Source organism: Camellia sinensis, chromosome 6 (genome assembly GCF_055761805.1).
Source record: "Camellia sinensis isolate YWXY chromosome 6, ASM5576180v1, whole genome shotgun sequence".
Taxonomy (NCBI): domain Eukaryota; kingdom Viridiplantae; phylum Streptophyta; class Magnoliopsida; order Ericales; family Theaceae; genus Camellia; species Camellia sinensis.
In genome coordinates this window covers 85,774,489-85,846,577 of record NC_138966.1, presented here as the reverse complement: position 1 = coordinate 85,846,577, position 72,089 = coordinate 85,774,489, and the positions used below count along the sequence as shown (strand labels likewise).

The following is a 72,089-nucleotide window of genomic DNA, read 5'->3' as shown; positions in this document are numbered from 1 at the left end:
GCATCCTTGTCAACCTCTAACTCCATCCAATCCAACACATGTAATGGATACGGCTCATACTTCCTGAGCATACATATATGAAACACATCATCAATCCCAGAAAGCTGTGGCGGCAATGCCAAATGGTAAGCTACCTCTTCAATCCACTCTAGGATCTCAAAAGGCCCAATAAATCTAGAAGACAACTTCCCGCTCTTCCCAAATCTTAGCAAACCCCGTCTAGGTGATATCTTTAAGAAAACATGACCTCCTACCTCAAAGGACAATGGTTTCCTCCTATGGTTGGCATAGCTTTTTTGGCGACACAGAGCCGTAACCAACCTCTTACGGATAAGTGCAACTTTCTCCGTCGTTTCCAAAACTCATTCTGGACCTATTATAAGTGCATCACCCACCTTTGCCCAACACACAGGAGATCTACACGGTCGGCCATACAAGGCCTCAAACGGTGCTATATCGATACTCGATTGGAAATTGTTGTTATAGGCAAATTCCACTAAAGGAAAGTGCCTCTCCCATGACCCTTTAAAGTCAAGGACACAACCTCGAAGCATATCCTCAAGGATCTAAATGGTACGCTCTGACTGCCCATCAGTCTGAGGATGATAGGAGATACTAAAAGTAAATCTAGTGCCCAAAGCGTTCTGTAGGCTCTGCCACAACCAAGCCATAAAATGTGGATCTCTATCTGAAACAATAGTCACAGGAACCCCATGAAGTCAAATTATGTCCCTAATATATAAGTCAGTAAGATAGTCTACCTTGTCACTCGTGCGCATAGGTATAAAATGTGCTGACTTGGTCAGCCAATCAACTATCACCCATATGGCATCATTACCCCGTTGAGTCCTTAGAAGACCCACAACAAAATCCATCGTGATATGTTCCCACTTCCACTCGGCTATCGACAAGGGTTGCAACAAGCCCGCTAGCCTCTGATGCTCGTCCTTTACTTGTTGACAAGTAAGACACCTCGACACAAACACGGCTACGTCATGCTTCATTTCCTTCCACAAAAACTGGCAACTAAGGTCATGATACATCTTTGTGCCTCCCGAGTGCACCGTAAGGCGTGAATGGTGAAACTCTCGGAGCACTTCCTCTTGGCAAGACTCCGGTATGAAAACACAGTTAAGGTATCTAACACTTGAGTCAGAATACACGTTCAAGACCTTCTCTATCTTCCCGCGAGAGATCTTCTCCTGGAGGGTTTCTACCTCAATATCACCCTTTGTTGCTTCTGTAACTCAGCTCACAAGTGTAGGTTGTGCAACTACCGAAACAAAGCTGTCGACTCAATGGACTCTCCAAGATGCAAGTCAAACTCACCAATAGTGCCTAACATCTCCCATTCTTGGATGGCAATACAAGCTACACTACTAATGGATTTCCTACTCAAAGCTTCAGTCACTACATTGGCCTTTCCCGAATGATACTGCAACTTAAAATCATAGTCTTCCATAAACTTCATCCACCTCCTTTACCTCAAATTCAGATCTTTCCACGATAATAGATACTTCAAGCTCTTATGATCAAAAAACACCTCAAACTTCTCACCATAAAGGTAATGCCTCTAACTCTTCAAGGCAAAGATCACAGCTGCTAGATCTAAATCATGGGTAGGATAGTTCCTCTCGTGTGTTTTCAACTGACGTGAGCCATAGGCTACTACCTTTCCTTCTTGCATCAAGATGCAACCCAAACCTTCCTGCGAAGCATCATAATACACCGAATAGCCAAACTCCTCTCCGGAATAATTAACGCTGGAGTAGTGGTAAGTCTAACCTTAAGCTCTTGAAATGAATTCTCACAAGTCTCACTCTACACAAATTTGATTCTCTTCCTCGTTAGTCTTGTCAACGGCGAGGCTAACCTAGAGAAATCCTTTACAAACCGACGATAATACTCGACCAACCCCAAGAAACTATGGATCTCAAAGGCATTCTTAGGTTGTTCCCAATCTTGTACTGCTTCTATCTTGGATGAATCTACAGTCACTCCTACCCCAGATATCATATGGCTCAACAACTTTACTTCTCTCAATCAGAATTCACACTTCTTGAACTTAGCGTACAGTTTGTGGGCTCTAAGCAACTAAAGTACAACTTGCCGGTGTTCCTCGTGTTCCTCCTTACAGGGTGAGTAAATCAAGATGTCATGAACAAAGACAACTACAAAACGGTCAAGGAACTCACAAAAGATCTGATTTGTCAAATCAATAAACACGGTTGGTGCATTGGTTAGCCCAAAAAGCATCATTAGGAACTCATAATGACCATACTGCATACGGAATGCCGTCTTCTGGATATCTTCCTCTCTTACCCTTAACTGTTGATAACCCGATCTCAAGTCTATCTTAGAAAAGTAACAAGACCCTTGCAACTAGTCAAATAAATCATCTATACGAGGCATTGGATACTTGTTCGTAATAGTTACTCGGTTCAACTTTCGATAATCAATATAAAGTCGTAATGCACCATCTTTCTTCTTGGCAAAAAGAGCTGGTGCTCCCTAAGGCGATGTGTTAGAGCGGATAAAACCCTTATCTAATAATTCTTGGAGTTGAATCTTTAACTCATTCAACTCAGCAGGTGTAAACCTATATGGTGCCATAGAAATCGGTGCCGTGCCAGGCACTAAATCAATAGAAAACTCAATCTCACGGTGAGGTGGCAAACTAGTGAGATCCTCAGGAAAAATGTTCGGGTATTCACAAACTACCATTGGCAATTAAACTCGGATTTCATCACACTCACTACTCAAGAAGTTTGCAAGAAGACAATTAAGCTCACTTCGACCTTGCGGATTACATACTGGCAATGAAGCTCTATCGGTTTTGTCCCCCATGAAATAAAACAGTTGTCATTCAAGGTACATATAGTAACCCTCTGACGGTAACAATCTATGACAACCCGACACAATGATAACCAGTCCATACCCAATATAGGATCAAAACTTGACATGTCAATCAACACAAATGCAAAAGGAAGCCGGCGACCGACAACCTCTATCTCACAACCTCGACACTCCTGTTCCAATACAATCTTACCATTGACAGGTGATTCTACACTAAGTGGAGATGCTAGTCGAGCCAATTCTAACCCCAATGCTGATGCAAATGCAGAAGAGATAAAAGAATGGGATGCACCCGTATCAATTAACACATTGGCAATAGAATTGCATAACAGGAAAGAACCTCTCACAACTGAAGGCGCTGGCACTAACTCTGGCGTGGTAACATCATACACATGCCCTGTAGGTCTCTGTTCCACCTGCTCACCTCTCAGAGCATAAGTCTGATACACTGATTGGGTCGAAGAGGCCCCCTAATTGTCCCTCGAGGCCTATGCTGACTAGGCAGGCTGGTGGCTTTGTGTCTGCCTCAACCCAGATGCACCAGGCGTGCCACCCAACTGAGGGCAAAACCTTTTCATATGCTGTAACTGCCCACACTGATAACATGTAGGCGGCTGTCCTCTCTCTCGACTTTGGCTCTGAGAACGAGCTGCAGACCGTGCAGATTGTTGCCTTTCTCGCCTCTGTGGACAAGCTAGAGACTTGTGACCCAACTGGCCACACTTGTAACAAGAAAAACCTCCCGGCTTACCTCTCCCTGAACTCGAACTTGGCACAGGAAAGGTGGACTTAGACTATGCTGCCTAGGACTGCTATAGGGTGGTTTCCCTCTGCCTCTTACTGTCCCCGATTCTCCCCAAGAACTTCTTGAATTCTCCTAGAGCCCCTCATCCGCTTTTCTTCTGCCTGAACTATAGTCTCAAGATGAGCCGCCACCTCCCTAATCATCGACCTAGCTACTTTAAAAAGGAGCTTGGTCCTTAACCTCTTCTCGAACTCAATACAATGGCATTCTTCAGTCACCACGAGTTTTGGTGCAAATCTAGAGAGGCTAGTGAAAGCTGCCTTAAACTCGGCTACTGACAGGCTAAGCTGCTTGAGCTTCAGAAACTGATCTCTCAACTTCTCCCTAGCTGTAGGAGGCAAGAACTTGTCCTGGAAGGCGTTGACGAAGGCCTCCCAAGTTACCCCAATGCGCTCACACACATACTTCCACCATTGACCCGTATCTCCTTTCAGCTGAAGGATGCCAAGGTCACTCTCAGCCTATCGTCCTCGATGTCGAGCATCTTGAACGTTTTCACCATCTGTTCTAGCCACTCATCGACCGTCAGTGGCTCCTTAGGGTCACCTAAAAGCTGGTCCGGATTTGATCGAAAGAACTCCTTCTTTAAAAAGGACGGCCTTGCTTCAGCAACTTGGGCTTGGACTTGATTATCAGCCGTGAGAATATCCATGGATTCCTGCAAAGCTCTAGCCATCTCATGGGCCAAAGCGCCCATGGCCTGTTGACCAACTGGTTCGGCCACATTGGCCTAACCAACCCCTTTCTCTTGCACCGGAATCTCATCCGGTAATGGCAACTCATGCCTTCTAGACCTACCACGCCTACTACCACCACGTCCACGTCCTAACATTCCAATGAAGGTAATAAAAGAGATTAGCACATTTATAAATGTGCCTAAGCTAACTCACTAGCGTCCTAATGTGATGGACAATAGTAATTCACTCCACATAAGTACACAATCACATAAATACATACGAATTTCCTTCCTAGATGATGATCATTCTGCGACATTGCCAGAGTTCCAATTAGAAACAACAGTGATCAAATGCTCTTCTAATAGGACTTCTAGAAACCCGTAGACCTAATCAATATCTTAAGAATTAAATCTCATACCCATATAAACACATAAGAATGTTATCACATAGCATTACAAACATCTCTATCAATCGAGATAAACCCATTGTGGTAGGAACCACTTCCCACGTACCCAAAGTATTCAAACTGTGTACACTCTAATACCAAGTTGTAACGCCCCGAAATAATTACTAAAACCCATACTCAACATCAATGAGTGATCACAATGACAAAGTAGTTATTTTTCTTTGATTTACAATTAGGCTTTACAAAAAGTGATATAATAGAAAGACAAGATGAAAGTTAGGCAAATAAGAATTGGCCTAAAGGCCTATATCTTTCCAAGACGAAACTTGGTTACAACAAAAGTGGACTTAAGTCCAATACAATTAAAGCCCTTGGCTTGTACAAAAATGAATACAACAAATACACAAAAGAAGCTCTCGCTTCAAGTCTTCTCAAGCTATTGTTTTCCCTCTATTTCTTTTCACAAGGTTGTAATATATCGTTACAATTCAAAGTCAATAATCTATAATTAACAAACAATGAGACATTTTAAAATTTTCTTTAACCATTTTTGAATTGCAAATTAAAAATTTTAAATGTGAAAACGTTTTTTTATTTTTATTTTTAAAATTGATCATAGAATAGGAAATTTTATTTTATCCATAAAATGATGAGATTTGAATCCGAACCACGTGTTCCTATTCAAGGCTTCAACTAACATTTCGCTCCCATACATCTAAAACTAGTTTGTGTTTTGAATTTTAGTTTTCAAATAATGTTAATATTAGTATATATGTTCAAAATATATTAAAATCTGTGATTATATAATAAAATGTGAAGAGGTTAGAAGCGCCACTTCTTAGAGTTTCTTAAAGAAACAAAAAACTCTACTTTACTTATATATTATTATATGATATATTACAAATGTATACAAATATGTTTAATATATGAAATTCTAACTTTTCCTTTACATTATTTGATTTTTAATGAATGTCTATTGAGCAGTGTTAAGAGTTTTAGTTTTATAGAATTGTGGTTTAAGTTTAGTTTTATGTATATATGTATGAATAATTGAATACAATACTAAATAAGAAATTATAAAAAATAATATAAAAGTTACACGTAAAAATAAAAACAAAAACTTATAATTTAAAACTGAATGAATTTCCCCCTCAAAAGTATCAATGAATAAAACGTATACAATTGTTTAAAATACTTTTTTTTTCTCAACTAAGAAGAGAATAAAAAAACTTCAATAAGTATTTTGTACAGAATGCAAGTAATGTATGATATTGTTAGGTTTTTTGTAATTGGTAATCCCGCTGGATAAAAGTCCATTCAGTTGTGTTTTTATTCTTTTTATTGAATCTGTGAGTTATGAGAGTTTAGATGTAGATCCAACCTGAGTTGTGTCTGTATAGAGGAGTTCGTGCTGACATTCTTTATCTTGACTTGAGCATTCTTTATTTTCCATTTTGTTAACTAAGCACGGGGATTGAGCTGCCCAGTCAGCTCACAGGGTCCAGGGGCAACGCTCCTGGCGGGTCAGGGGCAACGCTCTTGGCGGGTCCGGGGCAATGCCCTCAAAGCCAAGAAGTCAAAGTTGATTAATCACTCGAGCAGTCTTTAGTGCGCTCAAGCAGTGAAGTGGTTCATTTAGTATCTTTGTTTGTATTCTGAACTTCTAGAAAACATGTTTTACTGCTCGTGCAGTAGATATTGCACTTGAGCAGTTGGCCTATACATGAGCACCCCCTTTAGTTAAACCACTCAAGTAGTAAAGTGAGCGTTTCAGCAGTCTTCGCAACTCTGTTTAGTATAAAGTGCGTTGTTTGGGATTTTTAGGGTTGAACCCATCCAAATTCTTAGAGAGGAAGAAAAAACCAAGTGTTCTATATTGGAAGGTGTTTATATATGAGTTTCCTTGATGTATAAAAGGTGATCGATTGATTAATGAACTTTATATTGACTATCATCAAGGGTTGTTTTGTTCTTTTATTCACAAAAAGGGAGAAGTGTTCATTGGTGGATTCCGAAGAACTTGGGCCTAAAACTTTAGTGGATTCTAGAGTGGCTCATTGTCGTGGATTCAACATCAACGTTGTGGATTCAACATTGGGCAAAGCGATTCCTAGGTAAAGATGATGGTGGAAGAGGCACATCGGGTTCGGTTCAATTCAGGTGTGGGTTCACTGGGTAATTGAGGGTTCTCGTTTGTAATTTGTTTTTATCTTCATAGTGGATTGTTTTGTAGCTTTAGATCGTGTTTTTTTTAATGATAATTGGAGGAGTCCAATTGTGGTTATTTCCACATTAAATTGTTGTGACGATTTGTTGTTGATTGTTTGATTGAGATTGTTATTCGTTATTTTAAATTGAATTGTACCTCTTAGTTGTATTTATTCGACAAATAGTTTTTATCAAAGAAAAATTATCATTTTCTTTATGATGCTTCTAGGTTGCCTATCTATAAACATGCTATTAATTTAACATGATTATGATTAAATTTTTTTTATTAATTTATAAACAAATAGTTTACCTTCCAATGTTACAACCACATTTAATGGGCATACTCGACCTTCCTATGTATATGGTGAACAAATTATATGGAACTTGTAATTTTTCACTTAAGTTGCATATTAAAATAATAATAATAATAATAAAAAATAAAAATAAAATAATAAATAGTCATATATATATATATATATTATAATAATATTTTATAAAAATGATAGTCTCTGTTTAAAGGATGATCTTACAACCAAGTATCATTCAAAATAATTTTTCTATTTGCTAATTAAAATAATACTTTTTTTTTAGATAGTACTAATTAAAATAATACTTGAAACCAATTTTCATATATGACAATTAGTCTTCTTTCATTTCGTATGCTTATACAAAATATAAACCTACGTAGTAAATAATAAATGCCTAATATTAAATAGTGTAAAATTAGATTTTATCTATCATAATAATCTTTAGTTATCTATAATTTTTTTGTTAGGGATTCCTAATTTTTCAAACCAATTTTATAGCACCCAACATACATTTTGATTTCAACTTTAGAAATTTACAACTCATTATCATAATGGTTAATTAGAAGAGAACTAAAGAAATTATTAGTTTAAGTGGAAAAAAAGGGTTTAGATAGACCTTACCTTGGAGTACATTATTTTGCCTTATTTTTCCTTTTCGGTTAGAGCACGTTATTGTTTCAGTTGACTTAGACCTTACCTTGTTCAGACGAGACCTTGGAATACCTTGGAATGGTTTTGGAACAACCAAACATTATATTTTTTGAGGCTTGTTTGTGTTTGTAGTATCGTAGGTCGCACCTGCGATCATAAACACCTTCTAGTACTTTGTCTGCGGAATCCTTAGCACTCGTGAGTACCGCCTGCAAATAGCATGATTGCGCCTGCGATTGTGTCAGTTGCGCCCGCAATGGTCCTTCTATTTAAGAACTGAAAATGTGTGAAAACCCTTTTTTCTACATTTTTTTTCTCTTTTCTCTCACTTTTTGTCGTGGCTGAGCTTTCAAGCTTTTGAACGTTTGATTTAATCTATTTCTAGTCAAAATCTCATCTTATTTCCTTATACTAAAACGTAGGGCATGGTGAGGGTTTACTTTCAATCTCGTTGGATCTTGTTTTTGTCACCAGTGGATTTTTGGATTTCTCCTCTTCGCTTCAAGAGGTAGGAATTTCTTTGTTTCTTTTCAATACCTTACGATAGATAGGTAAGTTGTGATGCCCTAAGTACTTAACTATGAAATTTATTCCTTTTTATTTTTGTTTAACTCCTTAATTCAAGCTTTTGATTTCAATCCGAGACCTCGTCAGGTCGTGTGAGCTTGTTATGATTTATGGTCTCCTTGTAATCTGGTCCTAGACTGTTTTCGACTTTGAAATTTTCTTATTTCGAGTGCGAAGGCAAACCGGGGTGGAGAAACACGTAGTTAAACTTAGGATCACATTCTGGTAAACAAAATTGCATGTGCAGGGTAGGAGTCGAACGTGTGGGAGAGGGGCTGCACGTGCGGTCATGGGTGAAGTTATGAGGCTTAGCTACTGAATAAAAGCACGTGCGGAAGGAGAAAACTACATGTGCTGAGGGGAGGAACTGCACTTTCAGCCTGGAGCCTGCACGTGCGGGAAGAGGGAGTTGCACGTGCGACAAAAGGCACGCACGTGCGGGAATGTTCAAGACTCTGAATTTTTTTTTTCTTTTTTTCTCTTTTAAGTGGATCTTTTACCCTTTCTCTTCACTTTATTACATCTCTCTCAATACTTTTTTTCTCCTCATTCTCTCTGCATTTACTCTCATAAATCTTTGATACAAACAAATCCACCAAATTTTAAATAGGTGTTCTTGAGATCATTTTGGAGAGCTCATCAATGGCTACATCTTGTATGATGGAGATTGGTTTTCAACACCGTTGATTCTACGATTTTTCTTCTCATCTTCTCTTCATATCTTGAGATAGGGACAATCTTTGAGTTATATATATGGTTTTAGCATGTCTAGTTGGTTTTGATAAATCAATGATCATGTGAGTTGAGTTTTGAAAATGTTGAGAAGTGATTTCACTTAAGATTTTGCACAAATTGATTTGGTTTGTGAACATATGAGACTATTGGAAGTCCCTTGATGAAAAATCTTTTGAAAATGGGAGAAATTCATTTTTGGAGAAAACCCTAGATTTGGAAAAAAAATTGGAAAAAAGTTGAGTTTTGTGAATACTCTTGAAATGATGGGTTTTATTTGAGAAAAATGATGAAATTTCATTTGTTGATATATTGTTGAGATATCCATGAGATGGATAGATTGTTGTTGGATAAATTACCAAAAAATGGCATGATCAAGATATGCTTAGATTATGGAATTTCATATTGATTGTGAATATGAAATATTGTCACATGTCACGTATATATTGTTGGGTGATATTCGAGAAAGATCGGTAATTAAGATGATTTTTAGAAATATTGAACATTGTGTTAACATTGAGAGAATGTTATAAATTTGGGAATTTCTTATTGAGAATATATTTAATTGCATTCTATTTCATTCATTGCATTGCTTTTGAATAATGTTTTATTAAAGTTATGATTTTAGAAAATTGAGTTATCGTTTTGAGATAACCTTTGACTTGAATTGTTTTGGGATAAATATGATTGGTTAGTCCGGATAGGGGGTGTAGTTTGATATTTGTTATGTTGGCTTGAGGTCCTTGGTGAAAGTTCAGAAACTCGTGCGTTAGGTTCCAAATTTCCTTCCAGTTAAGAGCCAATAAAGTGGCCTTAGTAGTGCTTGATATGTATACTTGCAGATACCAGCCTAAGGATTACCTGAGTCGTATTTACCACTTTATGTTGTAATGTGATTACATTGATATATACTATTATTTTCGAAATGAGCATTTGCATGTACATCCTGAATCTATTGCATGTGTTACAAGATTGTAAAAAGAAATGAAAGCTAAACAGAGAATCATATGCCCTAAAGGCTTACATCTTTCCAAGACAATGCTTGGGTACATCAAAAGTGAGTCTTAAGCTCAATACAAATAAAGCCCTAAGTTTGTACAAAATTAAATACAAAATAACAATACTGAGCCTTCAGCTCCATAGTCCTCCCAAGTTAAGTCTTTGGTGGAGGCATATCACTAGCACCTGAAAATGGTTTTTCTCATATAGGGTGAGCCAAAACCGAGTAGAAATACTACAACACAATGTATAAATTTTAACAAAGCCAAAAGGTTTTATGCATATGCAATGCTAGTACCAAAACGTTTATATCCTTTTTCAAAAGCCGTGCTATGCCAGGTTTATATTACAATTTTTAAAACCATGCTCTTTACAGTAAAAAGAAGGGGGGAATCTTAAACCAATACAACCTTTCATGGATATTTCGTCCGTGAAAAATTGTCAAACGGCACCCATGTAAACGTAGCCTATACAAGTGCTACTATAGCCATTTTACGAATATTTCTTCCGCTGGAATTGGCACCCATGTATATGCACGGTTTTTAGGACTTTCACCCTTGACACATAAGCCAACTTGATTTGGTGATACACATCTCTTTCCAACGGTCAACCCTTTTTCTCAAAATCATATACATTTTCAATGTATTAAATAAGCAACAATGTTCAATGCACATGGAAGAGAAATTAGTTTTGGTTCACCTAATTCTCATACAATTTCTACAACACTCATAGCTATCCTCTATTGATAGCCCAACACAGATATCTCTAAATAGATAAATAGATTTCATTAAAGATAACTTTTCCAAAATCTCAAGATGAGAGTGATAATACATATCCAACTCTGCCATCATTATCAAGATTCTTCAATTTCATAATTCTCAACATCAATTTAATTTTCTTTTTACAATCTCAAACATTCACATTTTAGGGAAAAATCCATTTCTTTTTGAAAATCAATTTCAATGTAAGAAATATCTCATTTCAACATATATCAACTCCAATTTCATACCCACAAGCTTTTCCAAGAAATTGTTTGAAAACCCCTTATTTTCATTTTGATTTCAAACCCTAGGTTTCACCAAAAACCCCCAAACCACTATAATCTTTTGAAATAGCAAATAACTAAGATAAAACTTATACAAAAGTGTGAAGAATCCCTACCTTGAAGCTAGAAGATGAGAGAAACTCCAACGTCGAAACCCAACTTTGTTCGGATCAAAACGAAGCTCTAGGTGAGCTCTACCTTTTTAACGAAGGCACACGGGGACAAAGATCGATGGATCTAGATGGATTCAAGTGAACTAGATGAGTTTTAGAGAGAGAGTGAGAAATATCAATGTTTTGAAATGTTTAGAGAGAGAGAGATGAAAAAGTGATGTAAAATGTGACTTTTACGAACTAATATACGCACAGTTTGCTTGAGCGTAGGAAGTGTCACTTGAGTGACCAGACACAACAAGTTCCACTCGAGCGCAAGAATTTTCACTTGAGCGTAGAATACTATCTCCCAGAAGTTTTATAGATAGAAGATCGTCGCTCGAGTGAAAGAAGCTTCACTTGAGCGGAGAATATAAACTCCCAGAAGTTTTGCAGACAGAGGTCATCGTTCGAGTGCAAGAAGCTTCGCTCGATAAAAGAATCCAAACTCTTGGCAACAAAAGTTTGAAAAACAAGCTGTCAGCTTGTTCCAAACGCAATCAACACATCCCAAAGGCCAAATTGAAAGAGATATAAGGGGAAACAAGACATGGATAACTATATATGACAATGAAACCCGGATTTCAAACATCAAATAGGTTGGGTCTGAACCAGAAACGTTATAAGCTCTCCCCATGAAGGAATTTCGTTCTCAAAATTTAAAATAAACATTAAAAAACCAAGTTTAAACCAATTACAACACTGATAGTAATTTAAATTCATCACCATGACCCACCCATCGGTCATCCACTCTCATCAACACGATAAACGAGTTTCAACACTGAATATACAATTCACATTTCCAAAACATATACAATGTTTATTTTACATGAACATAACAAGGTTTTCAGTACATGTTCAAACATTAATGAATAGGTTCAGATATTTCTCACGGACTTCCGCTTCACACTCCCAAGTGGCTTTCTCAACCCTGTGGTGTCGCCACAACACTTTTACTAATGGAATCGTCTTGCCTCGCAAGACTTGGTCTTGTGTATCTAAAACCCTAACATGTCTCTCCTTATACAAGGCATCCTCATCCACCTCTAACTCAGTCCAATTCAACACGTGTGAAGGATCCGGCTCATACTTCCAAAGCATACAGATAAGGAACACGTTGGCCTTGTTTGGTTTGTTTATGAGAAAAAAAATTGGGAGAAAATTTTTTAAAATTTTGTTTGGTTTAGTGATTTTGGAAAAAATTTTCCAAAATCACTTTCTATCACCCACATATCAATCAATCACTTTTTCTCTTTCGTCTTTCCTTCTCAATCACTTTTTCTCTCACACATATCTACTTAACTACAACAAAATATCAAATCATCCTAAACTCCTACACTCTAAAACTATTTCCAAAATATACAATCAAACAAACCAAAAAAATTTCTAAACTCTTTCCCCAAGATTTTTTTTGAAATTTTATCTCCCAATACCAAACCAAACACACCCGTCATGAACCCCGAAAAGCTGTGACGGTAATGCCAAATGATAAGCTACCTCCCTAATCCGCTTTAGGATCTCAAAAGGCCAATAAACCTAGGAGACGACTTCCCGCTCTTCCCAAACGTCATCAAACGTCATTTAGGTGATATCTTCAGGACGACGTGAACTCCCACTTCAAAGGACAACGGTCTTCTCCTACGGTTGGCATAGCTCTTTTGACGACTCTGAGCCATGACCAACCTCTTACGGATAAGTGTAACTTTCTCTGTCATTTTCCGAGCTAACTCTGGACCCAATATAGGTGCATCACCCACCTTAGCCTAACACACAGGAGACCTACACGGTCAGCCATACAAGGCCTTAAATGGTGCCATACCATTACTTGACTGGAAACTGTTGTTATAGGCAAACTCCACTAAAAGCAAGTGCCTCTCCCATGATCCCTTAAAGTCAAGGATATAACCTTGAAGCATATCCTCAAGGATCTGAATAGTATGCTTTGACTGTCCGTCAGTCTGAGGATGATAGGAGGTGCTAAAAGTCAACCTAGTGCCCAAGGCATTCTGTAGACTCTGCCATAACCAAACTGTAAAATGTGAATCTCTATCTGAAACAATTGTTACATGGACCTTGTATAACCTTACTATGTCCCTAACATAACGGTTGGCTAGATAATCTACCGAGTTACTCATGCACATAGGTACAAAGTGTGTTGACTTAGTCAATCGATCAACTACTACCCAAATGGCGACATTACCCCGTTGAGTCCTCGGAAGACCTACAACAAAATCCATAGTGACATTCTCCTACTTCCACTCGGTTATAGACAAGGGTTGCAACAAACTCGATAGCTTTTGATGCCCAGGCTTCATTTGTTGACAAGTGAGGCACCTCGCTACAAACACGGCCACATCCTTTTTCATACCCTTCCACCAAAACTGGCGACTAGGGTCATAATACATCTTTGTGCCTCTTGGATGCACCGCAAGGTGTGAATGGTGAAACTCCCGGAGTACTTCCTCTCAGCAAGACTGGCACAAAAAGATGGTTAAGGTATCTAACACTCGAGTCAAAATATACGTTCAAGCCCTTCTCCACCTTCCCACTAGAGATCTTCTCCCAGAGGAATTCTACCTCAAGGTCACTTCTCTATGCTTTTATAACTCGGCTCACAAGTGTAGGTTGTGCAACTATTGAAAACAAGGCTGCAGACTCAATGAACTCACCAAGATATAGGTCAAACTCACCAATAGCACCCAACATCTCCTATTCCCGAATGGCAATACTTGCTACACTGCCAATAGATTTCCTACTTAAGGCATCAGCCATAACATTGGCTTTCCCCGGATGATAATGCAACTGAAAGTCATAATCTTCTTTGAACTCCATCTAACTCCTCTGCCTCAGATTGAAGTCTTTTTATGTAAGCAAATATTTCAAACTCTTGTCATCGAAAAATACTTCAAATTTCTCACCATACAAATAATGCCTCCAAATTTTCAAGGCAAAGATCACTACTGCTAACTCTAGGTTATGAGTAAGGTAGTTCCTCTCATGTGTTTTCAATTGCTGTGAGCCATAAGCTACTACTTTCCTCTCTTGCATCAATACACAACCCAAACCTTCCCGTGAAGCATCACAATACACTGAATAACCTAAACCCCTCTCTAGAATAATCAATACTGGAGCAGTAGTAAGTCTAACCTTAAGCTCTTGAAATGACTTCTCACAGGTCTCACTCCACACAAACTTAATTCCTTTCCTCATTAGTCTAGTCAATGGTGAAGCTAATCTAGAGAAATCTTTCACAAACCGACGGTAATACCCAGCCAACCCCAAGAAATTACGGATCTCAAAGGCACTCTTATGTTGTTCCCAATCTTGTATGATTTCTATTCTGGATGAATCTACAGTCACTCCTTCCTCGGATACCACTTGGCCTAAGAACTTAACATTTTTCAACCAGAATTCACACTTCCCGAACATAGCATACAACTTGTGGGCTCTAAGCAACTCAAGCACAACTTGCAAATGTTCCTCGTGCTCTTCCTCAGAGGGTAAGTAAATCAAAATGTCATCAACAAAGACGACTACAGAGCGGTTTAAGAACTCACGGAAGATTCGGTTCATCAAATCCATAAACACAGTTGGTGCATTGGTTAACCCAAAAGGCATAACTAGGAACTCATAATGGCCATACCGCGTACGGAATGCTGTCTTTTGGATATCTTTCTCCCTTACCCTTAACTAGTGATAACCCGATCTTATGTTTATCTTAGAGAAACAATAGGACCCCTTCAACTGGTTAAATAAATCATCTATGCGCGACATTGGATACTTGTTCTTAACAGTTACCCAGTTCAACTTCTAGTAATCAATACAAAGTCAAAAGGCACCATCCTTCTTCTTGGCGAAGAGAGTTAGTGCTTCACAAGGCGATGTACTAGGGTGAATAAAACCCTTATCTAACAATTCCTGGAGTTGAATTTTTAACTCACTCAACTCGACGGGTGCAAATCTATATGGTGCCATGGAGATCGGTGCTGTGCTAGACACTAACTTAATAGAGAACTCAATCTCACGATGAGATGGTAAACTGGTGAGATCCTCAGGAAAAACATTCGGGCATTCATAAATTACCCTTGGCAAAATAACTCAGACTTTCTCACACTCACTATCCAAGACGTTTGCAAGAAGACAACTAAGCTCACTCTGACCACGCGAATTATACACCAGTGATAAAACTCTATCGGCTCCATCCCCCATGAAATAAAAACAATCACTGCTCAAGGTACATACAGTAACCCTCTGACGGTAACAATCTATGACAACCTGATACGATGATAACCAGTCCATACCCAATATGGCATCAAAACTCAACATGTCAATCAACATATATGCAAAAGGAAGTCGCCGACTGGCAACTTCTATGTCACAACCCCGACACCCCTGTTCTAAAACAACCTCACCACCAATGAGTGACTCTACATTGAGTGGAGATGCTAACCGAGCCAATTCTAATCCCAATGCCGATGCAAATGCATAAGACATAAAAGAATGGGATGCACCCGTATCAATCAACACATTGACAATAGAATTGCATAACAAGAAAGTACCTCTCACAACTGAAGGCGCTAACACTAAGTCTGGCGTGGTAACAACATACACACACCCTAAAGGTCTCTATTCCACCTTCTCACTCCTCGAAGCATAAGTCTGATGCACTGACAGAGCTGAAGAGGCTCCTTGATTGGCCCTCGAGGTCTGAACTAACTGTGTAGGCTGGTGGCTCTGTGTCTGTCTCGAACTAGACGCGCCAGGTGTGCCACCCAGCTGAGGGCAAAACCTCTTCAAGTGCCCTGCCTGCCCACACTGATGATAAGTGAGCGGCTTCCCTCTTCCCTAACTTTGACTCTGAGAACAAGCTGCAGATGAAACTGATCATTGCCCTCCTCCCCTTTGCGAGCAAGCTAAAGACTTTTGGCCTAACTGGCTACACTTAGAGCAAGTGAAATTTCCCTGACCACTTCTCCTAGAACCCGAACTCGATACTAGAAAAGTGGACCCTAATAGTGCTTCCTAAGACTGCTGTGGGGTAACCCCTCTGCCTCTTACTGTACCCTTGAACATCCTGACTCCTCATGGAGCCCCTCATCCATTCCTCCTCCATTTACATCACAGTCTCAAGATGAGCTGCCGACTCTACAAGTCGCCCGTAATCTCTAATCATTGACTCGGCTACCTTGAAAAGAAGCCCGTCCTCAACTTTTTCTTAAACTCTGGTGCAAACTTAGAGAGGCTAGTAAAGGCTGCCATAAACTCGACTACAGGCATGTTGAGCTGCTTGTGCTTTGAGAATTGCTCCCTCAACTTCTCCCTAACCGTGGGAGGTAAGAACTTGTTATGGAAGGTGTTGACAAAGGCCTCCCAAGTCACCCAATGCGCCTACACGCATACTTCCACCAATGACCCGCATCTCCATTTAGTTGGAAGGATGCCAAGCATCTCGAATGTCTTCACTATCTGTTCTAGCCACTTATCCACCTTCAGTAGCTCCTTAGGGTCACCCAAAAACTCGTTCGATTTAGGCCGAAAGAACTCCTTCTTTAAGAACAACGGCCCTGCCTCAACCACTTGGGCCTGGATTTGATTCTCAGCTCTGAGAATGTCCATGTATTCCCGCAAGGCCCTAGCCATTTCACGAGCCAAAGAGCCCATGGCCTGTTGACCAACTGGTTCGGCCATGTTAGCTTGACTAACCTCTTCCTTTTGTGTTGGAATCTTATCCGGTAAAGGCACTACGTCTATGTCCTGACATCCTAATGAAGGTACCAAAAGAGATTAGCACATTTACAAATGTGCCGAAGCTAACTCATTCGCGTCCTAATGCGATGGACAACAGTAATTCACTCAACATAAGCACATAATCACATAAATACATACGAATTTTTTCCTAGATAATGATTGTCCCGCGGTATTGCCAGAGTTCCAATTAGAAACATCAGTGATCAAGTGCTATCCTAATAAGACTTTTAGAAACCCATAGACCCAATCCATATCTTAAGAACTACATTCTATACCCATATAACCACATAAGTATGTTATCATATGAGCATACCATACATATATATATATATATATATCTCTATTAAGCGAGATAAACCCACTGTGGTAATAACCACTTCCCACGTACCCAAAGTATTCAAACCCGGTACGCTTTGATACCAAGTTATAATGCCTTGAAATAAACACAATATACCCATCTCATAACAACCAATAAATAGTAACATAAATGAATTAATAAGCTTTCATTAATCAGAGTTTGATATACAAAAGGTGACACATACGATATACATTAATAGACAGTACATCCTGAATCTATGTCACAAGATTGTGAAAAGAAATGAAAGCTAAATAGATAATCATATGCCCTAAAGGTTTACATCTTTCCAAGTCATTGCTTGGGTACATCAAAAGTGAGTCTTAATTTCAATACAGATAAAGCTCTAAGCTTGTACAAAATTAAATACAAAATAACAACATTGAGCTTTTAGCTCCACATTCCTCTCAAGCTAACTCCTTGGTGGAGGCATATTACTAGCACCTGAAAATGGTTTTTCCTACATAGGGTGAGCCAAAGCCCTATAGAAACACTACAACACAATGTATAAATCTTAACAAAGCCATAATGTTTTATGCATATGCAATGCTAGTACCAAAACATTTATATCCTTTTTCAAAAGCCGTGCTATGCCAGGTTTATATTACAATTTTTAAAACCATGCTCTTTACAGTAAAAAGAAGGGGGGAATCTTAAACCAATACAACCTTTCATGGATATTTCGTCCGTGAAAAATTGTCAAACGGCACCCATGTAAACGTAGCCTATACAAGTGCTACTATAGCCATTTTACGAATATTTCGTCCGCAGGAATCAACATCCATGTATACGCGTATTTTTCAAGACTTTCACCCTAAACACACAGACCAACATGATTTAGTGATACACACCTCTTTCCAATGTTCTCGTATTTTTCTCAAAATCATATGCATTTTCAATGTATTAAATAAGTAACAATGTTCAATGTACATGGAAGAGAAATTAGTTTTAGTTCACTTAATTCTCATGCAATTTCTACAGCACTCATAGCTATCCTCCACAGATAGCCCAAAACAGATATATCTAAATAGATAAATAAATTTCATTAAAGATACACTTTTCTAAAATCTCAAGATGGGAGTGAAAATACATATCCAGCTCCACCACTATCATCAACATTACATCAATTTCATAATTCTCAATATCAATTCCATTTTGTTTTTACAATCTCAAACATTTACATTTTAGGGCAAAATCTATTTCTCTTTGAAAATAAATTTCAAAGTAGGAAATTCTTCATTTCAACATATATTAACTCCAATTTCATACCCACAAGCTTTTCCAAGAAACTATTTGAAAACCCCTCTTTTTCATTTTGATTTCAAACCCTAGGTTTTACTAAAAACCCCCAAACCATTATAATCTTTTGAAATAACAAATAACTAAGGTAAAACTCATACAAGAGTGTAAAAAATCCCTACCTCAAAGTTAGAAAACGAGAGAAAGAATGAAGAGACCCCAACCACGTCGAAACCCAACTTTATTCAGATCAAAACGAAACTTTAGGTGGGCTTTACCCTTTTAACAAAGGCACACGGGGACAAAGATTGATGGATATAGATGGATTCAAGTGAACTAGATGAGTTTTAGAGAGAGAATGAGAAATATAAGTATTTTGAAATATTTAGAGAGAGAGAGATAAAAAAAAGTGATGTAAAATGTGACTTTTACGAACTGATATACGCACAGTTCGCTCGAGCGCATGAAGTGTCGCTCGAATGACCAGACACAATAAGTTGTTCCACTCGAGTGCAAGAATCTTCGCTCGAGTGTAGAATACTATCTCCCAGAAGTTTTACAGATAGAAGACCATCCCTCTAGTGAAAGAAGTTTCGCTTGAGTGGAGAATACAAACTCCTAGTAGTTTTGTAGATAGAGGTCATCGCTCGAGTGCAAGAAGCTTCACTGGAGCAAAGAATATAAACTCTTAATATTTTTGCAGACTTGCAAAAGTACTGGAGGTTCATAAAGACCACTTGAGCACAAGAAGCTTCACTCGAGTGAAGGGACAAAAATCTGGGTAAGAAAAGTTTGAAAAATAAGCTACCAACCTGTTATAAACACAATTAACAAACCCCAAAAGCCAAACTCAAAGAGATATAAGGGGAAACAAGACATGGATAACTATATATGACAATTAAACCCGGATCTAAAACATCAAATGGGCCGGGTTAGAACCAGGAATGTTCTAGAAGGAGACTAAGCTCGCCCCGATGACGGGATCACAAACTGGTAACAAGGCCCTATTAACTCGGTCCCCCAGGAAATAAAAACAGTCACAACTTAAGGCGCATATCGTAACTCTATGACGGTAATAGTCTATAATGGCCCAATAGGATGACAACTAATCCATGTCCAAAATAACATCAAAACTCGACATGTCAATGAACACAAAAGCAAAAAGAAGTCGGCGATTTACAATCTCTATCTTACAACCCCGACACCCTTGGTCCAACACAACCTCACCACCAACAGGTGACTCTACCCTGAGTAGAGATGCTAACTGAGCCACTTCTAACCCTAATGCTGATGCAAATGCAGATGAAATGAAAGAATGCAATGCACCAGTATCAATCAACACATTGGCAGTAGAATTACACAACCAGAAGTTACCTCTCACTACCGAAGGTGCTAGCAACGAATCTGGTGTGGTAACAACATATACATGCCCCATAGGTCTCTACTCCACTTGCTCACCCCTCGGAGAATAAGTTTGATACACTAACTGAGCCAAAAAGACTTTTTGATTGGCCCTCAAGGCCTATGCTAACAGTGTAGGCTGATGGCTCTGTGTCTGCCTCGAACCAGATGCACCAAATATGCCACTCGACTATGGACAAAACCTCCTTACGTGCCTCAATTGTCCATACTGATAACAGATAGGTGATTGCCCTCTCCCCTAAATTTGGCTTTGAGGATGAGCCGTATACGGTATAGATTGTTACTTTCCTCCTCTCTGCAGGCAAACTAAAAAATTGTGACCCAACTGACCACACTTGAAACAAGTGATCTCACCTTGACCACCTCTCCCTGACTCATAACTCGGTACAGGAAAAGTGGATCTAGACTGTGCTCCTGGGGACTGCTGTTGGGTAGAACCCCTCTGCCTCTTATTGTCCTGAGTCTCCTCATGAACCTCCTGATTCCTCTACTTGAGCTCCTCATCCGCTTCTCCTCCAACTGAACCACGATCTCAAGATGAGTCGCCGCCTCAACAAGGCCTCTGTAGTCACTAATCATAGACCCATCCACCTTGAAAAGGAGCCCGTTCCTCAATCTTTTCTCAGACTCCAAGCAACGACGTTCTTCCATCACCATAAGTTCTGGTGCAAACCTCGACAGACAGGTAAAGGCAGCTTCAAACTCTGCCATTGGTGTGTTAAGCTACTTTGAGCTTCAAAAAATTGCTCCTTTAACTTCTCCCGAACAGTGGGAGGCAAAAACTTGTCCTTGAAAGTATTGACAAAGGCCTTCTAAGTATCTCCAATGCACCCACGCGCATATTTTCACCACTGACCTGGATCTCCCTTCAACTAGAAGGATGTCAAGGTTACTTTCAGCCCATCGTTCTCGATGCTAAGCATTTCGAACGTCTTCACCATCTGTTCTAACCACTCATTTACTTTCAGTGGCTCTTTCAGATCCCCCAAATATTTATCCAGATTTGACCGGAAGAACTCCCTCTTTAAAAACAATGGCCCTGCTTCTGCAACCTAGGCCTGGACTTGATTATCAACTCTAAGAATATCCATGGATTCCCTCAAAGCTCCGGCCATCTCATGGGCTAAAACGCCTATGGCCTACTGACCAACCAATTCGGCCACATTAGCTCGACCAACCTCTTCCTCTTGTACTGGAATATCATCCGGTAACGGCACCTCCTGCCGCCTAGGCCTGCTATGCCTACCACTGCCGCGTCCATGTCTTGACATCCTAATGAAGGTAACACAAGAGATTAGCACATTTACAAATATGCCAAAGCTAACTCACTTACGTCCTAATGCGGTGGACAACAATTAATTCACTCCACATAAGAACATAGTCACATTTACACATATGAACTTCCTCTCCAGATAATGATTGTCCCGCGATGTTGCCAGAGTTCTAGTTAGAAATAGTAGTAATCAAGTGCTCTTCTAACAAGACTTCTAGAAACTCGTAGATCCAATCATTATCTTAGAAATTAAATCCCACACCCATTTAGTCACATAAGCATGTTATCACATAGCATACCAAGTCTATTCCTAATATCATCCAACAAGGGAACCTATTATGGTAAGAACCACTTCCCACGATCCCAAAGTATTTAAACCCGGTAGCTCTAATACCAAGTTGTAACACCTTGAAATAATTAACAATAAAACCAACCCACAATATTAATTAAATAACAACATGAGACGAAGTAATTATCTTTCATTCATATCTTTCCATTTTACAAAAGGGATAACACATACATTAATACATTCATAAGTCGTAACCCTGAATCTATAGCATGTGTTATAAACAAAACATATGAAATAAAAGTTAAAATAGATAAATTAATGCCCTAATAGCTACAATTTTCCAAGAAGGTGTTTGGTTACAACAAAAGTGAATTTAAACTCAATACATATAAAGCCCTAGGCTTGTGCAAAAATAGATACAACAATAACAAAAAATGAAGCTTTCGGCTCTTAGTCCTCCCAAGCTATCGCATTGGCGGAGGTATATCATCAGTACCTAAAAATAGTTTTCCACATAAGGTGAGCCAAAGCCTAATAGAGATACTCTAACACAATGTATGAATCTTAATAGAGTTATAAGGTGAATGTATATGCAATGCTCATGTCAAAACATTTTATATCGCTTTCCAAAACCATGCAATGCCAAGTTTATATTACAGTTCATGAAATCATTTGCTTTACAATATAAAACAGGGTAGTGGATACAACTATGGAATCTTTAGGTACGCGTCTGCAAGTAGGCTACAAGCACTACTAATTGCCATTTTTACCGGTACTAACCAGAAGGCTCAACACCTATTCGCACGGGTTTCTCGACTTTCATCAAGGACACACAAGCCAACATAATACCACAACTACACTCCCTACTCAGATTCACCAAGGTATTCACCTATTTTTTCTCAAAACAATAACCATTTTCAATGTGGTAAATATGTTACAATGCAAATGGATGGGAAATTAATTTCAATTCACCTAATTCTCATGCAATTTCTACAACAATCATAGTTATCCTCCATCGATAGCCCAAAACAGATATCTCTAAATAGATAATTAATTTCCAATAAAGATACACTTTCTAACATTTCAAGGTACGAGTGATAATTCATATCCAACTCCACCACCACCACCATTATCATCGTTCCAATTTCAGAAAACCAACATCAATTTCATATTCTCTTTACAAAAATCAAACATTCACAACTTAGGGCAAAATCCATTTTTTTTCAAAAATCAACTCCAAGGATAAAATCCACCATTTCATCACAACTCAACAACATATACAAACCCATATTCATAGTCAGGAACCTATTTTGAAAATCCCTCTTTTGATTTCAAACCAAAACCCTAGCTTTTTAAAATCCTTCTTTTAAAAACGCGAACTTGGCGGTACCAAAACCCATATTCATATTCATATGGGTAGAACTTGGCGGTACTAAAAACGTGAACTTCTTCGATTAAAACGAAGCCCTTGGCGTGGTCTACTTTTTTATCAAAGGGACTAGGATGAGGAAATGTTAGGATCGAGAGTATTTGGGTCAAATGTTCAAGAACTAGAGAAAGAGAGTGTAGATCTAAAGTTTTGAAATGTTTAGAGAGAAAGAGATATGAAAAAGTGACTCAAAAAGTGACTTTTCGAAACTGATATACGCGCAGACCGCTTGAGTGAAGAACACCACTCTCCCAATACTTTTGCAGGCCTACAAAAGTACTGAGAGTTCCAAAAGACCGCTTGAGCGCAAGAATGACCGCTCGAGCCAAGACCGCTTGAGCGCAAGAAACACCGTTCGAGCTAAGAATGCCATATTCCCAGTAGTTTTGCAGAATTACAAAAGTATTGAAAGTTCTCAAAGTTCGCTCGAGCGCAAGAAGGTTTGCTTGAGTGAACAAGCCAAAATCTAGGCAGTAACAATTTTGAAAAACTAACTCCCAACCCCAAGACACTCCAATAACCAAACTCAATAAGGAATGAGATGAAAGAAGACATGCATAACCATTAAGACAAGAAAACCCGGATCCAAAACAATGAACAGGCCGAGTTTAAACCAGAATCGCTATACTACTACACCATTTTGCTATAGATTACTAGGATTTGTTAATTGGCATTTTGAATTTCTCAAATAGATACTTGCACCCACGGTTAGTCCTTAGAGCCTTAATGCTCTTGTATAATTGATTCTGAACCTTACGAACATACTGTCTAAAGTAATCTAGTACTTTTGACTTGTGAAAAATCAAATAGCCATAGCCATAGCCATAGCACGTACAATCATATATAAATGTGATGAAATAAGGGGCTCCATGCCTTGCCCTCACATTCATTGGTCTACAATTTTGAATGTATATGTTGCAATGAGATAGATTCCTTTCTGGCTTTCCCAAATGGTTTCCATGTTAATTTTTCAGCAAGATAGTACTCATACATGGGCAAAGTGACTTTAGCGAGTGGGCCTACAAGGACTCCTCTAGCCAATCTAGTCGTCATGTCTTGCGCAATATGGATTGATTTAGCATACCATCTCATAGAATCATTATTACAAACAAATGTAATATAAAAAATAGAGCCATTAGCATTATTATTATCAAAAAACTAGAACCATCCACATCTAAAATCAAGAAACCATCTACAAGATAACCAAAAAAATATAAAAACAAATTGTCCCCAAATAAATGTTGACATTTCTTTATTCTCAAAACAAAAAACTAAAGCTTACGTCTATCATGCTAATAACTGGAACTAAGTTTTGCCAAACGTCCAGTGCATAAAGAACATCATGAAGATACTAGATGCACCCATGTTGCATTTCCGGTATGTATGTGCCAATGGTAAGCACCTCTACACTAGACTCGTTCTTCATGTAAACTTTTCTACTTCCAACAAGAATACAATGATACTTGACGAACCCTACTATGTTCCTCGCGATATGGCCTATTGCTTCCTAAGTCTACAACCCACAAATAAGGAGAGTGAGTAATTAATGCTTGACTAAATACAAAGCATTCAATGTGAGAAATTAAGTATGTACCTTCTTCTGCTCAGGAAATTTTGAGTGAAGTGTCCTTTTTTGTTACAATTAAAGCACGTCAATTTAGCTTTTAACTTTTTGCTACCTCTTTTGCCCATACGCTTAAAAGCTTTAGCGCCATTATGTTTCTCTGTAGTAGCTTCTAGCTTGTTTAGAGCACTTTTTGCTTTACCACGCTTGAACCAAGATGTCTTGCGTGAGCCTAACTCAACTACCAAAGTGGAACCATTAGAATTAGTCACCTCTAGGCACTCAACCTCTAGTTATAAATGACGTGATAAATCCTTGAATGTTTTAACATTCTCGTTATGTATCATGTTCTACTTCATTTGCTCCCAAGAAGATGGTAGAGAGCGAATCACAGCTTCAATCCCCTACTGCTTCAAGCTCATGTATCATGGATGCCATCTCTCTCAGATGTTGCTTTATTGAATGGTGTACCTTTTTCTGATAAGAGTCAAATTTCATAGTCAGCTCATGTAGCTTTGCTAAAGAGGTGACACCAAACTTTTGCTTAAGAGCTTCCCATATCTGAATGCATATGGGCATTGCTCAAATTCATTGATCAAGTCGTTGTGCATGCTATTCAACATGGTAAAGCGCGCACACCAATCTTTCTTACGCCAAGCCTGATAAGCGTCGTGATCATGACGATGTTAAGCTGTATTCCCTTCCTCATGCTCAACCATTATTTGGCCAAGTGTATGCTAAACCTCTTACTCATTGAAAAGATATTGGACCTTATGGCGCCAAATGTCATAGTTATCGCCATCTAATTTATCTCCCTTAGTCAAGTCTGCCATAATTGTCTTAGCTTCCATGTCCGAATATCGAGGAAAAAATGTGCAAGGAATATTAAATATAGCAATACAAAATTATTTTGCAACAAAAAATCTAAATTAAATAATAATAACATTACACATGTCACAAGATCGAAAATTTGTTTGGCTCATAATTATCTCTTGCGCTACTAGTGACAATTATCAAGATTTAATTTAACTTTATGCGCAAAATTGGATTATCAGTAGAGAATTCATAAATTCTCTCGCGCGGAGGAAAAAAAAAAAAAACTCTTACTACTTGTGGCATGTTAAAAGGCATGATAATAATTAATTCCATATTCAGGCATTTCAAAATGAACCAAAAAAAATGCTATAATATTTAATCATGGAATTAAAATAATTGGAATATAGAATTCAACATCTTGAATCTAAACATCCTACTAGTTCTATACATAAATAAAGAACTAAACATGTTTTAGCTTTCCGAATATGCCATAAAAATGCTTAATTATTTATGTAATTTTTCTAAATTTGCCTGAAATTTTAAGTAATTAAAACTACATAGAAAATTAGAAATAAATAATACAGAATCTAAAATAGTACAAAACTCACACCAAAAAATAAAACATTATTCCAATAGTGTACTACAAAAAATTCAAGTCTAGACTCCAAGTCGTGCTCCCCCAAAAGTGATTTAATGTAAAAATATTGAATTATTTATTTATGAAAAATATTTTATTTTTCAAAAAATTATAAAAAAAATTATCATATTGTAGAAAATCAAATTACAAGTCTAACGATAACAGCCATGCTTCAATTCAAATTATAATGAATAATATATAAGCAATTAACGTAATTTTTAAATTAAAAACAAACAAATTGATCCTTAATTAGGGGTGTGCGCGATGTGGTTCAGACGGTTTGAGAGTAAAATTACAAACTGAATGGCGGGTTGGCGGATTAGCGGATTGACAAATTATAGTTTGGGCAATTTTTTGCGGATTGGCGGATTGAAGAATATTCTAACTAATTATTATACATTTGCATAATATATAACAATAAATTGTATAATATTTTTTAGATATATAACACTAAATAATTTTATATAATATGTTTCATATATATAACCACTAATTTGTAATAAATTCATATCTTAAATTTATCTTACACTCATTTTTACATTGATATTTCATTAGAAGTTAAAAAATATATATGTATTAAGTATAGCAGAGCGGAGCGGTTCGGTTGATGGATTATAAATTTTAAAGTTTAAACCACGGTTAACGGTTAGAGCGGTATGGATTGATGCAGATCGGTGTGGTTTTAACAAATTGGGCGGTATTTTGCACAGCCCTAGCTTTAATAGTCCCAGCACTTGCGTCAGTGCTTACATCATCAGATGACATCATCAGTTTGCGTCGGCGATGACATCATTGCGCTCAGTCGACCCAGACAGTGTGCAGTGCACTCGCAACGCTCACGTCAACGCACGTACTAGCGCTTGGAAGTGCATAAAAGCAGCTTTTGCGCAACTTTCCAGACTCCGTTTTGGCTCAATTTTGGTACTATCCAACTCAATTTTTTTAGAGGAATCCAATGGTGGTCTTGGTTTTTTTTTTTGACAAGTCTAAAATAGGGAGTGTAATCCACTCTCTTTCTAGTGAGAGTGAGAGTGTAGATTTTCTACACTTCATCCTCTACAATGAACCACCAAAAACACAAAAATAAACCCAAATTAGGGTTTATGATTTCTTACAATCTGTAAGTTGAAAACATGCGAATAATATTAGGTTTCGAAGGTCTCGAGACAAGAAATCCAAATATATAAGTTTCATGTCATGAAAACGAAGCATGTAAAACTAGCATGTAATTAAAGTTTCGAAAATACAAAATGGGTCTCCATTTTTCTCCAAATTCGACCGTCCAGTTTTAAGGAAACTTTGCAAATATGCTCTACGTGATATGAACTATAACATATATAAATTTCAAGATGATCGGAGTCAGTTTGAAAATCATTAATTTTCTTGCATGGATCACACATATATATATATTTTAATGATTATATATATGGTTTAAATCATATTTCATGCATAAAAACACGGAAGCATTTAGGATGGCTTTGATACCAATGTAGGAATATCTATATGCAGTGGATTAATAGATTCAATCCATACTTGAATATCTTGAATCCGAAAGAATGAACCTGATAAGTGAATCACGTGCCTCCAAATCACTGGTTGAAATCCTACCAGTGAAGTGATACTGCAATGTGAGCGACACCCATACAACTCACAGTACAAAGGCCTATGTTTAGTTCATTAATGGCAGAAAGATTGAAAAACACTCAGAAAGTTTACCCACAATATTACTTTTTGCTTCCCCTTTTCCACTCACATAATAATACATATATGGATATGATCAATATATAGAGAGATACGTAACCACCCATCATTATCCCAGATAAGATGGGATGGTAAGCTATCTGTATCTCTTAGGATAGCTCTAAATTTAAGTTTAATTTAAATTCAAACTTAAATTTAGATGGGTCTTATATGGGTCATGGGTCATGCCACCATAGGAGCCCAAACTCGGGTTCGAAACCCGACCTATTTACTAATAGGCCTTAATGCTTACCCCTAGTGGATTTGTTGCAGGAAAAGATGCGGTGTTCCCGTCGAAGTAGAGGTGAGGGAGTTTGTTTTGGTAACACGAGGCTCTTTTTATTTTGTTGCTTTATTTTGACAACCTAAGGGCTTTACATGTATGAGTTTGATAATCATTTTGTGTAACTAGGAATAAGCCTTAGAACTTGTAGCTCATAGGGCATTATTTTGTGTTTAACTTGTGAACCGCATGCTATAGATTCATATTCTAGGAAATGTTGAATATATCACATGTGGAATACTTTTGACATCTCTTGTATACAATGAATAGAAGCGTAGAGATTTATTGATATTAATGATGAGAAGCCATATCTTGTGAATATCTTATGCAAGTGTTTAATAGGAAATTAGAACTTATAATTAGTTAGATTTGGGGGCGTTACGTAAGTGGTAATTTTTATTGCATTAAAAATATGATCTTTGAGTGAGATTTCTAAAAGCATATGTATGAGAGTAAGGATTTTGAACTTTATGAGTTTAATTTTATGCTTTTGGTTGATTGTGGAATTTTTGTGTTAGTTGAGCATGTTTAGGATGTTAGAATTACAAAATGCTAATTTTTATCAAGGAAATATTATAATTGGAAATAGCTATGGTGTTGTGTAATTGTTAATACACTTGTTGTCATTAATGAATTGGAAGTATGATGATTAAAAAGAGTATTGTTAGACGGTTTTGATGAATTGTTGTGCGAGTAATTGTTGAAGTTTGGTAATAATGAGCTTTGGTTTTGAAAATTAAAGAAATGATTATACATGTTTAGATAAATTGAGAAATGGAAATTGGCTTATGCTTTGAGATAAACGTTATTGGTGTTGAGTATGAGTTTTTACGAGAATTGTGTTGTTTAGGGTATTGTCCTTGGCCATTTGTGGATGATGGTATTGATTGTTGTTGAATAGAGTGCACGTGTTATGTGTGGTAGGTTAATTGTGTAATTTGATGTGATGGATGCGATTGTGTTATATTGAGGTAACACGTTCATTTCAATTAGTAATTGGTAAAGTGGACTATGAGACCCCTAACTTTTGTAAACCTTATTAGGTCCCTAAATTTTGAGTTATTATAATAAAGCCCTTAGTTTGTCGATTATTCGTAAATTAAACCCTAGAGCCGAAAACGGATCACGGATGAACCCATACAAACCCTAATCGACCCTGAAAGCTTAGAAATCATTTCTAACACTCTAATATTAATTATTTAACTCTCAAATTTTAGATTAATCACTCTAAACCTTAACTTCTGGTTTTCACAATTTTCGTTCGGTTATTTACCTTTAAATTCAAAGCAAGATAATACAAACCAAATTATTTTTCCTACTACTAATTGATTAACTCTACACTTGAAATAGATACTTTAATTGAGCCTGAGCCCTCACATTTTATTAAATCACAAAATTGACCCCAAATAAGTACCATTATATATTTATATACACACTTGTACCCTAAAATCTTTTTTTAACATTATATTTTACAATTTCCAAGATTTGTACACAAAAAAAATAAATATAAAATAAGTCCCTCAAATCACCATTTATGGCCAGCCATACCTACATAGATATGATGAATGTACTTTTTGAGACAATTTTGCATGATTTAAGGAAGAAAATCTTTGAGTTGGTACAAACTTATATATATATATATATATGTATGTATATATGCAACTAGGTTGGTTTGATTAGGAGGAAAACCCTAAATAGATCATATTTAGGAACCTAATTAAGACCTTTAATCCTCCACTATTCTATTGAATTCAAACTAAACCCAAACTATCCAATCCAATTCCAACCAAGGGGCATTTAAGACATTTTGCACCAAATTCATTATATAAACAACCCCTCCCTTAGCATTTTACATACAAGAACAACACTTATACACACTATATTCAGCTGAGAGACAAGAAAGGAAGGAGGGTGAGTTTGGTAGAAGAGAGGAGAGGAAGAAAAAGTTTGCTAGCAATTCCAACAACCCTCAAGTAAGTCACAACACAACTCTCTCTTTCATTTTTCTTTCTCAAATACATGTTATTAGAAGTTTAAAATGATATTTTCAGATGTGCTCTAATGGTATTCTTGTGTTAAAAATGAAAGGAGTTGAGCCTTGATTCTACCCTTCTTCTATTTTTTTTAATCGGTATAAGACTACCTTTTTCCATATCAATCTCTCAAAATTTTCAAAGGCACACCTTCACCTTAAAATTTTGAGTTTAATACATATTATTTAGCATGTTTTCATCACAAGAGAAGTGGAAAATTTCCCTTAGCTGACCTATTTTCTCACAAACTTTCTATTTTCAAGAACTGTGCTAGAAAAATCTGTTTTACAGCCACCTTGTGAAAATTTTAGAAAAATGTGTAAAACTCTTCTGGACCTCCATTTTATGTCAAAATCTTTCTTAAGGAGTTAGCTTTTAAGAAAAATTGATTTCATTGAAAACGAGTGAGCGGTTTGTGAGAAAATTTGATTTTCGTAACGGTTGACAAATTTGGACAGAGCTGGAGTATTTCTGAAATAACTAAAAATCTGGAAAAGCTATTCCAGTTCTAAAAAATGTTCTGAGAACTAGATAAAATTCCCTATAAACCATAGAAAGGCCGGGCTCTGGAAAAAAAAAAAATCTAAAATAGCCCTTTTGAGTATAATCTTTAGGTAGTACTAAATCTGAAAATTCTGTTTTCATTGGTATTTTATGCTCTTGTGTTCATGAATATGCTTATTAATTTATGATCATATCTCGGTATGATATTACACGTGCCATAGGTTTATGTATTTTATTTTAATCCTTCGATGGTGCTCATACTTTTGCAAATCTGGAAATTATATTTTTATGTGAAATTATTCCCTTAACTACTTGAATATGCCTAGAGCTACTTGTGCCTATCTTCATATGTGAATCTCATGCGTTGTAACTTTATTTCCTTCTATTTTTACTATTTAGTTGTTCATACTTGTGCAATAGATGTTGTTTCAAGAGCATGTCCTAACTCTACCTTAAATTATCTAACTCAAACGGGAAACTTAATGGGTGGTAATGGGTTGCGAATTTTTGGACAAGTTACTAAGATATTGATTGGTTGATAGGATGCGTTCCCTATTTGGAAGTTAAAGTCTTGAGCAAGTGGTTTTTGGAACCCTTGAACGGCAGAACCTAGGTATTTGGTGTAAGGAGGGATTTGGGCAAGGCCCATTATTACCGTCTCTTTTGAGGCCCTGCAGTTGGCGCTACGTGGTATATAACCGTTGCTAGGCATCCGAGGTAAGTTCTGCAACAAAGCAGCAAAAGAGGGGGCATACCAAATAATCCGCGTCCGATCCTTGCGATTGGGAGGACGAAATCTCTTTGGGGGGATTTCTAGACTACTAACAACTAACCCTATAACCTATGTTAATTACTTGAATGTCATTCTCCTTTCCCCTATTGTTGTAATTTGCAATTGTGTATTAGATTGGGAAAAATGACAGGGTGTGTGCGTATTTACTGGGCATTCAAAGCTCATAGCTTTTCATGCCAGATATTAAAAGAAATGTACAAAACCAACGAAGAGTCAAAAACATTTGAAGACTTAAGTTTGCCTTAGAGAAAGTTCGGAACCATTTCGCTTATTAGTTGGACTGTGCTTTTATTTATTCTTGGATTGTAATAGTAATGGGACTCGTTTTGTAAATTTAAAATTTGAGACACTGTAATTATTATTTACCTTGTAATCCTATGCCTATCTGTGCATTGCTTATGAGACCTTGCATCAATGCCTTTTAAGATCTGTTAAAAGGATAGTGCGCTACCTAAGAAAGCTGGACTTAGAAGGAAGGTTAACTTGACTCCTCCGGCGATCTGAGATCTTACTTAGTTATTGGCCATAGGACTTATTAGTGCCGTTTCCTAGACTCCTAATCTTAGATAAACCCTGTATTTAATTGTTAATATTCTTTGATGTTCGCGATTTTTGGGACATCACGCGGACTGATGTGCTATATAGAGGTAATGTGTTCCTTTTGGTTAGTACCTGCTAAAGCATGCGGATGTGCTATATAAAGGTAATGCATTCCTTCCGTTAGCACCCGGTAAAGTAGGCTGATGTTTGTGATGTGGGGTTTGGCGAGACCACGGTAATTATGTGCTTATTGCTTTATTGTTGGTATATCTGTACATGTGTTGTAATACTTGTAATTGATTGAAATGTATGAGATGTCCAAATGACTCTCCGTATTCAGTAATGGGTAGATGTGAGGCTATGTTTGGGAGTGGATTGATGTAGTCGTTTGGTGTAGTAGTAGTATGAATTTTCTTTTAAAAATAATTGAAGTTGATAAACTATTTCGAATCAAAATTGAGGAATTGTAAAGATAAGAATCGTTTTCTTGAAATAGTTAAAGAAGTAACTTTTGAGAAAAATATATGTATATATGTATATTTTGGATATAAAAGTCAACACTAATGTACTTATGATGTGGAGCATTCATGATCTTATCTATCCATATGATATTATTGTTTTGAGTCATTGGGATTCTTACTAGACTATATGTTTATCTCACGTTGTTTATTAGTTTACAGGTGTAGGCATGAAAGGTTTCTTTGGAGATGAGATTTATTTATTTGTTGGCTACAGGACCTATTGTTATATGGGAGGGATGCCAATAATATGGATAGAGGTTAAATTCCTTTGTTTATTTTCCTTCAATGTAAACTTAAGGGCATTGTAACTGATTGTATAAAATGTTTCATCATATATATATATATATACGAGAGATAATATTATTGTTTATTCATTAATTCAATCGCTTCTACATTTATGTTATGGAAAATGGATTTTAATCAAATATTTGATAATGTTATTCGAGTAATAATTTTTGAAAAGTTACATATTACATGATTAGCCAAATTGGTAGAATGGCAAATATGTTTTGTAGTGTATACAGTGATGGAGAAAGAATTTAATAAAATGACAAATATTAGGTTAAAACGTTTTAGAACAAAGCTTAGTTTGAAATAATAATAATAATAATAATAATAATAATAATAATAATAATAATAATAATAATTATCAATATTTCGAAACTATAGAACTCTCAAGTAATATGAAATGAAAGGAAAAAAAGAGTAAATTACAAATACTTGTATCCCAATTAGTATTTGTATCCTAATTAGTCCATAACATATTCTTGTATTTCAATAAGTCATATTATTTGGATATTTGGTGCGTCGTTAAGCACACCAAAAATAAACACTAAACTATACCCGAATTCCTTAGAATAACGGTAAGTCGATCCACTAGGACTAATGTAAAATTAAACTAATTCAACTTGTAAGATTTCTAAATTAATTTTGATTAAAAAAAAAAAAGAAGATTGATGAGAATTATATTGAAACTAGAATTACAATGAAAAAGAGAAATTAAATTAACAATGAATATTAAGGCTTGTGAAATTAATTTGGGGAAAATTTTAAGGCAAAGAATTCACCAATAGTCGCATAAATAGGGTTTAACATTGGTCATTAATTACAATTCAGTTTGAACTATCCAATGTTTCATATCTACAAGTTTGAAATATTGATCAAGACTATTGTTGAGTTCAAAGTATAAGTACGAATTATCTCAAGTAGTATGAGTTACTCGCTCTAAACTAAAGTAGTAACACGACTCGTCTCACATAGCGTGATTCGTCTCATTTTCTAAATATAACACAAAGAAAACCATTGTATGAAAAACATTATTCAACCACAGAAAGAAGAATATTGAAAGAGATAGGAACACATGAAATTTAAATCTCCAAAACATTCACACAACTTGCTTAAACCGTTCAAACAATCAAAGCTTAGTTAAAACTCTATGTACATGGTTAGGATTTCATCAAACCCCTAGAAAATAGAAGCTTATGCTCATAAATGAGTGAAAAGATGAGAAAGAGGTTGAGATTGCCATGGAAGCACCACCTTGAAGTCCAAGTCTTCTCTTCCAAACCCTAGCCTCTCCCTGTCTTCAAAAAAATATTCGAATTCTTGTCCAGCTTTCTATTATTCTTTTTATACCTTTAGACTCCCAAGACAGGTTCAAAAAATCACGCATGCTTTTCGAGGTATAACTGCACGTGCGGGAGTGTTCGCTTCGCTGCAGTTCTACTTTAGCCACTTTTTGACTAGTTTTACATTTGTGCACGTCCAACCTAATTCAAATTAAATCCTTATGAAGTATGCCAAGTTATAGAAATAAAGGCGTTAAATAATATCTATTATCGGCCCTAGTGTAACATATCTAAGCCTCAATCAATATTTGATATACAAAATCTTAATTTTTATATTTAAAGTATTTTATGAACAATTTTACTCTTATAAATATTTTTTGAACGCTTGGTAATTTGGAAATATGAACATTCATATTTTACAGTGTAAAGTTTACATTAACATGTGAATGACTGCCAATATGAATGTTAATGTGAATATTATTATTAAAAATATTTTAGTAATTATATCACCTATATAATTTAGGCCTCGTTTGGCAAGTGGTTGTTTTATTCAAAAAGTTAAAAAATTACTAAAAAAAACTAAAAAGCAAACAACTTATACAAAAAAGTCAAAGATTTTCTTTTCTCTTCACTTTTTGCACATCTTTTTGTGAAAAGTCAAAAGATTATGCCAAACATGTTAATTTTTTTTACATTATATTTTAATCAAAAAAATCAAAAAGTTACTAAAAAAATCTATTCCGAAAGGAAGTCTTATTGGAACATAAAATAAAAATAATTAGACTGATAAAAGAAAGCATTTTATTTGTGAATTAAATAAGGGACTGCAACTCCCCACTGTTAGATTCGAATTGGTACATCAACGGTCCACAATTAGATAAGCGCACTCTTGACAGTCTGACCCTCATCAAGTTTAGACGAGAGAGAGCCCTCGAGTTTGATAACGAACTACACCCCAAAATCGGATCCAAACCCTAACCCTAACCCTAATCCTAATCTGACGGAGGAAGAGGAAGACGACGATAACTGAGCTTTGATCATGGCCTTTTCTTCTCGCCTCTTATCCAAATCGAAACAGGTTCATTCATTCATTTTACACATCTATTCACCTACATCTGCAAGCTTTCTGTTCCTGATTCATGTGCTGTTGATTCAGAATTCATGTGAATAACTCATTCCTTGATTTGATTTACAGGGTTTGTGGTTATGATCTGATCTATTATTTTCTCATGTAGATAGATGATAAGATATGTAGATATCCTAATTTGGATATGTAAAATGGAATCTGTAACTATTGTAATTTTTTAGGTTTTCTTTTTGTTATGATAGAAAGCCCTCTTTGTGCATTCTAATTTTGATGAGCAAATGAAAACAAATTTCTAGTTTAAAGGAGAGATTTGGTTGTATCATTTTGATTTTAAAATTTGTTATATTTAACAAATATGTTTTTGGGTTCACTTTTATTAAAGCCCTAGTTATAGTCAAATGGGACAATGCTAAGTTACGTCAGAATTTTATTTTTCTTTTTGGAAGATATCCCCATATTCAATAATCTGTATCGAAATCAGTTTTTTCTTTGAGGAAAAATTAAAGAAGAATAATAAGCATGGCGGTCTTCATTTTGTAGATAAAAAAACTTGTTGCCCTTGCATTGCCAATGGAATTTTAAGGAATATGTTTGTTCCAATGATGCAGCACACATGGCAATGTTTTCGTTAAATGCCATATTTGTTTTTTTTGAGCATCTATATTGTTTGACCTGCTATATGTTTATTTATTTTGTTTTGGTTGTACAGTTGTATTCTGGCCACATCCTGCTGCAACGGGAGCATGCGGTTCCTGTCCGTTTCTTTGCCAAAGAAGCCGCTCCTCGTCCAGCCCTTAAAGGAGATGGTTAGTGTATATGGAGAGTTTCTCTCTGTCTCTCTCTCTCATAGCAATCACATGTACATTTCTCTATCAGTGATATCATTTATTAGCAGGCTTAATACATATCATGTAAATGCAACCTTTCATCATTTTGTGGAAGTCCACATATGTGTTCATATTTAGTACATATATATGAATACATGTTTGTGCATGTGTTTTTCCTCAATAATCTCTTTTAGAACCTAGGATACTGTGGAGTTGTGTATATATCATACATGCTAAGAGAATCGACAAACCTTTTTGTTGGGCCAAGTGGCCCTTTCACACATGTCAATATTTAGCGCCTGTTTTTAATAAATTGATAAACTTATGTGTGCTGGGTAAGAAAAGAAAATAAATGAGTGTTTTCTCACCTCTTGTTTGGATAAGTAAGAAAGATAAAGAGTGTGAATTCCCAGTTGTGTTGTTTGGTTAGACTACATAAGAGGAAAAGAGAAAGAAAAGGTTGTCTTAGGGGCACTGCTCTTTACATATATATTATATATTGTAAACACCAACACCCACACCCACACCCACACCCACACCCACATAGGCTCTCTCGCTCTCTAACATCACTTTTTTACAATGGACAGACCAAGATTAATTACAAGCTCCATTTCTTTCATTTTACGAGTTTTGTTTTAGTAGATTTCTTGGACTTCTCTCTCTCTCTCTCTCTCTCTCTCTCTCTCAAACCCTTTTTTCCAATGGTTCAATGTGATTATATAAAGATTCACTTCTGAGCCGGCCAACAAAGAGAAGGTAGCTGTAGATTTTATTATCCATAGTCTTAACTACGCTTTAGAGGAGCTCATGAGAGAGAGGACACACAGGAATCTATCCCTTCTTCTACATGGGCGCTAGTCCTCATGGGAAAGCTACCCTACCTTTTCACTTTAAAATCTGGAAGGCACTTTAAGGCAACTTACAGTGAAGAAAGGACAATCAAAGTCATGAGTCGAAAGGAAAGGAAATCTCGTCTCTTATGGGGAAAAAATATCATTCAAATCCTAAAACCAAAAAAAATATGTAATATATACATTTTTTTGTTGGTTTAGTTGACACCCCTCATTCTATGTAGCATCACCCTTGGACACATTCCTAAAGGGTATGTACGTGTGTGTGATACACGAACACCTCGTAGACACTCGTTTCAATTTGTTGCTGTTTTTTATCTTCTTCTTTTTTTTATTTTATTTTATTTTTTTGTTGGAAACATCACCCAGTGAATGGAAAAGATTTTTGAGATGCCACAGTGAATGGAATTTTTTTTTATTTTTATTTTAATGATGATGATGTTACATCATTACGATACAGTGAATTGTCCTGTAAGGACATTCAAGTGGCCTATATCGTTATAGGAAAGTCTAATGTCTCTTATTACAGGGGTTTAAAGAATCGATTACGATTTAGTAAACTTAGTCATAGAAGTGGCCAATAACTGAATATTTCATGAAATTTTAAAAAACTCCTCATATATGTGGGGCCTTTCAAATTTTTTGTTGAGGAGGGGTGGGGGCAATGTCCCTGCTGGCCACACCCCTGTATAGAGGGATGTTATTATTGCAATCGAACCCTGCATTTAACTATTTGAGTTGCTGTAGTGTATCTAATCATTAATTTTTTGTCAAAAAAATAAAACCTTAAGATGTTGAGAGTCTTGTGAGGTTTAGTGTAATATTGATAAATTTAAATGATTGAGGAATTATTAGGATTCACATTTACCTGATTTGATTTTCTTTCTGTTTCCCATGTTTATAAAAATTGATAGATGAGATTTTCTTCCCAGCAGTTCAATGAATTTAAGAGCTATTGTTCTACAAAATATTTTACGTCTTCTCACCAATTTATGAACGTTGTTTGATTTTTAATGTTTGTGGAAATTAGTAACTATCTCTAACAAATGAATTGTATTTGAGCTGAAAAGAGATGCTGAAGAACATTTTCTTGGAGGTTAAGAACAAATTTGAGACTGCTATGAGTGTACTACGGAAGGAAAAGATCACAATAGACCCTAATGAGCCAGCTGCAGTTCAGCACTATGCGAAGGTCATGAAGACTGTTAGAGAAAAGTAAGTTCTTCATTTATTTATCTCTTTATTTCTCCCATTTTTTTGTTTGTTTCAATAAAAGATGGCTCTTTGTTGCAGACAACCCTGTTGTGATTTAAGAAAGAACAATCACTTGTTTTAGTCTCATGAACCCATGCGTGTTACAATTCATCATTATATCACATCCTTGTAAATGTTTATACACAACCTTAAATAGTTTTCTTTTGGTTCACTGCATAAAGCTTATATAATTGGAAGTGACTTCATTTTTCAGTATGGGTATATCAAAAAGGGAAACGTTATTGGAAAAGAAAGCAGAAGATTATCGGAAATAATGAATACTTCAATATAAAGGGAGAAAAGGGAATACCATTGAGAGGTAAAAGATTGACCAAATAACTTTGGTGCATTGAACCTGGACAAGCACAAGTTTCTTGATGGCATTTAGTTTTTCAAACTATAATCTTGGCCAGCACAACTTATTGAGCTGAGCCTTCAAGTCCATTGTTAGTGAACCAGGTTTGGTTTGAATAGCTTCCACTGGAAAAACTTCAGCACAAACTGAGCATTACATGGATTGATTTGGTTTGGCTATGGTTCACGGTCCATGCAACCCAATCCAATCCAACACAACCCAACCCATTCTAGTTTGTCCGAAGCCATTCTGGAACCCATCGATTAATTCATGAAAAGAATATATGCATTGGATACCATATCCTTAGATGTCCTAACGTTTGATTAACCTCATTTTTAAACTTCTAAATTTGATAAATTGTACTTGAGTCTTTGACAACTAGCACAGCCAGTCAATATATGTCAATTAGTTTGAATTTTGTAGCTAAAATGATATGCTCTTCTGTAGCAACCAAAGTAGTTGATGCATTATTCAATACTTCATATTCCATTGCACCTTAAGAACAGTTGATTCCATGATAGATGCTGCAGAAAATCCATATGAAGACAGTAATATTACTGCTTTGTTAGTGGAGTCTAATTTACTTGATATGGAGCCTAATTTATTTGATAAAAAAAAGAAGCCCAAATAGTACACATTAATGTGTGTGTTTGGGAGGAGAAAGATTGGGTGCACACCTAACTTTTGGCATAGTGCACAAAGTGGTTGCCTCGAGACTTGAACTCATAACCTCAAGGTTATTAGGCCAAGGTTTTACCATTGAGCCAATGGTCACCCCTAATTTACTTGATATGGAGTATATTTCTATTGAATAAGACACCACATAGTAGATGGCAATAACTTAGCAACATGATGGAAAAATTGTAACAAGACTTCTTGTCGCTTAATTACATACGGCCAATTGTGAGTTCGTGTCGATTTTTGTCTTCTCCAACAGCATTAACAAGTACCTTGGTACTTTCTTCTTAAGAGGCATTTGCAAAATTGATCATGGATGCACGTATGTGAGCCATATTTTTAATTTTTAATTTTTAAATTCCCATTTGTTTTTAATGGATCCCTGTGTTTCTCAAATGTGTATCTGAGGATATTTGTGGCCATAAATCAGTTTGACCACACTTGGATGGATTGGATAGCCATATTCCATCGACTTCTTGTCCCATGCTTGGGGCAGCACAGCGAATCAGATAAAATTATCCAGAAATGATCATCTCTGCTTCTGGGGGATAAAACAATCTCATGAGATGGTGGTTTAGAAAAGATGGCTGCCATGGGAGAAAATGATTCACTATAATCCCATGGTATCAATTTCAAAACCTCTACTCTTTAACTGCCATGGGAGAAAATGATGAGAGGGCTGCTTTGCTGAATAACTGCCAACAAAGTTTTCCTTGAGCAAACTTTTTCTGATCACTGATTTACTCTTGTTTATTCATTTTTTCCCTGGCTTTTGTGTGTGTGTGTGTGTGTGTGAGAGAGAGAGAGAGAGAGAGAGAGAGAGAGTGGTATCTATTTGTTCTTTTCTTCTCTTCTTTTTCTTCCTTTTTTTTTTTTGTGTCCGTTTTTTTTTTTTTGGAGGGTATATGTAGTTGTGCTTGTATTGTACTCATAAGATACTGATACTCCTTTGTTACTTGACGACACTACACTACATGATACTTGTTAAATGTATCGAGAATTTGAAAGTAATTCTTTTTAACTTTATAGTGTTGGATACCAAGGTTGTTAAAACCAGGATCCTAGGTAGGATCGATTGTTGGGAGGGACTTGTGGATTGGATTGAGGATCGTAAGATTCTACTTTTAATATAAAAAAAAACAAGAAAATTATTAAATAATTTAAAAATAATTAAAGAAAAATGATAAATTTGATATAATGCATTATTTATGTTAATATAAATTAAAGGAGATGTTTGGAGAAATAGTTTATAGTCAAATTTCTTATATAAATATACACATATACATACATATATAAAAAACAAATAATAATAAAAAAAATTAGTTGGATTGGGATCGTAGTGTGATTCTACATGATTTTATGATTAGGAGATCTTACTGAATTTAAGATCCTAGTGCGATCCAAATTGTTTAGCCCAACTAGAATCTCAGAATCTTAAGATCTTACAATCCGGATCGAAATCCTGAAAACCATGTCGGATACTTCCTACTTACTCAAGGTAAAGTATCCAAAACATCTATGAAATCAAATTTGGCATTTTTTTGGTATATGGAATTGAAAGGGTGGTTTCCCATACTTAGCATACATATTACAGAAGAAAAATAGGGAAATAATGAGACCATGTCAAATTCGGTCCAAGTTCATGCTTGTATACTATAATTTAAACTTTTGTGTGAATATGTTAAAAAGTTTGAAATTGAGAATATTTGATTGATATATTATATATAGAATGATAATTGTCACAATATATTGTGGCCATGCATACGTGCATGCGTATGGTACATACATAAATAGACATATCCTTAAAAAAGTCCTAGGAGAGGGTGAATAGGTCACTTTTTTATTTTTTTTTATCAATATCCCAACTTCCTTTTTTTTATTATTATTGTTCAACTCTTGTAAATGTACGAGGTTGAATTTGAGCCTTTTTCTAGTCAACCAACTTGAAAGCAAGTTGATAGTTCTAGTTGACCAACCTCCCAAGTTGGTCAACCAAGATGACTAGATGGACGGTAGTGGTCACTCTTCATGGTCTTCCTATTCTCGATCTTGTCCAAAGCAATCTTAGTGTTGATGAAGTTCTCCGGTAGCATCTTTCATGCTGATGAAGCTCTCCCATGGTTCCCATGTTTTCAAAGCTCTAAGGCTTGTCCAATGTGCTATCTCTAAATGGCAGTGGCTTGGTTTCTATCTAAGGTGCACAGTATATAGGAATGAAATTGCCAACCAATGCTAGTCCTAGCATTAACATATCTGCCTCTGTATCCTTGACATATTCGTATCCTACTTTTTAAGATTATTTCATAATTGTACTTCATTTTGTGTCTATATCATATCGTTACTGTACTTCATATTTGTGTCGATATGATATCAAAACTGTACTTCATTTTTATGTCCATGCTTCATAGATTATTTTCTTTTCTTTTCCAAATCTCTTGTATCACTTGAATTTATTATAATTTAGGTTTAGTTTTCTTTGAAATTTGAAGTACCAAGTGGAGTTTGGTTTTGATTTGGGAACAAGTAGGTCCTATAATCATGAATTTTGCTGTTAAAATTGTAAAAACTAGTACGGTAAATTACACTAATACACCTTTTGATAATTTCAAGGACACCCCTTCATGTTTTTACTAGACAGTATATGCAACACTTGTTCGTTAACTATCTGTTAAAACACTAGATTGAAAATGATAACATCATTGTTTTAAAGTTTTAATATGACGAACTTGCCCTTATCCAACAAATTTCAACTAAAATCAATTTTCAAAATAAAGTAAATGTAATAATTGAGGTAGGGAAATAATGTAAAAACATTTGCTTCTGTTAAGCATCATTTGCCACAAGTCAGAACTCAAACCAGGGTTTTTGGTTAGTGTGTCTAAGTTAGTACTACTGACATTCCCATATGATTCGTCCACAAATTTGGGTAAACTGTGATACTCTATGAAGCATGGACACGGCAGATTTCATGCCGTGGCAGTGTCTGACACGGGGACACGCCGGGTGGCGTGTCCCTTTAATTTAATTATTTTTTTACAGGGGACACGGCGGAGACACGCGTGTCCACCAAATCTGGACGTGTGTCCAAATCTGGACACAAAGAGCTAAAAAGAAGAGTAAAGGAGAAGAGTAAACGTCTTGAAACAAACCTGGACTTCGATCCAGTCGACCCGCCTGTCGGTTTCCATGACTTCGACCACCGTAAGCTGTCGACCTTGACCGCTATCCCCTTTCCCTTCGACGATTCGGTTGCCCTTCTACTTCGACGAGCTCTCTCTCTCTCTCTCTCTGTCGCGTCTTTATCTTCTTTCAGCTTCTTGATTCATATATATATATATAAAACTATTATTATTATATAATAATAACTGAAAGTATTATTATTATTATAATAGTTAAAGTTATTATTATATAACTATTATATTATATAGTAGTTATTATACATATAATATATTTATAAGATAATAAAAAATACATATTATAAGATAATATATACTTATATATATTAATAATAAAAAAATAAACACATGTATGTGAAATAAAATAAAAAAATTTATTGGAACACATTATTTAAAAAATATAATAAATAAATAAAATAATTAATGTGTATTAAAATAAAAATATTTATAAAAAAATTAAAAAATCTGCTGTGTCCCCTGTCATGTCCGTGTTCCCATTTTTTTAAAATTGTTGTATCCGTGTCCATGTCCGTATGTGTGTCTATGTCCGTATCCGTGCTTCATAGGTGATATTCTCCTTAAATTACAAATGTTTGAGCTGTATCCATTCATTGTCTCCATACGAACTATTCCATACGAACTATACCAAATTGATTCTTGTCCAAATAGCTAACAGAATTTACACACTACAAATTCAACCAATTATAGGCCAAACACTAGACAGGAAAATGGTGTGTACAATTTCCTATCCTATCTGATTGGAATTCCCATCTAGCCATTCAAACAAGGCATTTGTTGATTAGATTGATGGATGTTGAACAAGTTTCTACATAAAATTTACATATTTCCTTGAGTTTGATCAATTGAGAAGAGTGACATATTTACCATGTACTATGTTATTGTTGTATGCTTTCTTGCAGTTCTCTTATATATCTCTTAGTAGCAGGGAACTCCTACCGGGGTGACGTTTCTTACTTAAAAACTCGATTCCACACTTCCAAAAAAGAAAATTGTAAGAAACTCCCTCTCAACCGAGGTAGAACCTCTCCAACATGCAAATCTCAAAGAAATAAAAGAAAAACAACTCAGACTTTCTCTAGGACTTCGTATTCACAGAGTATTTATTTATATTTAACAAAGAGAATTTGTAGTTGACATCAATATCTATAATTACAACTATGCAAATTCTCCCCCGCCCCCCCAACTTTTTTTTTAAGAATATAATATTTCATATATCAAATTTATACACGCTCCCATAGGCGTGCCCAAGGAAGGGATGGATATTTTATATGTTGCACTTAGGGCAATTGCATCTTGTTTTCTTTGTGTTCAATTGAGCTTCTACCCATGTCACCATTTGGATTGATAATGCATTATATGTTATGGCATTGTATCATTTCAGGGCAGACTTGTTCTCAGAATCTCAAAGAATTCAATACACCATTCAAACACGAACGCAAGATATTCCAGATGCCCGAACATATCTGTTGACGCTGAGGGAAATTCGAATCAGGTGTCTGCATTGCTTGAATTCTGTTTTTTCTCAGTCTCACACTTCTGCACTTGTGACTGTCTGTCTTAACACCTGTTTTCCCTACCTTGCCATATGTGATACTTGCATGTAATTGTGACTGGACATCAATTTTGAGTTTTCTATTTTACGTAACACAACAAATATGTTGACCAGCTATGTTATTAAAACAAATAATTTAATTTGGTCTTAAAATCTGTATTGTCTGCTAGAGTGTTAAAATTTGCCTGCTTTACTAGTTAATGATTATATCATGCTTGAAGCTTGTCCTTGCACCCGTTAACAACTTTTAGTTTTGCTGCTGACAACCTCATTTTCTTATGTTTGAACTCATTGCATTTTTTATTAATATTGTCATTTGTCCTTCCTATATTGATTCAATAATCTCTTTGTTGCAGGAGGGGCCTAACTGATGAACTTGGTGCAGAGGCTATGATGATGGATGCATTGGAAAAAATTGAAAAAGAACTTAAGAAACCACTCATGCGGAATGACAAGAAGGGAATGGGTCTTCTTATGGCAGAATTTGATAAGATCAATAAGAAGTAAGACCATCTCACGAATTGAATGTTCTTTTCTTTGAGGTGGTCAGGTGTGCTTAACCCACAGACCCTCACAGATGGTAGAATTTTTTTTGCCTGTTTTTGCATGTACATCCGATTTTACTTGCGCCAATTTCTGGGGCTGACATAGACATGTTCAAATGGAATCATCATTCTTGTCATGTCCACTTCTGTTCTATGTTTCCTGTGGTCCTTGTCAGCATGTCTGTGTGTAGTTCTTGGAAGTCTTCAAAGTAAAAAAAAGAAAAAAAAAGAAAAAAAAAGAGAAGAGAATTAGAAGGGAAAAAGGGTGTAATAAGTGAACATGCCTGAATGACTAAAAATAGAGTAATAAATGAAAATGCCTGAATACCAATGATTGGAAAATTATGGGTTTTGTGTTTATTTTCATGCATTAATAAAATAATTGCCTTGAATGATCTATAGTCGCTTCCTAAGTTTCGATAATGAGGAAAACAAGGTTATGCAGGCTTCACAAATTTTGTTTTTAAGGGAAAGGATAACATGTTTGTTTCTCTTATCAGACTTGGAATAAGGAGGGAAGATCTGCCGAAGTATGAAGAACAGTTGGAACTCAAAATTGCCAAAGCACAGTTGGAGGAGCTGAAGAAAGAAGCTGTTGAGGCAATGGAAACTCAAAAGAAAAGGTATGTGGCTTGTGATGAACATCTTACCTTTTGATACACCATAATCTTTCTTGACTTGTTGATTTTAAGTAAAGCAGTATGAGATTCTAGATGCTTGTCATCTCCAGAAGGTATTAGTGTTTTATGGCTCAGAGCTTCACATTCTTTTAGATGAGAGATACCAGTCTCATACTGAGGGTTGTGTTCTGAGAAAAGCTGATGTCAGATTTGTATGAGTTGATTGAAAGAAAAAGAAAAAGAAATTACTTTTGATCAAAGAGTTTCCAACCCCCAAATTTCCTTGTGTAGATTTTTTCATTTTGGATCTGGTGATGTGGATCAGTTACTTGCCTTGTTGATATTGTTCTGATTATAAAGATTATAAGATGGGTAAATAAACCTTGTGCCAAGCTGAGTTGAGCTCAAGCTCAATAAAAAAATGGCAACCATAGCTTAATATAGTTGGGAAGCTAGCTCAAGTTCAAACCGAGCTCGAACACCTTTCTTCCTTCACTGAACTGGGCGTTAATAGCCAAGAACCTGGCTTGGCTAGGTTCATATGCAGTCTTAGTGGTATATGTGCTTCTGACACATCATCACTAATTTTGAGAAAGCACACAACTTGGTGATTATACAAAAATCTCGTGGGGGCCAAAGATTCACTGGTGGGTGAACGAACTGCACAGTGACACTGAAGTTTGGTTGCAATATCAATAAGTGAATTGAACAGTATACCATATTGCTCCGTACAACGGTTCATTTTTACCCCGCCGTGTTGGTAGATACTTGGCTTCTAACCCCACGAGGGGAGCTTCAGGCCCATGACCCTTGCATTGAAAGGCTGGGTTGCTGCCAACTGTTATTATACCCATAGTGTGTGTTCTGCTTCAATTACTATGCATCTGTCTGCACCATCTACATTTATACAGGTTTTTTTTTTGATTTCAAATTGATGGAATGGTTTCAATATATTTCAGGGAGGAATTTAAGGATGAGGCGATGGCTGATGTGAAGTCATTAGACATCCGAAACTTTCTCTGAAGTTGAGCTTCTTGGTTAGTGCTTTGCTCTGCATTTTGCTTTGCATTTAACAGTTGTTAGGATACTCTTATCCAGCAATTGTTTGAAGAAAAGAGATTATACCTCTTCAGGTATTTGTTAAAATAAAAGGAGATACTGAATTAATGTTTTGGTCATTTGTATGTGTCCGGTCTGTCTTTAACTCCTTGCACTAATTGGTTGGCGATATCCGACCAGGGTGAGATTTGAAATTGCAGTTGAAGTGCTGCCTCTTTTTTTTTTTTTTTTTTTAAATGGCCTACTTTTGTTTTAAGTTTCTGCTATATTACATGTGGATTTTGAAGCTGTCTTGTTTGATTGAAATTATTGATTGCCTAGGGACCTCTTAAAAAAGAGATTTAATCCTAGATTTATTGTTATATAAGAATAAATAAATTTGATAGACTCTGCCAGTTTTATATACTTTTTATATACGTACTATAAGAAAGTGATGGATCACAGCCCGCCAAATCCCCGTTCTCAATTTTCCACAATCTTAAAAAAAAAGGGGATTAATTACAAATATGGCCCCGGAACAATGAAATAATTAGAATTGTCTATTAAAATATATTATTTGCATCATTAAAATTGTTAATTGATTTAATGGTTGTTAATGAAAGGAGTTAATTGTTATGAGATTAGAAATTTTTAAGTGAGATTTAATTTTCAAAATTATAAGGGGTAATTAATATTAACATTTAGAAAATGTTTGAGACTTTTTATAACATCTCTACAATTTTATTCAGAGTTAGTTCCATTTTATACTTCAGCTTTCCATATCTATCTATACTCCTCTTGTGGGATTCAATAAGAACTCACTTTGATGATCCAAATTGTGTACTTCATAGGTTTCATAGTGAAGGTTATCTATAAAAAAGATTAGATTTATCGGACAATTATAAACTTAAACAAAATCACATTTTGTAAAACAAAATGAATGAATGGTTCAACTTTATAATCATATTTGTTATTTATTTTGTAAAATAAAATGTGATTTATTTTTATGTTTATAGATGTCAGATGAAATTGATTATTTGCATAAATGACTTTTATTACGGAACATACAAAGTAGACGATTTAGTTTATTGATGGAATATGAATTGAGCCCATAAGAAGAGTACGAATGAGTATGGAGAGAGAGTTTATTCATTTTACTCATAATAACGTGGAATGATGGGTGTCAAACTATAAAAATGTTAGAAATTTATAATTTTAAATTTAATAATATGTCGAGAGGATATCATTCGGTGGCTGACAAATTAAAAGTCAATATTTATTATGTGATATCATTGTGGGTTAAGTGTTTCTTTTTTTTTTTCTTTTTTTTTTTTTGTTTAAAAGAAAAAAAATTCTCCTAAACATTTTTCATAATATATATACAGAAATATATAAAATCTTATATACCACCTGAAATACTCACACGGTTCTCACAAAAATACAAACAAAAAAGAAATAGTTTACATATGTTTTTGTATTTATCTTGAATCTTTATAGCACTTACTATCCATCAACCGTTTCTACATACCAACTTTTGTTTTGTAAAAAATTCTGTTCTGAAAAAAATATATGGAAAATTACACAAAAAATTTTAAGGTTTGACTATGTAACAAAATAAATTCTAAGTTTTTAATTTGGTCAATTTAAATCTTTAGTAGCGGTTGATAACGTTTACATCTTTGGTTTATATTTATTAAAAAAAATATAAACTAGTTTTTATTTATTTTTAGAAAAACAAAAACTGAAAACATGTTTGGTTTGAATAAAATATTTAAAAAAATTTAAAAACAATAACTCAAAAATATGCTTGTTAATTTTAATACATAAAATGTTTGTTTTTTAAAAAATTATTTATAACAATAAAAATCATACAAATGAAAAAAGAAAATTACAAAAAAAATACCAATCAATATAATTTTTTTGATTGCAAAAAAAAAAAAAAAAAAAAAAAAAGCTTAATTCATAAATCACGGATTTTTTTTTCTTCTGGAAGTAAAACATTTTTATTTGAGTTATACTAAAGATCCCAAATAATTTATCAACTTTTTTATCAAATCTCTCATATGGGTGTGGGACCCACACAAATCTTGAGACTCATACAAATGTGAATTTGTGTGGATCCTACAACCATGTGAGAGATTTGATAAAAAATTTGATAGATTATTTGTGATTCATAATATTTTTCTTTTTATTTATTTATTTATTTTTATCTTCAATGGCTTCTCTTCTCCAAAAACTACCCAGAAACTAATCTCCCAATACAATCATCTCTACTTTTAACAAAACCTCAACTACAAAACCTTATACCAACACTCTTCACTCATCTTCTCCAGGAACCCCATCCCTGCAATGTCGATATCAATCCTTTTTTGTATCCATCGAAAATAAGGGGTTCCAATCCTCTTCATTTAATCCCTATCTTTCCAAGTTTTCCAATTAAGTTTTCTTTAAACCCTATAATTTCAACTGGGTTTGTGCAATCCAGCAATAGCAATCTCGTTTCCGAAGATATTCTCACGTTGTGTTTAATTGAGAGATTTAGAAGGAATTTAGAAATAAAAAAAAAATATGTATAAAATTAGATGAAATATAAATATATTTTATTCACATTTTATCTAAGGTTAGAGAGATAGAAGATCGAGAGAGCTGTTGATCATCTTTATTTTTTATTTATTTATTTTTTTACCGTTGAGGAAGACAAATATATTACCGTTGAACATATATGGTTAAAAATGTGTCTCCCTTGTTTTGAACGCCAAACTAATACTGTGGTCAATCTTAAATTTATTTATTTATTTTTATTTTTTTGGTGTTTTGCTCCGCATTTTTGGTTTTTAAAAAACCAAAAACATCTTTTTTCTGTTTTTGTTTTTCACCCTTATTTATAAACTAAGACTAACTATTTATAAACTAAAAAAACTACCAAATATGTTTTTATACTAATATTTAAAATTTTTGTAAATATAAACGAAAAATTAAAAATAAAATGGTTACCAAATAGGCCCTTAATATTTTAATTTATTTTCAATATAAATTATTTGTCTATTTTAGTAAAATAAAACTAACAAAAAAAAAAATATATCTCCAATGCACTAGGCATATAATACTTGTTAGTTAAAATGCCTAGTGTGATTCACTTTTTTCAATTCCAATGCACTAGGCATATGATTAGGCATTTTGGCTCAACTCATATTCACTAGCTACATGTAGCTAGCCTTCAACGCTAGGCAAAATGTATTCAATCATTAGGATCATTTCCCTCCATCTTTGTTGTTGACGTGGAATTCTATAAAATTAATAGTATTTGGATAAATAGCTAAAATAAAGAGCATGGTTGGAGTAAAAACATAAAACAGTTGATAGGCAAAATAAAATATATACTTTATAGTAATATTTAGATAGGTAAAATGCCTACTACCGTTGGAGATGCTCTTAAACTCAACTAGCAGTTGACCCGTGCAATACACTCGCTATATTAAAAAAAAATATATTTGATGGTAAGATATGTATTATAAAAGAATAATTTTAATTTAAATTTAAAATTAAAATTAAAGTATGATTTAATTATTTATTTTAATAATATTGATACTATCATTTTATAAAAGTATTACTTGAATATTTATATATATTAATTTTAGTTAAATTATTTACATATTTTAATAATTTTAGTTCTATCTTATTATAAAATTATAATTATCATATAATAATTTTTTTATGATATTCATTAAATTATAAGATAGCAAAATAAATACTCATTTTGATATTAAAAATAATAATTAAATTAGAAGAAGAATTAGTAATATAAAATTAAAAGTAATTCTAATTATTTGAATTTCTTTTATATTCATTTGGAAAATAAAAATATGTAGAAATAGAAACTATATAAAATTTATTAAAAAAATTAAATATAAATGTGTTGTACTTGGATTATCATATAATAATTTTATGTGATATATATTAAATTATAAGATTATAAAATAAACACTCTTAATTAAATTAAAATATCAATTATATAAAATAAATTGATTATTTTGTAGAGTCCATATAAAGTAGGTAAAATTAGTATAATTTAAATTGGGTTTCGATTTGAATTTGTGTAGAACTCTATATGTAAATAGAAAATGCATGTTGATGCGGCTTTTGTTTTAAAGAAAAGTAAGCCCTTAGAAATGTGTCACTTAAGAAAGAGAAAAATACTACTTTTATATACATTAGTGTTTAATTTTAAAATGAAAAAATGAGTTTGAGTCTTAATACTTTATATATAGAAAATTTTAACAATTGAAAACCAAATACAAAAAGATTTGCTAATGGTTGATGAAAATTTTTGTTATTGTGTGTGATCTTACTGTATTAAGACTCAAAATAATTTCTTTCAAAGTTATAAAAAAAAAAAAATGTGTGTTCTCAATTTAAAATCAAATCCTCATTTGTGTTCATCAAATTTGCTAAAAATCATGAATTTCACTTGTATCGAAATATATTTTTTTCTGAAAAAAAAAAAACAACAGAAAATTCTATAATATACAAATTATGACTTGGTTATAACTCATGATGTATTATTTTGGTTATTAATTGAAAAGGTCTTTGTTAATTTCTTATATTTTTAGTTGTGTAAAGTGGTGCATTTGATCTTTAATTATATGTTTCAAGTAATGTTTGATTATAATTTATTATAATATTTTTTATATGACAACATTTAAGTATTTTATTACTCTTATAGTGATGCCACAACTAACATAAACGTAACATTTCTATAATACAATTAATAGAAATTACAACTGTACTATCAACATAACAAGGCACAAGAAAAATCCACAATCTTGCAATTATATTCTGTTATAACCATCATCATAAATTATCAGCTACACGAGGCATAATGTACACGTAAAACGAAGAGTTCACAATACGTTACACCAACCAGATGATTTTTTACAAATTCAAGACAAATTTCACACAAGCTTCACAACCACATACACGAGACTCGCCAAACCACTCTAATGCACCCATAACCTTACAACCTCGCACACCAGCCCAATCTATTCCCAAGGTGATTACTTGTTAACCAAATCCTGATATCAACCAATTGACTAACCAACTTGATAAAACTTTACACTTGGTACCAAACACCGACGTGCTACTCAACACCACTTACTCCAAGATGGAGTTCCACACACAAGTCCTCATATTCCTTGAATCTCATTGGATTCCTCAAGATTTGGCCATACCACCATCGTTTTCAAGGAAACCACCACTTATATGCTTACAAGGCAAATACTCCATCACCTCTCAAATATAAGACTGATATGGTCAACGGCAATCACCCAATTCTGGACACAAAAGAATTTTCACCAATGCCACACTTGTTATCCGAGAACACAACCTTACTTCTTTCCAAGGAATACCTCCAGCATCTAACCACTAAATTCTCCTCACATTCATAAACTCCATCCAATATCTAATAATACCACAAACCCATACTAACTCATAACAACCACAATACAAACACTACTCTTAACACGATCGATAGAATCACAACAAACTCATTGACCAAGAAAACCAAAACACTAAACCACACACACAAATACCATCCTCATTCCCGCGAAACATTCCTGTGTAACCTGGCAGTTCTACAAAACCCTAAAATCTCATACTTCATTAATCCTAACACAATTAAGCCTTATAACTCGACTTTCACAACACAATCTCACCGATCACAATAACCCATAGATTTCCCGTTCTCAACAGACAACTTCCAAACTGAACAAGGCTCACAGGCCATCACATAACCGTCTCACAAATTAACATCAGGTATACAACAACATTAGGATCATCTATCCCATTAACAACTTCTCACTACAAACATATATAAAAGAGAGTTCGAGATTTTCTGCGTGCCCCCAACATAGGAGGATAACAAAACGAAAACAATATATATACATATACAACATATAATCAGGGTGTCTTAACATCCATCAGTACACCAGTCAACAACAAAAAGATTCACATATTAAATCACCGGCCTCCAATACAAAAGCCCCTCCTGGGTAATACTACTGTGTTAGCTGAAAAGTCACCCTCACGAAGCTCTCAAAGCCTGGCCTACCCGTTTTTGGTATTAATACCCCCCCCGACTGGGCTGATGAGACTAAGTCCGACTAGGTTCTGAAACAGCTGAAGAATTCACACGTAAAGGGCATAAACGTCTAACATGGCCCAATTGACCACAATCAAAACAAACAGCATACTCCCTACTTTGAGACTGGCTTAAAGCCTAAACCTCCCTGGACCTCCCAATGGACAAGTCTAAAACCCATGACGAAGACAAGGACTGAGCTTGAGAGTGAGCATGCACTTGCCTCCACCTCTTACCGAGCCTAGAGTGCTTATGACCCGTAAGAGTTACCAAGATGGTCTCCTCCCTAACTTGACCAACACGCACAACCACGGCCTTCACACGGGTCGTCGCCTCAACTAGGGGGCATATTAATTCTTCTACATAGATCCAACTATCTTCTTCCAAACATCATCACGCAACCGCCTCTCAAACTCATAACAACGACGCTCCTCCATTGCTACCAACTTTTGAGAAAAACTCAACAAACTAGTGAACCGCATCTCAAACTGTGCCAAAGGAGTAGTATCCTGATGCAACTCAATAAACTGTTCCCTCAATATTTCTCGAGCAGAAGGAGGGAAGTACTTGGTCCAAAAGGCCTCTGTGAAAGCAACCCACATGTTACCTACTGTGCCCTCAACATACTTCCACCAATACCCAGCGTCATCTTTTAATTGGAATGTTTCCAAAGAACCCTCAACTTCTCATCCTCGACTCTGAGCATATCAAGAGTCTTGGTAATCTGTTCAAACCACTCATCTGCCTCCAACGATTTAGCCTTACCCAAAAACTATGGTGGATTTGAGTGAAGAAACTCCTTAGTAAGCTTGAGGGTACGCCTGTTGTCACCCTCATTGCGAGCTAGAGCATCTTGTACCGTTTTCACAATCTCGCGAGCAACTTCCGCGCCGATAGCCGATGCTGCAACGACAGGTGCTAAAGGAACGGCTTTGCCTCTATTGACATTCCTACTCTCCATCCGTCCTCTATTGCCTTGTGTAGACATCCTATTAAATCCAAAAACAAAACCAAACTTAGTGCTCAACATAACGACCTTCCCCAAGATACACACACTCACCACCGCTAAGCTAGTGTATGGATAGACTCTCCACCTATTAAGCAAATATTAAATATATGCCTAAGCGAGTTATTTTCGATCTCCAAGATTAAATAACTTTTTTTGTGAAACTAATGGAGTAGATCCCCACCCTATTTGATTTGTTTTGGAAGGCTTATGAATTGTATATGAACGAATATTCAGATTATTATTGCAATGGAATTGGTGGACCGAGAATTTGAATTTGTTATTGATGTAATATCGAACACCTAATCTATGTTGGAGACTTTATATGAGATGCCAATAGTGGAGTATTTTGATTTATTTGAAGTTAAGTAGGATTATGCATATCATTTGAGATTAAACCTCGACTATTTGGAGACATGTGGATTATTTGGAAATATATGAATTATTTGAAGATATGTGAATTATTGGAGACATGTGAATAGAAGAATAGAAGTATATGAATTATGTGATTAGTGAGAACAATATCTCGATGGTTAATGTGTTATATGGTCTAATGTTATGAAGTTGATTTCGAGATATGCTTTATATTACTAATTACTATTGTATGGCTTTTGATGGCAATAGAGGCTTAACAAATTACTAATTTGGGTTATTAACCATCAAATAAATGACAACGTGTTGAACTTTTGTGATGAAAATCAAATGATAAGGAAGTTACTTGGAAAAGAGGAATGAAATGAAGCGAAGTTATATGATTAGTTTTCAGGTACAAGTGCCTTAAGTTTGGAGGACCAAACTTTCCAAGGGGAAGAGATTGTGACGACCCCGCCACATATAATATTTTATATTTGATTAAGGAGATTTGGAGTTTAATTAGTCGTTATCTTGATTTAATTTGGGTTTTATGAGAATTGTGGAATCTGATTCGTAAATGATTCTATTAAGGATTTATTTTGGAATTAGAAATTGAATATCTAAATGGCTTAAGGAGGTAAAATTGATGAGTTGATTCAATTTAATTTCAAGTATCGGATCATATAGGAGTTTAATTAAATATTCGATTCAGTTTAGTAAAATTTAGATTTGATTAATTAAGTCCGCATTGGAGTTAATTAAGTTATGAAGATTGAGAATTGTGATTATTATGAATTAATTTTAATTATGAAGTGTCCAATTTGAATATTTAATTTATTGACAGAAATTTTGAGTCTGATAAGAAATTGAAAGCCCAAATGATTTGGGAAATCAAAATTGATGATGGTAATAAGTTTAATTTAATATTTAGAGCCTTTTGGGAGATTGATTAAAAATCTGATTCAGATTAATAAAAACAAAAATGCTAGAGGCCCCAAAAATTCTACCAAAAGTTTTACCAAATGTCTCACATGGGTCCCACACCCATATGAGACATTTGGTAAAACTTTTGGTAAAATATTTGGGGCCTCTAGCATTACTCTAATAAAAATTAAATATAATGAATTGGACCTTAATTGAAGTCAATTAGACTAATTAAATTAAAGATTGGACATAATTAATTAAGATTAACAATGAATTAATTATGTTAATATGTGATTAGTGAAATAATCTAACCAAGTCAATTAAATAAGATGAGAGAATTACAATGTTCTGAGAAATGAGAAAAAGAGCTCAATTACCTATATATGCATTGTAGTCATTCTCTACTCGAGCAAAACTGTGGGGAAAAGAGAGAAAGAGAGCAAAACCGTGGGAAAGAGTGAGAGAGAGAGAGAGTTCAACATGTTTTTGCTGGAAATTCAACTCTAGAAAGAGAGATCAAGAAATTGAAGACAAGGGAAAGATACTCAAGGAATTAAAAAAGAAATTCAGCTATAGAAGACTTAAGGTAAGAAATTGAAACTTAAATTTTGTAGATAAATCACCTAAAAGCTAGATTTAAGAGATGATTGGGTTCAATCTCATATAATTAGAAAGAAATTACCAAGAAGATGAAGAAATGGACTTAGGTTCAAATTTATGGAAATTAATTTGCAAATTAATCATTTTGGGTTTGAATTTATTTGTCTTACATGAAATTGAGTTTCAATTGTACATGCATCATGAATTTTCAAGAGATTTGGAAGTTAAATTGGGAATTAATTATCTTGAGTTTGATTTTTTATAATCTTGCATGAACTTGAGTTTCATTTCTACATGCATGAACAAATTTTATAAGTTTTAATGCTCTAATTGTACATGCATCATGGATTTCTAAGAATTGATTTCATGTTTTGATGAAACAATAACTAAATTTTAGAAAATCCTGAGTTCATGAAATTTGAGAGTTTGATTTTGAAATTAAAGGAAGTTTTGATTTAATTGAGTTAAGGATTGATCACGGTTCATATTTATTTTCATGTTTTGATGAAGTTTTGCATGAGTTTTGAGCATGAAATTGAGTTTTAAAAGCTTAATTTATGTTTTAGAATTTGAGTTTAAAATTGGATTTGATATGAAGAAAAATGAATTAAATCTAACTTTGGCCAAATTAAGAAATAAATTATAATTTATATTTAAGATTCAGGAATTGGTTTGATTTTGATTTGGATTTCATACATGCAAATATTTTTCAAAGAGTTTTATAGCTTTAATTTTATGTTTTATAAAACAAAGAAAGAAAAATTTTGAAATCATTATATTTATGAAATTTTGGTTTTAATCTTGATTTTAATCTTGACAACCAAAGAGGTTTTTGTATAGAAATTGGAAATGGGTTCATCTGTATTAATAAAATTACATGTTTAAATTGAGTCATGCATGAGTCTAAGTTTGAAAATGTGTTTGGAAACTATTCTTATTGATTTTTGGAACACAAAAAAATTACAGACCGCTTGAGCGGTAAAGTCACCGCTCGAGCGTACATTTAGGCCATCCAGAATCTATTTTTGCAGACCAAGTACTGAGAACCTGTGGTCACCGCTTGAGTGACCAAAGGTTCGCTCGAGCAAACTTCTCTATTTTATCATATTTTGGAAAATTGTTTTGAGTTTATATTTTTGTCCTCATCTCTTTCCAAGCATTATCAGGCATGATCTATGGCTCATTGAAGAGTAATAAGTTAAGAATCAACAAAAGTGATTTGTTATGAAGTAAAGCAAGGGGTTGGTTTATTAGATTAAGAAAGAATGAGTGAAGTAAGAATTTGGTCTGCTTAGAAAAAAAAAAGAATAAGAGAAGTTGTAAGTGATGAAGAAAGTAATAATTGTGTTTCGATATGTTTATTTATGTGCTTTGTGTAGGTGGACGTTCGAGACCTGAATCAGTATAACCTACTATGAGTAGTAACTTTATAAAGATATGTTCAATGTTATGTTATTTTTGAAATTGATATATGATTGATTGATTCATTGAAATGCTTTTTCCCCTTAATGAATGAAGTTCCTTTTTAAATTGTATTCGTGGCGTCCATTGATTATAGGCCCTTACCTAGGGAAAACAATACCATAGCTATTGACTATAGGCCCTTATCGGGGGAAACAATATCACAACCATTAATTATAGGCCCTTGCCTGGGGAAAACAATACCATGGCTATTAGATTAATTGAAACACAGAGATCTCTAATGTTAGACCTTAATGGTCCATTGTTATTGACCCTTGTGGTCCACTGATATTGAAATATTGTTGCTCTATGGATGTACCACGTAAATTGTTATTGCATTGATTATTGATATTGAGAAAACATAGATCATTGTGAATTGAATGGAAATGAGAATTGTTTTTGAAATGATATCGAACTTTATTAATTTAACTCCTTTATTCTGTTATTACTCACTGGGCTTTAGCTCATTCCTGTCCCTTATATATATATGTAGGTGAGCAATTGGATGATCAGCATTAGAGTTTGCCTCGGAGTCAACCCTTGGTCAAGCCACTCATGATGCGCCTCTGTGTCGAGGCTTTAGCGTTATTTTTTAGAGTTTTGTATTTTGATTAAGTCTTAAGTGTGTGTGAGATATGTATAAGATATTTCTTGGTATACGTATTATGAATGTTTTAAATATTTTAGTTACCATGTATGTACAAGCTCAATGGACATTATTATTTTTGTTTTGCTTCCACTTTAGGCCCTTATAGTATTTAAATATTTTGAAATTTTATCTTTGAGGTTGAAGGAAATCTAGGATTACTGGCCGGTTATGTGATAACTCAATCCGTACTATGCTTAATTATGTATGTAATTATGTGTTTGATATGAATTTGCAAGTTTAAGTATATGAATTATGTGAATTTGGAATAGTATCTATTGAATGTAGGAATATCTGTTGCAATTGAAACTTTGAACTGAAGATTGAAAGTCTTAGAGGTGCAATGAGCCAAAAATGACTTCATATCTATAATTAGCATGGTTTATAGAGCTTACGGTGAAATTTTGAAAAATTACGATTCGTAATATTTAATTAGCCTAAATTATATATCTGTAGCTCAATTGTGTTCTTCATTCTTATTGGGACTTGCTAGAGAGTTGGGTTGGAGAGAGATAGAGCTTACGGTGAAATTTTGAAAAATTACGATTCGTAATATTTAATTAGCCTAAATTATATATCTGTAGCTCAATTGTGTTCTTCATTCTTATTGGGACTTGCTAGAGAGTTGGGTTGGAGAGAGATGAAGAGATGAAGCTAGGATTTTGCTAACCCTAGATTGAAGCTAAGGTATGAAAATTTACTTATAATCTTTGTCTCTAACTCATCCTTGTCATGGAAGCAAAGAAGAAATTAAGAGTTTTGAGCTAGGGTTTTGAGTTGTGTAAGGGTTTGAATAAAATCATGAAATCTCTTCATTTTTGTTTGATTTGAGTTCATTTTTGTGATTGACCCATGAAACAAACTCTCGATGGTTTATACAACCAAGATTTGTCAGAAGATTCACCATGTTTGTATGTATTTTGAGCTTGGGTATGACATTTATGATTGTATGAAAAAGATGAGACCTTGATTTTGTTATTGAAGCAAGATTGATGTGTTTGAGATGTAATTACCCTTGAATCATGTTAGTTCACCATGTTTTGAGCTAGTTTTGCTTTGCATTTGGCTTGGAAATGGATTTTTGAACCATTTTCGGACTGTCTGATTTTGCCTAGACCACACGAGCGGCCACGGGCTCTGCACGAGCAGAACATGAACAAAAATAAGGAATTGCATTCTGTTTAAACCACTACTTAAGGGGCCAAGGCCACCGCTCGAGCGGCCCAGTCACTGCACGAGCGGTCAAAGTGGGCGCACGTGCGGCCAGTCCTGTTTTAGCTTATACCTGGTAACTTCAAAAAGGCATATCTCCTTCATCCGGACTCCATTTTAAGTGATTCTTGAGCCTAAATTCAATCTCTGAAAGTCTAGTTTCTAATGGTGTGGTCTCACATCCAAATATTAAATAAACAAATTGATATGCTCAAATTAGTGAAGGCTATTTATTTTCTTTTAACCGTTTCATGCGATTTCCTACCCTAACTTAGTTCCCTTTCGCTTCTTTCTATTTCCTTAAACCTTAACTATGTAAACATGATATTTTCAATGGAAAACATATGAAATTGTTGTAGGAAACATTAATTTAAACCATGAACATTTAGGGCCGTTTAAAATACATCTTTGACACAAGCTTTGTACTTGAATCACATGTAGAGAAGTTTAGCATTAAACACTTGAGAGGGATTAAAGAATGGGGAATGATTGAACGGATATGTAATGAACAAATCGATTGTGTGAATTGAAGGCAATGTGTTTTGAAATGTTATGCTTGGTTATGTTTCTGCAGGCTGAGTCGTTAAGGAGTATCATCCGACCAAGCACTGTGAGTAATTTCTTTGTAACGGTATTTTCATATGAAATACTTTGGACTTGTGAAACTTATACGTTGTATAAATTATGTGCCTTGACAAGTGTTTTCGAAATGATAAAACATGCTTGAAATCTTCGGAGCAATTATGCTATGGCAAGTTTCTGAAAGAATGTTTCAATAAGAATGAATGAGTTTCCTTTTGAGCAATGATTATGATAAATTCAGAAAATGTATTTTGACCCTCAGTAACTGTTATTTGTCTATGATCTATCTTAGACATTTTGCATAAGCTAATGATTCTCGATAAACGTTTTATGATGTCAACCTTTGACGATTGTCTTGTATGGTAATTTAGCAAGTTAATTAAGGCCTTCAGGGACTTCGTTACGACTTGGAGTTATGAAAGGTTTGATAAAAATTTTGGTAAGCAATATTTGATACTATGCGATTTGAAACAAGCTTTAATGTGATTTGGAATCAGACTTAAATGTATCATTTGATCGAAATGAAGGAACTTCATTAATATTATATGACATGTGCAATATGGGCTTAAGGCCGATTGTTACATGATTGGGCCCGAGGCCGCTTGTTATATGTTTGGGCCCTAAGGCCACTTGTTATATGATTGAGCTCGAGGCCACTTGTTATATGATTGGGCCTAAGACCGCTTGTTATATGTTTGGGCCCGAAGCCGCTTGTTATATGATTGGGCCTAGGGCCATTTTGAATATATGAATATATGACTATGGACATTGTGGGAATCTTATGATCATCTATGTACACTGCTTTACTGTATTATTATTCACTAAGTTTCGCTTACCTAATATTATGTATGCACATGTAGGTGATCAGCAATATGGAGCACACCTTTAGAGTCAGCTTCAGGAGCTATTTTGTAACCCAATTGAGTCATGTCTTTGAAATGGAGTTTTGTCTTTGACTTACACCACACCTTGACCTTATTTTGTTTTTGCCACTATGGTCTTGGGTTTGTAAACAAGATGTGTAAATTTCTTATGACACTTATATTTTTGCTTGGGCATGTAAATGTGTTAATGTGTTATGAGGCTATCTTCATAATTTTTGCACATGATTGGCACAACTTAATGGACTTCTCTTTATTATACGCTTCCGTTTATGGCTCCATTAACATGAATATTCTGTATGATCGTTTGAGGCCTTTGGTAATCTACGGTTTACTGGCCGGTTATGAACCAAACTTTTAGGGGTGGGTTTGGGTCATGATAGGTTACGATGCTAAACCTACAAGGGCGGGTTTGGGTCATGACAGTAGTATTACCCTTGAGAGGGACTTTTGTATTAGAGATTGGTAGTTTAATATTTGAACTTTCGTTGTCGACTGATGTGTTGTTGGGTGCTGAGGCATCATGGTACTATGTTGTATTTACATATTGTTATTGTTGTTTGTTATTCCTCGTGTGTTGGAGGCTTATGATGGATTTTGGACTTTTTATATGTGTAATGAGAATTTGTTCATGGGGTTGGTAACTGTAACGGTGTTGTATAGATGTTATTGTTTTATGACATTGTTATGCGATGGCCTTTGAGCCTTGTTTTGTTTGGGAGTTAATTGTTGAGAACAAGAATTTGTGGATGGTTGTGGTTAGGGGTGTGATGCTGTGAAAACAAGTTATAAGGTTAGGGTGAGTAAAGTATAAGGGGATGCGAGACTTTAGGGTTTGTGAGATTCGTCGGTTATGTGAGAATGTTTCAAGGGAGTGTGAGATTTGTATGTTGGGGTAGTAAGAATGATACTTGAAGTTGATGCTTAGTATTTTGGTTTTGTTGGTTAATGAGTTCGTGGTGGTCCTATTGATTATGAGAAGGGTGGTGCGTGTGTTGAGGTATTATTAGATATGGGGCAGAGTTTTGAGAGTGAAAGGAGAATTCCGTGGGTAAATACTAGAAGTATTTCTTGGGATGAAGAATGGTTATGTTCACTGGTAGTGAGGGTGGCATCAGTGAAGATTCCTTTGTCTCCAGGATTGTGTGATTGTCATTGACCACATTGGTCTTACGTTCAAGGTGTACAAGGTAATTTCCATATAATCATGTGATGGGTGATTTCTTTAGGAAACAATAGTGGTATGGCCAAGTCTTGAAGAACCCGGTGGGATTCAAGGAGTAATAGAGTTAGGTGGCACGTTGGTGTTTGGTACCGAGCGTTCAGTTTTATCGAGTTGGTTAAGCAGTTAGTTGATATTGGAATGTGGTTGACAAATAGTCACATAGGGCCTAGCTTGAAGTTTGGTAAAGGGGAGTTGTAACCTTGTAAATGCCTTAGAGTGGTTTGTCAAGAGTGAAGTCTCATGTTTGTGGGTATAGAAACTTGTGTGAAGCTTGCCTTGAATTGTGAAACTCCTCGGGTTGGAGTAGTGTATGAAGGGTCATGGTTTTACATGTGTATTACGCCGCATGTGGGTGATAACTTATGATGATGTTTATGATAAAAAGGGAATTTCAAGTTAATGAACTTTCTTGTGTTTTGTTGCGTTGATAACGTGATTGTTATTTCTATTACGGATTGTTCTGTGAATTTGACATATGTGTTTGTTGTGGCATCATGGTAAGAGTAATGGATGTCATGAGATGACGGTTGTTGAGTTTGAATTGGAAAATGAATTTTTCCTGGAGTTATAGCCTCGGATGGCCTTGTTTAATAGAAATCTTGTGGAATTAATCTAAATTATAATGAGGAATTTCACTATATGGTCCTATGCAACTTACTTAGGGATGATTATGTATCTTGAATTACACCTTTGTTTTTAGAAAACGTTAATAAAACTTTTGAGTTTTACTTGAAAGGCAAAAAATATGTTTTGGTTATGATCAGAATGAGTTTTGGGCACTTGTGAAAAATGTTCTATATCTAGGAAAATGATTTTTTTTTTTGAATCGAGAAAATGGTGAATTTTCTTTTTTATATATGTTCTGTTGTCATTTATTTTGCCTGGAATGATGGATGTTGTATAGTGACTTGGCTTAAATTGCTAATTTCGGGTTGGTTGTTGGTTTGAGGAGTGTTTTGGTGTTAGTGAGGTTTGTATACCGGGGTTTTGTCTCTAACTTTTTCTATTAGAAGTTTTCTTGTTCATATATGAGTTTACTGAGACTTTGTTGTGGAAACTTCCTTTCGTGTTCTAGTGCCAAGCACTTGGGTGTGTTTGGTCGTGTTATAGTGGTCGTCACGTGGTTGTTGCTTCTAGTTTGCGTGTGGTGGTTGTTTCTGTTTTGTTTCGTAGGCCTAATGAATTGTATGGGTCGTGGAGGCATCCATGTTTTGCTTCTTGAGTTTTGTTGTTGGGCGTCTTTGGGGCCCCAAAAGGTTGAGTTAGGATCCGAAAATTTATCCCAAGTTTAGGTCCAACATTTAGTTGGTGGTTGTGTCTCTAGTTGTGATTGGGTTGCTTTGTTTTGGCCTTATCTTTAATTTCAGCGACAAAATTTCCTAAGGTGGGGAGGTTGTAGCACTCTGAGTTTTCCTCATCGCTCGAGCGATGGATTGATAGCTCGAATGGTCTTTCGAGTCTTCCAATACTTTTGTAGGTTTGTGATTATGAGAGTTGTTAATCTTCGCTCGAGCGCAGGTTTGGTTGCTCAAGTGGTCTGCCTTGTGTGATTTGAACTTCTAAGAGTTTGCCTTCTTCACTCGAGCACAAATTTGGTCGCTCGAGCGGTCTGTCCAAATTTAGCTTCTATAAAGGCCACTTTTGGTCTTTTTTGGATCACTTTTCTTTATCTCTTTTCTCTCCTTCCTCTATTGCTGAGCTCCCAAGCTCTTTATACTTGTTTTTCATCCAATTCTATCCATCTTTGACCCATAGTTCTTTAGACCAAAACATAGAGGGTCGCGAGGGCTTCATTTTAATTTGAGCGGATCGTGTTTTCGTCGCCGTGGACTTTTTGGATTCCTCTTCAATATCTCGTTTATGGATAGTTATGTGGTAGATTTTATTGCATAAAAAGCATGTTCATTATGAAATTTTCGAAAAACATGTAAAGGGGATCTGGGGTTTAAATGTTTGAGTTGAAATGGTAAAATTGATAGTTGTGTGGGTTAATTGGTTAGTAGTCTAACATGTTTATGTTGAAAGGAAGAGAACGCCCTAACTTAATAATTTGACCTAATGAATTAAAAAGGGGGTAAAGTTGAATAATGTTTGTGTTTTGTTAATTTGAGTTGTGTTATTGTGTTAATAGCATAAAGGGAGAATTAATTTTGGTATTGAAATTTATTTGGATTAATCTTGTTAAGTTGAGTTGGGTTATGGCTTGATATCCATGGGTGTGGTTTGATTGAAATGCAGTTTTATGGAAATGTGGAAATTGGTTCTTGAAAAGAAAAGAATTTGGGCATGTTAACTTGGAAAGTAAAAGAATTGATCTTGAAATGAGAAAGAGACCATGCGTATTGTAAATTTAGAAATGAACTTGAAGTTGGATTTTGAAACTTTTGAACATTGTTATTATCATTGTTGTTGGATTTAAGGTAAAGTGAGTATTGGATTATCGTATTATGTGTGTTTAAATATTTATGATTAGAGGTTTTCTCCTTAGTCATCAGTGGAGAATGACATTGTGATGTTGAATCGATTATGTGTATATAGTACACTCGGATTATTTATGTTTGTTGGATTATGTGATGGTTGGACATGTGCATGTGCTAAGAATAAGAGGTACCATTACCTTCCAGCTAGCACTTGGAGAATTGGCTGCGCTGAGAATGTGGGGTGCTAGTACTTTCCAGCTAGCGTCTGGAGAACTTGGCAGAGGTACCATTACCTTCCAACTGGTGACTGGTAAATTAGCGTAAGTATTGGAAATGTGTATCCTTGTCTTACCGTGCTTGAGGCAGGTAGAGTGTTGTTGGATTTTCTCGTTATCAGCTTAGTTCCATTTATGTGTTTCATGAACAGTGATGATTATTTTGTAGAGGGTGTCAATTGTCTCATATGGTTACGCAAGGAGTATTTGTATGTGTCGTCTTTATGTTTGTTAGGATGCTTCTATTTGGAAATTGTAATTTGGAATTAGGTGTGAGTTCTGTAATTGGGGAAAAGTATTTGGATTTCGTGAGTTGTTTTCAGACGCACATTATTGTCTGGAAAGTTTAAAATAAAGAGCTAACATGAAGAAAGAAAAACGAATGGTTTTGTATTGTTGGACAGGTAGAATGATTTTAAGAAAAATACGTATATATCTTCAAGTATAAACTGGCACAGATGTATATATGGTATGACTTAAAGCATTCATGATCATAGCTATCTGCAAGTTGTAATTGTTTAGGATCATGTTAGAATCCCTACTGGACATTATATTCATCCCACGCTGCTAATCCTTTTTCAAGTGAACATCAAGAAGTGATTTAAGATCGGAAATCTTCATTATTTGTTGGCCACGGGACCTTTTATTTGTTTGCTGAATGTCGTTGCTGTAACAAGGGTTGAACCCTTTCTCTTTTATGTAATGATGTAACCTTGCGTTGAATTTACTGTAATCATGTTACATGTTACATTTACTCTGTATACGAATGAGAAAATCTTCATTTACTTACCTTTATTAAGATATTGGAAATTTCTGTCTGCTATCTCTGAAATTGTTTATAATAAGGGTTTGAAATGTTATCTGAGTAATATAAAAAGTGGGGCGTTACAATTTGTTTCGGAGAGAGAGAGAGAGAGAGAGACGAAGTGGAGTTCGGGCTGTGGTGGAGAGAGTGAATTTGTACAAATTTTCTGATTGTATAAAATGATGTAGTGAAGATTTTCAAAATATAATCGGTGAGTTGTGATTGTATAGAATGATATAGGGAAAATTTTCAAAGTATAATCCATATATGTTTTGTAGTTAGATTTTATGTAATACTTGCCTTGGTTTTTGAGTTTGTCTGGATTTGTGAAAAGAGAGAAGTATTGTGTAATTGAAATTGAGATTTGTGTGGATTTGTTCGAAAGAGATAAAAACTTATAAATATATATATATATATATATATAAATAAATAAAAAAAGAGGTCGACGTGACTCTCTTAAAAAAAAGTAACCCTCATAATGTGCCATCTAAGAATAGAAAAAACACTAATTTTAATTATATATATATGTATATGATATGATGTAGCTATATATTAATAAATGTCTAAAATGCCTTTTTGCTTTTGTTGAGTTCAATGATTAAAATATTATATTTTTTTCAATTTTTTTATAATAAAAATAGGTAAATAATTTAAGTTGAAAACAAATCAAAATATTAGAATATAAATTAATAACATTAAAAATTTAGAATTAATTTATTACAATGGTCAAACTTTGAAATTTTATTTGTAATTTTTTCAAAAAAATTAAGAAACTAATTTTCTCTCCATCAATTTTCTTGAGAAGCAACCATTTTAAATTACTAATTATCAATTAGACAGATATTTTGTTTTTCATATTTATATCTTGGATCCTTCCATCAATTTTTTATTTTATTTTATTTTTTTGTGGTAATTTTTTAAAAATTGACACCTTACCTCAATACATAATCCAACCATATGGATGAATAAGAACGAAGTCAAACATATAAATATGGTAACAAAAATATTATGAATTTAACTTTATCAATTTATAATTTGTTTTCATTTTTTTTTTATTTTGTGTGGTGGAGATTAAATTAATGAAGTATGGGGTTTATGTGAAAAATAAATTTTAGCTATTAATTTTTTTTAAAAATAAATTTTAAATTCATAAGTTTAAATTTGTAAGGTAATTGTCATTACAAACCGTAGTTTTATGATATCTATGGACCCCATTTATGAAGAACTGAGCCCATTTTTTGCAATCCAAGTAAATCTATCTAGGAGTGGATTCTGTGTCAGTGTCATTTCAGATTCTTATTAGGATTATTCCAATACCAATTTAATTAATTTATCATTTTATGTTGGGTTATCCTTTTTGGAATATTTACTAATAAATTCCATCTCACAAACTATTAAACCAATCAGTCCCAACTTTATTCTTTTGGTCCGGTAAGTCCTACTAGTGGGGAGGTTTGTTTCTTTTTGATCCTATTTTCCAATTTGGCGTCATTGTGTGGACAGATGTACCCTTTTTTGTTACGTTTCGATCTTGTGTTGCGGAATCATGTCATTCTGTGGATTTTGTGGGTGTCACAGTTTGTAATTTTAATGTTACGTGTATAAACGTTTCAGCCTTTTGGACTTAGGGTTTTCAGTGGTGTGGGTGGGTGATTTAGTGGCGGCTGTGTGACGGACTAATACTGAGAGTATAACCAAAGTCGGTACGCCGTTGGTTCAAAGGTTTGTCTTCTTGTTTGGATAGCATTTACGTTTTATATCGTTTTGGGTTTTGTATGTATTGGTGGAAGGGGCTGCTGTACAATGGGTGTGGTGGGGGGTTATATGGTGCATTTTTTGGGGTTATTTTCTGTGTTACAAAGGTATGTCTTGTTATTTGTATATTTTCTGCTGTGGGTGTGTGTTGCATTATGTATTAGTGCAAGGGAGTTCTTTACAACGGGTGGGATGGAGGGTTATGTGGTGCATTTTTTGGGGTTGTTTTCTGCACTGTGTGTGGGGATATGGATGTAGAAATCAGGTTGTGTTTTAATGGGTATGGGTTTCCAAGATGTGGGTTACGTGGCAATCAAAAACCACATCAGTCTTTTACAAAAACCCTTAGTGAACTTTTTGGGTGTGTGACAATCAATTGTGTGGCACGTGACCTACCACATGCCGTTTTACCTCATCTGTGCCACACGCGCATACGAATTACAACAAACATTAGACAATAACTGATGGCAATTTCGTCCTTTGACAACAGATGGGACTAAACGGAGCACTAGAAAACATATGGGACTAATTGGATTATAAGATCAACATTTAGGATTTACTGGCAAATTTCTCTATGTTTTGGTTTATGTTTGGCTCGTGTTGTGTTAACGTGTCTTATCAAAAAGCTAAAAATAACAAGTTCATAAAAAAAAAAAGAAAAAAAAATTTTCTTCGCAAATTAAATTTAATAAAACTAATCTTTATTGAATGAAATTATTCATAAAAATATTTGATTTTTTTAATTTACAAAAACTATATCTTATTTACATAATTTTTACTAGATTAACTCAAATAGTAGACAAAAAAAAATATTATTTTCAATTAAAAACAAAAACAAAATCTTTTTCAATATTAAAATTGTACTTTACATATTTTTTTATAAGTGGGATAAAAGTTACATAAAATATTCAAAAATATTGTTGCAGGCTGGCAACCCTTACTAAAAATAATATGAAAACATGACTAATTTTTTATGGGGAGTTTTTTTGAGGTCCTTAATATTAATATTTTATAAGGTAAATGAAATACAATATTTTCATAGTAGTTAAGGTTCCTTAACATTTCTACAGAGAAAATTAGACTTAGAAAAATTTTGCCTGACTCAGAGAAATTTCGCTTCATACTAGAGAAATTTGGAAATTTCTCTGAATTGAGGCCAAAATTTCTCTGAGTCAGGTGAAATTTCTCTAAGTCAAATTTTCTCTGTGAAAATGTTGAGGGGTCTTAGCTAATTAAAAAAAATATCTTGGACCTCTCCTACTACACAAAGTTGGAAAGGGATGTGTGGGAGCCGAATTTCCTTGGATTAATAGAGAAGAATGGACCAGTCTGGTCCATAACATAACCTCTATTCGGCATTAATCCTAGTCAATTGAAGAGCCGAATAAAATAGCCGGCATTCCAACCAGTAGAACAAAGGCCGAGTAGAAGTACATGTAAAGGATTAGGGATGGGCCTTGCCCTAAGGCCCAAAGAGAATACTATAAATACAAGATCTTCAGTTAGAGAAAGGTATGTGAGAACTAGTAAACTTAACATAAGATACAAGTAATCAAGAGAGTATACACTGACTTATCCGTTGGAGTGCTAATTCCGGCACCCCCGACCGGAGTGTTCATTTATTTTCAGGTGACTAGCTGAAGATCACGAGCGTCTCCCAGGATTTGAAGAGTATTTCCAAACCACTTCTCCACAATTGGCGCCGTCTATGGGAATACTCAAGAACATCCATGGCAGGCGTAACAGAAGACCCTCCGATAGTCACTGATGAAACCACACAGAGAGACGACCTCACTCCAACAAACATGCTGGGCAATGCAGATCCAGCCAAGAGAAACACTGAGAGCGTACTCGGCGTGCTATTGTGAGTGCTTTTATCTTGTTGATGACGCTTGCAACGACTCTATGGCCATCACCACCTTCAAAATGGGTTTGCATCCTGACAGTGCTCTCCGCAGCTTCCTGACTAGACGACCCCCCAAAACGGTCTGGTCACTGATAAAGAAAGTTGAGGAATACTGCAAAGTGGAGGATGACGCCCTGCGGGTTAAAGCCGAAAACGTGGCCAACAAAACGGCCCCTTCAGAAATTGCTCAGCCGTTAAATTCTGTACCACCTCAGAGCCCTGAACCACGGTATCGGGCCAAACGAGACAAGAGACGGGATTCTCGCCGACCAAGTGACCAATGCTCCCATCGAGCAAATGAAATACTGCAAGTTGATAGCAGGTGCTCAAAGCACGCTGACAAGAAATATATGGAGTTGACAGAGCCGATCAGCACAGTTATGTCCAAAGTCCAACACCTTCCGTTCTTCAAATGGCTGTCCAAAATAGTGGGACCTCCCGACACGAGAAGACGGGATAGACGGTGTGAGTATCACAAGGACCATGGCCACGATACTGAGAGTTGTTATGCATTGAAGGATCACCTGGAGGAATTGGTACAAGATGGTAGGCTACAACAGTACGTCCGAAAAGGCAACTCAACCAAAACAATAGCCTTGAGACAGGATTTCCCTCCACTGGGCGTGATCCACATGACATACAACCTGCCAATAGCATCCGCGGTGCATACGATTCAGTCGAATCCCGACCCTCAAAATCAACTCACTCCGGAAAAACGGCCCCATGAAGCTACGAGCATTGCCCTTAATGATTCAGATATGGCCGGAGTGACACTTCCCCACATCGATCCCTTGGTAATTGAGTTACGCGTAAACCGATTCACCGTTGAGTGGGTACTCATTGATCCGGGGAGCACATCGGAGATTATGTATTACAAGACATTCACCAAGCTCAACTTCTCCGAATCGAATCTTTCTCTGGCCCCTTATCCACTATTCGGCTTCAACGCCAATCCAGAATATCCATTAGGGAAAATCATACTACCCATTCAAGTGGGCTCCCGAACAGTGGATGTGGAATTCCTTGTCGTCAAGCTGCCATCGCCGTATAATCTCATCATGGGGCGAACTTGGTTGCATTCTATGCAAGCCGTGCCAAGCACCTATCATTAGCTGCTACGCTTCCCGACAGAGCGCGGCATTGAGCAAATCCGTGGCTCACAGAAGTCGGCACAAGCATGCTATCTCCTTGCTGGAAAAATGCTAAAGGAGTTACAAGTGAATTCTATTGAGGTGCCGGATCGGGAGAACCTCGACGATGTTGGGTGGCCCCCAAGTGAAAAGGCCACGAAAGCCCTAGATCGAGTTGAAATCGATGGAAACCCAGACAGGTTCTTCATGGTCGGCGTATCCCTGAATCAAGTCGATAGACAGCAGCTGATTTCCTTTCTGCTCAGTAACCTTGATGTCTTTGCATGAACTCCATATGAGATGCCGGGTATAGATCTGTCTGTTTCACAGCACCGTTTGAATGTTGACCTTATATGCAAGCCGATCATTTAGAAAAGCCGGCGGTCAGCCGTAGAGCACATTGCCGCCGTTGTTGAAGAGGTTGACAGGTTGCTTGATGCCGGGGCAATCAGGGAAGTGACCTACCCTACGTGGCTCTCTAATACTGTGGTTATGAAGAAGAAAAATGGGACTTGGCGAGTGTGCGTTGACTTTACGGACCTAAACAAAGCCTTCCCCAAGGATTATTTTTCCCTACCCAGAATTGACCAACTTGTAGATGCGACGGCACGCCATCAGCGTATGAGCTTCCTCGATGCTTACAGAGGCTACCATCAAATCGCTATGCATCCCACGGACCAAGACAAAATTGCATTCCTCACCCCAAGAGGAACCTACTGCTATAAGGTTATGCTTTTTGGGTTGAAGAATGTCGGGGCAACTTACCAAAGACTGGTCATTGCCATATTTAACGAGTAACTCGGCCACACTATAGAAGTATACATTGATGACATGGTGGTCAAGTCCAAAGAAGAACAAACTCATCTAGCCGATCTGGAAGATACATTCGGCATTTTATGCAAATACAAAATGAAGCTGAACGCTTCCAAATGTGCGTTTGGGATCGGCTCTGGAAAATTCTTGGGTTACATTGTCAACCACCGAGGAATCGAAGCCAACCCGAGGTAAATCACAGCAATCTTGGAACTCGGCTCCCCTCTTTCAGTAAAAGAGGTTCAAAAGTTGATGGGGATGGCCGCCGCACTCAACAGATTCATTAGTCGGTCTACAGATCGCTGCTGACAATTCTTCCATACACTACGGCAGGGCAAGGCTTTTGAATGGTTCGCCGAGTGCGAAGCCGCTCTTAACAGCTTCAAAACCTACCTCCGATCAATTCCACTCTTGACAACTCCTTCGGCAGGTGACTTGCTCATTTTGTATCTGGCAGTTTCCGATCAGGCCGTCAGTGCCGTACTGATAAAGAAAGAGCTGAGGGAGCAGCGGCTAGTATATTATGTGAGCAAGGCAATGGTCGACGCCAAAACACGCTACCTTCCGCTGGAAAAAATCATCCTAGCCCTACTCATGGTGGCAAGAAAACTGATGTATTACTTCCAGGGGCATAGCATCGGGGTGCTAACAGTGTAACAACCCAAATTTTTAATTATTCTGTAGAATTTATACTAATATTATTTAATCTCAGTTTGGAAAATAATATAATTATTAAAAGTTTAGGGGTCAAAATAATAATAATAATAATAATAATAATAATAATAATAATAATAATGGACATAATAATAAAATAAATAATTAATTTTCTGTTGGTACACGATAAAGTGTAATTTAATTAGAAATTAAATTATTTATATAATTATATTAAAATATTGGGTCAAAAGGTAATTATCTTAAATATCTATTAAGGATAAGAACGAATCTATATAATTATTAATCGAATCTTGATTTGAGCCACGTATGCGCCTTACCTCCCTATAAAAGGGAGGCGTGTCACCTGGAGAGGAAGAGAAAAGGAAAAGAAAGGAAAGAGAGGAAAGAAGAGGAAAGAAGAAAGAAAGAAAAGAGAGGAAGAAAGATAGAGAAAAAAATAATGGAAGCTGAAAGGGTCTTTGGTGGTGGAAAGAAAGAGTGTGGTATTAAAGTTAAGGTGAGTTTTATTATACCTTGCGTCACCAAAATGTATTTTACGTATGTTTTGACTTACCAAAATATATTTTACAAAAGTTATGTTTTATAAAGGTTTCAGTTACGTGGTTTTATTTATGAACCCTATTTGCTTAAAAGGAAACCCATGGATATGTCTGTTTATATTTTAAAGAATATTTGACTATGACCTTATAAACAATTATATTTTGTAAGTACCACCACGGGAGTCCCACGCCTTGGGAGACTTAAATAACCATTGGCCTTTGTTTGGTTACTTTGTGGCCCTCTGATCCATTGACCTCTGTTCTGTGCTGACCAAAGTGCTGTGCGGAGCTAAGTGCTACACTATCGTGGGAGCCACCTCTAGAATTCGTACGAGCCACCTCTTGAATCCGTACCTCTGTTCTGTGCGGACCAAAGTGTTGTGCGGAGCTAAGTGCTACACTATCGTGGGAGCCACCTCTAGAATTCGTACAAGCCACCTCTTGAATCCGTACCTCTGTTCTGACTGTCACTTCTGTGACCTCTGTTCTATTCTGTTCTGTTCTGTACCATGGTTATGGTTATATATTTACATAATATCTGTATTTCAGTTTCTGATACTCTAATGATTTATTTACCAAG

At 35.4% G+C, this 72,089-nt stretch overlaps 1 protein-coding gene and 1 long non-coding RNA gene across 2 annotated transcripts; both read left to right on the top strand.

The window, feature by feature from the left end:
* Nucleotides 1-34,954: 34,954 nt before the first annotated feature.
* On the top strand, nucleotides 34,955-46,471 carry MGP1 (MALE GAMETOPHYTE DEFECTIVE 1). Its single transcript, XM_028258602.2, has 7 exons — nucleotides 34,955-35,238; nucleotides 35,957-36,053; nucleotides 37,996-38,140; nucleotides 43,791-43,901; nucleotides 44,318-44,464; nucleotides 45,007-45,129; nucleotides 46,086-46,471. Exons 1-7 carry the CDS (start codon nucleotides 35,200-35,202, stop codon nucleotides 46,147-46,149), a joined length of 726 nt encoding a protein of 241 aa, XP_028114403.2. The 5' UTR covers nucleotides 34,955-35,199; the 3' UTR covers nucleotides 46,150-46,471.
* An 8,524-nt stretch (nucleotides 46,472-54,995) lies between these two features.
* LOC145792753 (uncharacterized) lies at nucleotides 54,996-57,437 on the top strand. The gene is made up of 2 exons (XR_014332555.1): nucleotides 54,996-55,170; nucleotides 57,139-57,437. It is a non-coding gene; the product is annotated as an uncharacterized LOC145792753 (long non-coding RNA).
* Nucleotides 57,438-72,089: the final 14,652 nt, after the last annotated feature.

Bases quoted from the DNA above. Each gene is read 5' to 3' on its own strand.
- MGP1 (XM_028258602.2), top strand. From the start codon at position 35,200: ATGGCCTTTTCTTCTCGCCTCTTATCCAAATCGAAACAG. The intron at 38,141-43,790 runs GTAAGTTCTTCA...GTATCATTTCAG, and splicing joins ATGAAGACTGTTAGAGAAAA to GGCAGACTTGTTCTCAGAAT. The intron at 45,130-46,085 runs GTATGTGGCTTG...AATATATTTCAG, and splicing joins ATGGAAACTCAAAAGAAAAG to GGAGGAATTTAAGGATGAGG.